This window comes from Paramormyrops kingsleyae, chromosome 8, assembly GCF_048594095.1.
Source record: "Paramormyrops kingsleyae isolate MSU_618 chromosome 8, PKINGS_0.4, whole genome shotgun sequence".
NCBI lineage: Eukaryota > Metazoa > Chordata > Actinopteri > Osteoglossiformes > Mormyridae > Paramormyrops > Paramormyrops kingsleyae.
The window spans coordinates 35,382,870-35,454,958 of NC_132804.1; the positions used below are offsets into that span (position 1 = coordinate 35,382,870).

The 72,089-nt window shown below is 43.8% G+C and overlaps 1 protein-coding gene and 2 long non-coding RNA genes across 3 annotated transcripts; all 3 read right to left on the reverse strand.

The window, feature by feature from the left end:
• Positions 1-15,916: 15,916 nt before the first annotated feature.
• Positions 15,917-22,383, reverse strand: LOC111840049 (uncharacterized). Its single transcript, XM_072715745.1, has 8 exons — positions 22,121-22,383; positions 19,385-19,565; positions 19,168-19,273; positions 18,997-19,070; positions 18,243-18,694; positions 17,529-17,728; positions 16,498-16,657; positions 15,917-16,297 (listed from the first exon to the last, which is right to left on the reverse strand). The coding sequence occupies exons 4-8, from the start codon at positions 19,032-19,034 to the stop codon at positions 16,146-16,148; spliced, it is 1,002 nt and encodes a 333-aa protein (XP_072571846.1). The 5' UTR covers positions 19,035-19,070; positions 19,168-19,273; positions 19,385-19,565; positions 22,121-22,383; the 3' UTR covers positions 15,917-16,145.
• Positions 22,384-23,737: 1,354 nt separating this feature from the next.
• Positions 23,738-26,394, reverse strand: LOC111858116 (uncharacterized). Its single transcript, XR_011992703.1, has 3 exons — positions 25,084-26,394; positions 24,092-24,306; positions 23,738-24,007 (listed from the first exon to the last, which is right to left on the reverse strand). It is a non-coding gene; the product is annotated as an uncharacterized lncRNA (long non-coding RNA).
• A 4,432-nt stretch (positions 26,395-30,826) lies between these two features.
• On the reverse strand, positions 30,827-46,276 carry LOC111858077 (uncharacterized). Its single transcript, XR_011992707.1, has 3 exons — positions 46,207-46,276; positions 32,948-33,083; positions 30,827-30,936 (listed from the first exon to the last, which is right to left on the reverse strand). It is a non-coding gene; the product is annotated as an uncharacterized lncRNA (long non-coding RNA).
• Between the last annotated feature and the right edge of the window lie 25,813 nt (positions 46,277-72,089).

The following is a 72,089-nucleotide window of genomic DNA, read 5'->3' on the forward strand; positions in this document are numbered from 1 at the left end:
TGAAATATGGAAGCATCATATTAGACTGTGTTAATTATGAATTTTGCTTCTAGGCAATGAGATGAAGGCAAAGAATGAGGCACATTAAAAAGCTGCTTCAGAAGTTATTAAGTGCATTGGATGTTTTAATAAAACAAATTGACAGCTGATTTGTTAATGAATCTTAGCAGCAAACATCTCATATCAGTACAGTCATTGGCTGCTGATCTAGGGCTCTGTTCACATATTGATTATGTAATCAGTAGAGTGGATTTTCTTGATGTGTGTTCATAAACTAATCCCCCCCCCCCATGGCTATTTCCGGCTGCTGCAGTGGTGTGGGGGATGCTCTGGCTTCTGATTGGTCCTCATTAATGGGGCTACATAAAGCGGGGGGGTGTAGGTGGGGCATCCTTTTAAACTCCCGTTCTGTAACTTCAGAGCCACCTTTTGATAGGTTGGAGGTAGAAAACACCCACTCCCCCCCCCCACCCCCGCAGCAAATTTAATCTGCCCCTGGCAAAGAGCCGTGAGGGACCGACACCACTTATTGGTATCGGAATAGAAACATTTCATTTGTTTCAAATTAAATCAGGGACTAATGTCTGTTTTAAGATGAAAGCCTGCAGGTAAACCCACTCTGAGCAGGCTAGGTGTGCAGTTTAAATGACCGTGGTAATATACTCTATGCAGAACTGAGCTATGATCCACAGTATGGAAAATTCGTAAGTAAAGCCAGTAAACCCACTCTGAGCAGGCTAGGTGTGCAGTGTAAATGACCATGGTAATATACTCTATGCAGAACTGAGCTATGATCCACAGCATGGAAAATTCATAAGTAAAGCCAGTAAACTCACTCTGAGCAGGCTAGGTGTGCAGTGTAAATGACCGTGGTAATATACTCTATGCAGAACTGAGCTATGATCCACAGTATGGAAAATTCATAAGTAAAGACAGTAAACCCATTCTGAGCAGACTAGGTGTGCAGTGTAAATGACCGTGGTAATATACTCTATGCAGAACTGAGCTATGATCCACAGTACAGAAAATCCGTAGGTAAAGCCAGTAAACCCACTCTGAGCAGGCTAGGTGTGCAGTGTACATGACCGTGGTAATATACTCTATGCAGAACTGAGCTATGATCCACAGTATGGAAAATTTTCAATTAAAGCCAGTAAACCCACTCTGAGCAGGCTAGATGTGCAGTGTAAATGACCGTGGTAATATACTCTATGCAGAACTGAGCTATGATCCACAGTATGGAAAATTCACGAGTAAAGCCAGTAAAACCACTTTGCAGTATAACGCTCAGGACCGTTAATGTTAATGAAGAGGAAGAGAGAACAAAGAGAAGGAAAGCTAGACACCAGGCTCCAGACAATGCTGTACAGCAGGGGTGGGCAATCTTATCTGCAAAGGGCCGCTGTGTATGCAAGATTTCACTGCAACTCCCTAATAAGGTCACTAATTAGAGGACTGATTGGCTGAAGAGTCCTCACACCTGGGTTTGAACAGCTGACATATAGGTTATCCCAAAAACCTGCGGATAAGATTGCCCACCCCTGCTGTACAGGGAACTAATCAAACATGCATTTAATTAACATCATTTAACATGGCACAAGCCAAACATACACACATACAATAAATTTACAATATGAGTTATCCTAATACCCGTGAGAAATTTGTTTTTCTATACTGAACAAAAATATAAACGCAACACTCTTGTTTTTGCTCCCATTTTTCATGAGCTGAACTCAAACATAGGAAAATTTTTCTACATACACAAAAGACCCATTTCTCTCAAATATTGTTCACAAATCTGTCTAAATCTGTGTTAGTGAGCACTTCTCCTTTGCCAAGATAATCCATCCCACCTCACAGGTGTGGAATGTCAAGGTGCTGATTAGACAGCATCAATATTGCGCAGGTGTGCCTTAGACTGCCCACAATAAAAGGCCACCCTGAAATGTGCAGTTTGATCAAACAGCACAATGCCACAGATGTCGCAACCTTTGAGGGAGCGTGCAATTGGCATGCTGACTGCAGGAATGTCTACCAGAGCTGTTGCCCGTGAAATGAATGTTCATTTCTCTACCATAAGCCGTCTCCAAAGGCGTTTCAGAGAATTTGGCAGTACATCCAACCGGCCTCACAACCGCAGACCACGTGTAACCACATCAGCCCAGGTGTGCACAGTATATACACGCATACAGCTGTAGGCACCCATGTTTCCAATAATTCCATCCGTTTCCTAACCCACTGGTCCCATGCAGGGTTTTGGAGGTTCAGAGCCTATGGAGAAAGCTACAGGCACAAGGCAGGGAATAACCCAGGATGGGGCGGCAACCCATCGCGGTATAAAATGATGACATTTGGAGGTTCAGAACCTATGCAGAAAGCTACAGGCACAAGGCAGGGAATAACCCAGGACGGGACGGCAACCCATCGCGGTATAAAATGATGACATTTGGAGGTTCAGAGCCTATGCAGAAAGCTACAGCCACAAGGCAGGGAATAACCTAGGATGGGCCGGCAACCCATCGCGGTATAAGATGATGACCTTTGGAGGTTCAGAGCCTATGCAGAAAGCTACAGGCACAAGGCAGGGAATAACCCAGGATCAGGCAGCAACCCGGCGCGGTATAAGATAATGACCTATGTCACAAAATCCCTGAAATTCAGTTGCTCAGTACTCTGTTAGTAAGTGTAATACTAAACATGCAACATATCAGAGTAACATAATGGAGACCCAATGTGTAAATTTAATGTGAGGTGCTGAGACCCGTCTCTGAGGAAGGGCATGTCCCACAGCGAGCAGCTTATACAGGGCCCCAGCTGAGACCAGCAGAAACCAAGTACTGCAAACCTTAGTGCTGCTACTGCTTGGTCATTGTAATACAGATACAACTATAACAAAGAATCATAAGTCACTGACTGCTGACCATCTACAGTGTGACCTTTCTGGACCAGCTAGCACCAAGCAGTAGTGTGGCCATGCATGTTGTGTTATCCTGTGTGAGGCCATGTGATCTCTGCTCTTAGAGAGGATTTAGATTAAGTGTATTTCCAATATGTGTTTAGTAGGGGCGTAACAAAATTCATGGTTTGATACAATGGTTTAGGATGCGGTGCAATTTCAGTACAGCAGGGAAAACAGAAATTATTTTGGAATTATGTTTTATTAAAACTGCAAACACAAACACAATTAGTAACAGTTGCAATACAAATGCATGCGTCTGTCCAGGTGTCTGAATAGTGTAAGGCTGGAAGCCTTGCAGGCCCCGTCGGTCTGAGCTCTGGCAAGCCTGTAACGCTCCACCCAGTGTCCTGAAGCAAAGGCCAACCGGCTCTGACAAGACTGAACCCAAATCACCCGATCACCACATCAAAAGGGACACCTCACCCCCACTGGGCAGCCAGAACCCTGCAGCCAAATTCCAGTGACAAGGCCTGGCTGCGTCAAGACACAGATGCATCCTACACTCACTAACTCACACTAACACAGGAGGTATACATTAGGAACACATACACCCATGTTTGGTCTCGTTTGAATGATCACAGTACGATGGGCACAATACTCTCAACCTTAATGCAGTATGTTCTCACATAAGAGAAATATAGAAAATAAGACCAAACCCACCAAAGTGGAGGATCTTATCACCTGGTAGAACAAAGGAATTCTCATATTCCTCCTAAACCAATTCAATTGGCTGAGGGCCTGAGAATTGATATGATCAGCAGTTCCCCAGGACACACACATAGGATCAAAGCAGGCCCTAAAATAATCAATCACAACATCTGGTACAGCCTGTCACTTGGTCTGGAATACTTAGGGAAGAGCATTAGAATAGCAAAGGCAGACACTCTGTAATCAGAGCTCCCACATGCTGCGTGAATCTACCATCTGTAATCAGATATTTTCCGTAGTCACTTTGTGTCAACTCAGCTGAGGTATGTAATTATTATATTACTTTTGATTGGATTATAGTTTAGAAATTGTGGCCACATGTTAAAATTATTGTAATGCTATATTTGGTTAAATTGATGTGATGTATATTAATTGTGAATAAACTGTATTTTGATTACTTCTTGGCTGTCTGACTTTGCTAAACCTCTACATGTTCCTCAGAGACTGGGGCTATTCTAACACTCTTTTGCAGCCTCTGACTCGACCCCATTTCTCTGAGACCCGATGCGGCTGCCCAAGTTGAGTTACGGTGAATACCGGCTCAGCCTCTGAGGTGCGCACACGCTGGGTTACGGTAAAAGACCGGCTCAGCCTCTGAGGCGTGCACACACTGGATTACGGCAGAGTCCGGCCCAGCCTCTGAGGCGCGCACACGCTGAGTTACGGCACAAAGTCCAGCTCAGCCTCTGAGGCGTGCATACACTGAGTTACTGAACAAAGTCCGGCTCAGCCTCTGAGGCGCGCACACGCTGAGTTACGGCACAAAGTCCGGCTCAGCCTCTGAGGTACGCACACGCTGGGTTACGGTAACGTCCGGCCCAGCCTCTGAGGTATGCACACGCTGAGTTACGGCACAAAGTCCGGCTCAGCCTCTGAGGTACGCACATGCTGGGTTACGGTAACGTCCGGCCCATCCTCTGAGGCATGCACATGCTGAGTTACAGCAAACATCGTCTTAACCTCTGTGGCCCTCACTAGCTCAGATTCGACAAGTGTCAGCTAAGCCTCTGGGGCGTTATGGGTCGCCGGGTCCTGACGGGTATCTAGGCTGCCATTGCATTACATTGTAGTGATTTCCCAACTTCTAAACCTACATAGCAGATCCATGGATCGCCCTATCGGCCGAGGCGAATCCGATGTGCCCCATCATCCGGGATTAGTGGGAGTTCAGCAATAGAAGACACAGCCCAGAAGTAATCTAAAGAACAGAAATGTCATGACTAAAATTGCCATAAAGAACTTTAATTAAATTGGAGTCAGATATAATTCGGTCTTTACCTAAAACGGGTAAGCAACTTTACAGAAGCGCTCGGAAGGATCCACATGCATTTCAAGCCTTTGGCTGTCCAATTGGATTCCGCCATTGGGCCAGTGGACGGTTCCCCTACAATTTGGTAACCCCAACGTGATCTCGTGAGAGCCGATCCAGACCAGTGAGCGCCGGTTTCGAATGTCCCCAAGGAAGTGCCCAGCATGCAGAAGATGAGGTTTGGTGCACCCCTTCTCTCTCTGCAGCTTTGGTAAGTATAAAGCTTAATTATTTCTAAGTGAAGTGTCGAGGGAAAGCAAACCGCATTCCATATAAACACATACTGTAGAACAGGTCAACATACCCAGGGTCAGACCGGAGATCGTAGAAATCCGGTGGAGGGAAGATTTAGAAAATAAAACATGGCTATGGCAGTGGAGAAGCTGACAAGGAAGTGATGGAATCCCTTGCTGTGTACCTTAAAGACACTCTAGTTCACCTGCATGCCAAAGGGTTAGGGCTAAGTTGGGATAACAGCCGGATCCTTTACTGGTACACCACTGAAGGGCGACAGCTAGGATCCAAAGCTAAATACCGTGACCTCCCCGCAGCGATAGAATATTTACTTCGCCACAATGACCTTACAGCACTCGCAGAGAAAGAACAGACCTTAGAGAATGTGCGGAGTTTAGAAACAGCCCGGTCAGAGGAATTAAACGGCTCTTCATAGCTTCACATATGAAAAACAGAGCTGGGGACATCAAGGCGAAGCCTTGGAGGAGAAAATAATGAAGCTTGAGGAAAAGCTTTGACTGAGGCATAATTATACTTCAACTTTAGAAGAGTATTGTGGCGATGCCGGGTTCCCAGTGGCCGCCATTCGACAGGCAATAACTAATGATGGGAACTCCCACCTGCGAAGCGATAGTGAGGATGAAGAGTTGGCTGCATTAACACACAGGACCCGAGAGATGTCTGTGGAAGGACCTTGTAGCCGAGCATCCGTAGTATTACCCAGACAGAAAGGAAATCTGACCCGATCTCCGAGCCCGTAAGTGACGCTCACTATCGCCCCCATAGACCAGGAGAACCGAAGCGCCGTAGTCCTGTAATGACACGGCTGCAATCGGGTACAATGCCCTGAAAATCAGTCAGAGTAGCGGTCCTGAAAACGATGACAGATGCGGACAATGATGTCACAGTGATTAGTCGCCCCTTTAACGTGCGACGAATGCGCGAGACACCGGGAGGTAGTCGGTATGCTGCCCAGACAAGGCCCGTTTCAGCCATACTTGTTGCAAGACAGGATCCACCCATCTCCCCTATCGGAATATCACTGGATACATGTGTCTCCCCTCAGAGTATCACAACCTAACGGCCTGGTATAAACTTAAATACATCCCAGGCCTAACTCATGGAGAACTACATGCCATACACAAACACAGAATCAATGGCATAGATCAAAAAAGGTGCTATAACACTCGGGAGCTAGAACCCGCAATATACTGGTGCACCCACTCAGAAACCCATAACACCACAAGCAGATGATATACAGAGCTATTCTTCAATCTAACCTCCCCTGCAGAGAGCAACAACAGATCCAAGGCGTTCATATGGACAAGCCAGAGGGAGGGGACCAAGGGCGTAAGTTTGTGCTGAACATTTTTTTATTTTATATCGGGTTATAATAGAAAACTCGAACGTTGTATTAATCTATATGACAAAGTTTAAAAATAAAAATTGTTTGAGGAAAAAAAAAGAAAAGAAACACATTGTGATCATTTTACAGTAATTTACTTAATGTAGTTGCAGCTGTGTACTTGACTATTTATGCCACAATGACAGTAGTTAATTCCTATTGAGTTTAAGCACTAGCTAGCAAGACCATGGCAGCTTCCACTCAATTAATTGTGTGTGTGTCCAATATCTATGAAAAAAATCAAAAACTTTAAAGATTAATCAAATGCATCACTGTATTGACACAAATAAACTATACACAGCAAATGTCACAATTCATGACAACGCACAATACATTACACAGGGTGGCACATTTGAGCATAGCTTGCACCTCTATTCTGAACATGGCAAACTGATTTCACATATTGGTGCATCACCAGTTCAAACTAGCAAAATCCAAACAAAAGCATGAAACTACAAAAGTATCTGTAAACCACATATTAAGGTATGTACAACATATTAGTCTATAATTCAACACATATACCATACAATGACAAATATTTGACAAAAATTAACAGGATGCCATACTGGTGTCAATTCTGCCAGCAACAGACTATAGATATTTTTGGGCAATTTAGATAAAAGCACCAAAAACCTGTTTGCATCTCAGTGTAAATGAAATGAACGGTGTACACACTGACTTCTTACACTGAACAAAAATATAAACGCAACACTTGTTTTTGCTCCCATTTTTCATGAGCTGAACTCAAACATCAGAAAATTTTTCTACATACACAAAAGACCCATTTCTCTCAAATATTGTTCACAAATCTGTCTAAATCTGTGTTAGTGAGCACTTCTCCTTTGCCAAGACAATCCATCCCACCACACAGGTGTGGCATGTCAAGGTGCTGATTAGACAGCATCAATATTGCACAGGTGTGCCTTAGACTGCCCACTCAAGTCGGTTAAGACGACGAACTGCAGTCAGGTCCAGACCCCGATGAGGACGATGAGCATGCAGATGAGCTTCCCTGAGACGGTTTCTGACAGTTTGTGCAGAAATTCTTTGGTTATGCAAACCGATTGTTGCTGCAGCTGTCCGGGTGGCTGGTCTCAGGCGATCCTGGAAGTGAACATGCTGGATGTGAAGGTCCTGGGCTGGTGTGGTTACACGTGGTCTGCGGTTGTGAGGCCGGTTGGATGTACTGCCAAATTCTCTAAAACGCCTTTGGAGACGGCTTATGGTAGAGAAATGAACATTCATTTCACGGGCAACAGCTCTGGTAGACATTCCTGCAGTCAGCATGCCAATTACACGCTCCCTCAAAGGTTGCGACATCTGTGGCATTGTGCTGTTTGATCAAACTGCACATTTCAGGGTGGCCTTTTATTGTGGGCAGTCTAAGGCACACCTGTGCAATATTGATGCTGTCTAATCAGCACCTTGATATGCCACACCTGTGAGGTGGGATGGATTATCTTGGCAAAGGAGAAGTGCTCACTAACACAGATTTAGACAGATTTGTGAACAATATTTGAGAGAAATGGGTCTTTTGTGCATGTAGAAAAATTTTCCTATGTTTGAGTTCAGCTCATGAAAAATGGGAGCAAAAACAAGAGTGCTGCGTTTATATTTTTGTTCAGTGTATGTCACGCCCAGCTCGTTCGATCCTCGTGTGTGCCACGCCCACCTCGTTACCTCATGTTAATTCCCAATTGTCATCACCTGTTTCCTGTTCCTCTTGGCTTGTCCTGTGTATTTAGTCCGCGTCTGAGTTAGTCTTCCCAGTTCTGTCATTGTATTGTCATGTTTTCTGTTCGATGTCTGCCTGGATCCCGTAATAAACCCCGTTTGTGCATATTACCGGCTCTACTCGCCTGCTTCCCCGCTCACCTGCCTGCACGCTCGTGACAGAATGACAGAACTCCTGAAAGAATCACCGCAGCAGGAAGAGGACCCATGGCTAATCCTGCTGCACGAGGTGATGTATTGTCCTGATGTTTGTAGATGTCTGCCCGGATCCCTGAATAAACCCTGTTTATTCATATTTACGGCTTCGCTCGCCTGCTTCTCCGCTCGCCCGCTTGCCGACCCATGACAGAATGACAGATCTCCCCGAAACCACAGCGCAGCAGACCGAACACCAACGGCTCGGTCTGCTGCAAGAAGTTGTGTATTGGCGGTCCCAGCCCAAGGTCCAGGAGGACCCTGTAGCCCTGGAACTGGCCAACCGGGGCGCGGACCTCCTCTCGGGAGTGCCCACCCAGGCAGGAGTATCCCCTCCAGAGGGCACAAAAATGCCTAAGACGCCTGAGGCAACGCCTGACGGAGCAATGGGAAGAGCGCGTCGCCTGGAGCCTGGGCGAGGTGTCCGAACCGGTTCCGCCTTCCGCAATGTGCGGCCGGAAGAAGCGGAGAAAGGGAAAAGGTGAGGAAGCAGCCCCAACAATCTTCCTAGGAGCCTGCTCGGTGGTCCCCACCTGGGAGTCAGCCAGTGGGCGAGGGAGCTCCCCGCTCGCCTGGGAAGACACCGCTGCTGCCCGCCTGGTCAGCTTCAGTGAAAAGCCGCCTCCCTTGGAGGCTTATCAGCGCCGGGGCCCCGCCCGCCCTGCCCCCTGGCTCGCCCTCGCTTGCCTTGGCTGGGGCTCGGGGTGCGCCTGCGGATCCTGTAGCTCTGGGTCGGCGGTCGCCTGCGGGTCCCCCTCTGATGCCTCGTCACCTGGCCTCGGTCCCGCCTCTGACTCCTCATTGGTCGCCTGCAGATCCCCCTGCTCCGGTGTGTCAGCAGACAGCGCCGTTGCCGGCTGTGGCTGCGCCGTCGCCTGCTGCGGCTTCCCCCTCCTCCTTGCCTTCGCTGGTGCCCCCTACGACTCCCTCCTTGTCTCCTCCGTCTCCGTCCTCCGGTGTGCGCGCCTTTGGGGGGGGGGTTCTGTCACGCCCAGCTCGTCCGATCCTCGTGTGTGCCACGCCCACCTCGTTACCTCGTGTTAATTCCCAATTGTAATCACCTGTTTCCTGTTCCTCTTGGCTTGTCCTGTGTATTTAGTCCGCGTCTGAGTTGGTCTTCCCATTTCTGTCATTGTATTGTCATGTTTTCTTTTCGATGTCCGCCCGGATCCCGTAATAAACCCCGTTTGTGCGTATTACCGGCTCTACTCGCCTGCTTCCCCGCTCGCCTGCCTGCACACTTGTGACTATATATATATATATATATATACATACATACTCACCTAAAGGATTATTAGGAACACCTGTTCAATTTCTCATTAATGCAATTATCTAATCAACCAATCACATGGCAGTTGCTTCAATGCATTTAGGGGTGTGGTCCTGGTCAAGACAATCTCCTGAACTCCAAACTGAATGTCAGAATGGGAAAGAAAGGTGATTTAAGCAATTTTGAGCGTGGCATGGTTGTTGGTGCCAGACGGGCCGGTCTGAGTATTTCACAATCTGCTCAGTTACTGGGATTTTCACGCACAACCATTTCTAGGGTTTACAAAGAATGGTGTGCAAAGGGAAAAACATCCAGTATGCGGCAGTCCTGTGGGCGAAAATGCCTTGTTGATGCTAGAGGTCAGAGGAGAATGGGCCGACTGATTCAAGCTGATAGAAGAGCAACTTTGACTGAAATAACCACTCGTTACAACCGAGGTATGCAGCAAAGCATTTGTGAAGCCACAACGCGCACAACCTTGAGGCGGATGGACTACAACAGCAGAAGACCCCACCGGGTACCACTCATCTCCACTACAAATAGGAAAAAGAGGCTACAATTTGCACGAGCTCACCAAAATTGGACAGTTGAAGACTGGAAAAATGTTGCCTGGTCTGATGAGTCTCGATTTCTGTTGAGACATTCAAATGGTAGAGTCAGAATTTGGCGTAAACAGAATGAGAACATGGATCCATCATGCCTTGTTACCACTCTGCAGGCTGGTGGTGGTGGTGTAATGGTGTGGGGGATGTTTTCTTGGCACACTTTAGGCCCCTTAGTGCCAATTGGGCATTGTTTAAATGCCACGGCCTACCTGAGCATTGTTTCTGACCATGTCCATCCCTTTATGACCACCATGTACCCATCCTCTGATGGCTACTTCCAGCAGGATAATGCACCATGTCACAAAGCTCGAATCATTTCAAATTGGTTTCTTGAACATGACAATGAGTTCACTGTACTACAATGGCCCCCACAGTCACCAGACCCAATAGAGCATCTTTGGGATGTGGTGGAACGGGAGCTTCGTGCCCTGGATGTGCATCCCACAAATCTCCATCAACTGCAAGATGCTATCCTATCAATATGGGCCAACATTTCTAAAGAATGCTTTCAGCACCTTGTTAAATCAATGCCACGTAGAATTAAGGCAGTTCTGAAGGCGAAAGGGGGTCAAACACCGTATTAGTATGGTGTTCCTAATAATCCTTTAGGTGAGTGTATATATCTATGTGTGTGTATATGTGTATATATATATGTGTGTATATGTGTATTATGGCATGCCAAACAGGAAATATTTAATCATCTTTGATATATATGGAATGAAACCCGATATATATACAATGAAACTCGGAATATATATAATAAAAGCCAATATATATGGAATGAAACCCGATATATATATATATAAGGAATGAAACCCGATATATATGGAATGAATGTCGATATATATACAATGAAACTCGGAATATATGGAATGAAACTCGGAATATATGGAATGAAACCCGATATATATACAATGAAACTCGGAATATATGGAATGAAACCCGATATATATATATATATATAAGGAATGAAACCCAATATATATGGAATGAAACCTGATATATATACAATGAGACTCGGAATATATGGAATGAAACTCGGAATATATGGAATGAAACCTGATATATATACAATGAAACTTGGAATATATGGAATGAAACCCGATATATATGGAATGAATGCTGATATATAAACAATGAAACTCGGAATATATGGAATGAAACCCGATATATATACAATGAAACTCCTAATATATGGAATGAAACCCGATATATATGGAATGAAACCTGATATATATATATATATATACAATGAAACTTGGAATATCCATCCATCCATCCATTTTCTCCCGCTTATCCGAGGTCGGGTCGCGGGGGCAGCAGTCTCAGCAGGGAAACCCAGACTTCCCTCTCCCCGGCCACTTCATCCAGCTCCTCTGGGGGGATCCCGAGGCGTTCCCAGGCCAGCCGAGAGACATAGTCCCTCCAGCGTGTCCTGGGTCTTCCCCGGGGCCTCCTCCCAGTGGGACATGCCCGGAACACCTCACCAGGGAGGCGCCCGGGAGGCATCCTAATCAGATGCCCGAGCCACCTCATCTGACTCCTCTCAATGCGGAGGAGCAGCGGCTCTACTCTGAGTCCCTCCCGAATGACCGAGCTCCTCACCCTATCTCTAAGGGAGAGCCCAGCCACCCTGCGGAGGAAACTCATTTCGGCCGCTTGCACTCGCGATCTCGTTCTTTCGGTCACTACCCACAGCTCGTGACCATAGGTGAGGGTAGGAACGTAGATCGACTGGTAAATCGAGAGCTTCGCCTTTTGGCTCAGCTCCTTCTTCACCATGACAGACCGATGCAGCGCCCGCATCACTGCGGACGCCGCACCGATCCGCCTGTCGACCTCCCGCTCCATCGTCCCCCCACTCGTGAACAAGACCCCGAGATATATATGAAACTTGGAATATATGGAATGAAACTCTGAATATATGGAATGAAAGTCGATATATATATAATGAAAGCCGATATATATGGAATGAAAGTCGATATATACATGTATATAATGAAAGCCGATATATATGGAATGAAAGCCGATATATATATAATGAAACTCGGAATATATTGAATGAATGTCGATATATATAAAATGAAACTCCGAATATATGGAATGAAAGCTGATATATATATATACAATGAAACTTGATATATATACAATGAAACTCGGAATATATTGAATGAAACCCGATATATATGGAATGAAACCTGATATATATACAATGAAACTCGGAATATATGGAATGAAACCCGATATATATGGAATGAAACCTGATATATATACAATGAAACTCGGAATATATGGAATGAAACCCGATATATATGGAATGAATGCCGATATATATACAATGAAACTCGGAATATATCGAATGAAACCCGATATATATACAATTAAACTCGGAATATATCGAATGAAACCCGATATACAGTATATGGATGAAACTCGGAATATATGGAATGAAAGTCGATATATATATAATGAAAGCCGATATATATGGAATGAAACCTGATATATATACAATGAAACTCGGAATATATGCAATGAAACCCAATATATATGGAATGAAACCTGATATATATACAATGAAACTTGGAATACTGTATATGGAATGAAACCCGATATATATGGAATGAATGCCGATATATATACAATGAAACTCGGAATATATGGAATGAAACCCGATATATATGGAATGAAACCTGATATACAGTATATACAATGAAACTCGGAATATATGGAATGAAACCTGATATATCTACAATGAAACTCGGAATATATGGAATGAAACCCGGAATATATGGAATGAAAGTCGATATATATATAATGAAAGCCGATATATATGGAATGAAACCTGATATATATACAATGAAACTCGGAATATATGGAATGAAAGCCGATATATATGGAATGAAACCTGATATATATACAATGAAACTTGGAATATATGGAATAAAAGATCATAAATATAAAATGAAACCTGGAATATATAGACGGCCAAGTATCACTTCTATGTCGGGTTCCTTTTCACAGCTTTTTTTTTCTTTCCAAAATTAGCCAAAATGGCAACAGTTGATATTCTGCAATACTTCACTGAATTATATCACTTCCTTGCTAGAGCTGAACAGCATTCTATCGATATAAATATTTTGGAACGAAGATCAATGTACATTGAAGACCATGTCACGGTGATAATGGCATTCTTGATAGCCTTAAACAATTTTGCTAATATAAACGCAAACTATATTGATGTGATGCATCTCTTGACCAACATTTGTGAAATTCTCAAAGACATGCTAAATGATGTTACCAACCAAATCGAATTCTTTGACCGGAATACACAACCACAACGTAATAATATGGCAGCTGGCCTGCAGGACTCATCTTATTCAGGACGACCAAGGTGGGCATACAAGACATCCATCCTACATTTGCCACGTACAGTACCTGTCGCAATATACACACCGCTCTGTGTTATATAGTCTCTATACAGCGAAAGACCATGTTTTCTTTTCAGCGGCAAGCTGGGCAGCAGAAGCTCGTCAAAGTTGCGTTTTCATTTTTTTCATCCCCTTTTCTTACAAGTTAGCATTGTTATTTTGTGACAAATTCATAATGTATATATGTCACGTTAGGGTAATGGCACACATACCCTGTCAGCACAAGTACGTCGGCAATACGTCGCATAAACGGCGGATGGTCGCAATTAGATCGCGTTCCATTACGAAGCATCGCGTTTTATTCGCGAAAACGTCGGATCGTCGCGGTGTTGAAAAGCGTTGCTCGCTTAAACTTCGGATCGTCGCTTTTTGGTAGGGAAAACTACGCATCACGTCGGATCTTTTTTAGAAAAGGGTTTGTTTTACTCTGGAAGTAGTAATATTACTGTAATAATATTATTTAATGTAGTAATATTACTTGTCATATAGGGCATGGTATGATTTACACAGCTATTTTATACACTGGACATTAAATGTTTCTTATTATCGATAATTATGTTTAAAGATATCCTGTTTATATGACTGTATTTTAAATAAGAGTGCGCACTTGCATGTGTGCATGAGGATCTATTGAGAGATGTCCCACTGTGAGTGAAGACTTGGCAATGTGCTGCTGTGTCTCTGATATCTGATGTGTGTTCTTAATTATCACCAAATCCGAATGTCCGAGTTCCGAGAGCGTCATTTCCGGGCCCACAGTAGACTTCCTGCCTGTAAGTGGCTATAAACTCTCAGTGGATGTTTGTAGCCAGAGACTTCGTTTCTTCCCGCTCGGAGTCTTCCTTTGTCCCAGTCGCCGATAAGTGAGGTAAGTTTTTACCATTGTTCTTAATTTTGTGTGTGTGTGTGGAAGAAAACGGATCGTGTTTTAAAACATATTTTGTTCCCTGTTAAACCAGCTTTAAAAGAGAAACAGAGAAACAGAAAAAAGAAAAGTCTATTTCGTCGCGTACGATTAGTTGGAAAGGTAGGCTGAAAATAATTTCTTTCTTAAATAAATAGTTTCAGAATGATCTTTTTTCTTTTTGTTTTTGATGATACAAATTAATGTTAACAATCGTGTTTTGATTATTTATTGTTACAAACTTTTTCTCTGGACAAGGTTGTTCGAAAATGGAGCACGTCTTGTGATACTCCGGATTTAAATTCTGATCAGGAATCATGCAGGAAATCCAAGTAAGTAAAGAAGTTTGTCACACATGACAATTTTGATGTATTGGGTTAATTTGCAGAACTAATTTTTTGTGTTTTGTTGATGTACTTCCAGACCTAAAAGGCAATTTGCCTTGTTGGACAGTTCTCCACTGAGGAAACGTCCCTCGGCTTACTCTGAGCGGGAATACTTTTAACAGAAAGAGGAAATTATCGTTCCTGCCACCACCACCGACACCTCCACCTCGACCTTGTCTCACACACCACTTCCAAGGTACAAAGACGAACATCATTTTACTGAATTACTCGGTTACATAATCCAAATGCTATGAATCTGTGTGATTTAGGATTCAACTGGACAGCTATATCCCGAATGCTTTGTGTTAATATTCGCACTTTGTTTAATCATAGAAGACACCCCCATAGCAAATTTTATCTGGCCCAGCTCCGGCCCACACAACCCGCTTTTGCTTGGCCCACATACCGCAATGAATTATGGTCCTAGTGTGGACCAGGTCTGGTTTCCAGACAAGGGCCACACATGGGCCATAACTGGCCCAAGTCTCAGCCAAGTTAATTACCTATAACTGGCCCTAAGTGGACCCCTCCCAGATGAATATAGTCGATCACAACAACGACAGTATTCTGAACAAGTATTTATTTAAGCATACTTAACATCAAAGCATTGACAGTTGTACAAACAACTCTCTAAAATGGCACTCTGTCAGTTTTGCAATAAAAATAAAAACAAAAATAAAACAAGTAGAAGTTCAGTGCCATATTTTGTTCATGAAGTTTCACTTTAAATGTAACACTTGATCATCCATGTTTATGGTCATTAACGAGTTTTACACTTCACATAACACTTGAACGTCCATGTTTCTGGTCAGTAAGAAGATTCACTCAACATATAACACTTGAACATCCGTATTTCTAGTCATCAACTAGTTTCACTTCACATAACATTAGCGTCTATACGTTTATGGTCAGGAACAATTAAGTAGCACGCTTCAAATGACTCTGAAACATTCATGATTCTGTCAAGGAACAAGTTGGACTCTGGACAGAGCTTCTGAACATCCATTCCTAACCAGTCGTACTCTCCTCACGCACTTTGTTCTTCATCCTCTCTTTTCGGCCACCATCTCTGTCTGGGGCCAGAAATAGCCATCTTTTAATGGTGGCATCAATTTCTTTTTCTGTGGCCTCAGATGTTAGACGGTTACGCCTCACAGCCGCTGAAAAACACAAGCACACATGATATTAACTTTTGCATCAACAGGTAATGTGGCTATTGGATAAAATACAATATAATATTACAGCAAAAACTGAACCCAGGACCTTTGGACAAACATTCTGGTTTGTCTTTTCCCGTCTAATAACTTTGAATAAGAAAAGTATGAATGACAGTATATACTGGGCATAAATGACAACTTACCAATCACAACATCTCGTATCTGTAGGCGTAGGAAGCCAATCTTTCCATTCACTCCTCTCATATTAACTTTCCTCGCCAAGGAGTTCGTAAACAGTCCATGCATGATTCTCCAAACACACTCCTGAACATCTGTCCCACCTTTAAGAGCCAGTGTGTTTACCTGAAATCATTTAGTAATTAATTTTAAGCAATGGTTTAAGATTTAACTTCAATCACTAAATACAAAGATTATTATAGATTAAACTGGTCAAACAACTTTCTCAAAAAAAAAAAACAAAAAAACTTTTGTGTACACTTAAGAAACTTGTGTGCTCACAAGAAACCGTCGACACTTCTATAGTTTTTATACTGACATATATATATATATATATATATATATATATATATATATATACACACACACACATACATACATACATACACACACACTCACCTAAATTGGGCATATATACATGCTACGAATCCAACAAAATCCAGATCTGCACTTTTCACTGTAACAATCTTTTATTTTATCTTTTATATACCATTAAACCTATAAAATTTATAAACATGCAGAACAACGCACACGGAGCCATGCTGTGTGCCCCATACAACAATTAATCATAGTTTTACATACGATTACAACAGTGTGATCAGAACATAGTGTTCATTATTGTGTGGGCTTTCATGGCTTAGCTTAAAAAGTTACGCTACCCAAAAATCAGAAGTTTATAAAGTTGTAAATATGGATATGTTTTCTTACAAAAATATGCTGTTTTGCTTCAGAAAGCCTTTATTAACACGCCTGAGCCATGTGGATTGCTTTTATGATGGATGGATGCACTTTTTTGGTCTTCAACCAACCAAACTCCATGTTGACCACTACTCACCACAATAATAACTCCAATTGTGTTCATCTGAATGGAGGAATACACCAAGGATTTAGATTTTTGGGTGAACTATCCTTTAAAGCTGATAAGAAAAAAAAGCTTATTTGGAAAATGAAAGTTAGCCAACTAAGTTTTATGGTTATAAAACTAAATGCCAAATACCATTTGTTTATGGAGGTCAGGAGTACTCCACAGATTGTCCTCCATGTTCTGAAGAGAACCGAGATCTTTGAGTGGCAACAAATTTCGATCCAGGCCTATCTCCGTGTCCTGACTTGATTGCATAGACTGGAGGGTCTTAAAGATAATTCTCTGTTGGTCCATCAGCATTTCCTGTTTTGTTAGTATATTACGAAGAAGGACTAAGAGGAAAAAAAGAGAAAGACAGACAGACAGATTAGACAGCATGCAGTGGGATCACTACATAACTACCGCTTTTATAAAGCTTTTGTGCAGATGAGGCTGTGCCTGCATGATGTTCTCAGGGCACACGTTGCCATAGCTGTGATTACCAAGGTCACATTTGTGTTTACTTAACTGAAAACATAACAGGCATTGCGTGTTTGTTATGTTATCAACAGTTTCACGGGAACATGATTAGCAGTGACAAAGAAACAATGACAAAAAATCTGCAGTGTTTTTCCATAGGTGATCAAGCTTGAGCTTAGGGGAACAGTACACAACACTTATTTGTACATTAATCATCACATCCTGATGTCACGTGTCTTTACAGAATTTTTATGTGTGAGCATTCACAGTTTGTGGAAAATCACTGGCAATGTGAATGAACCAAAATCAGATGATCCTGTGGAAAATCCCGTGACAAACTATCAGTGCATTCTCTGTGTGAAAAAAGCTTAACACTAATATACTCACAAATTTGGAGGCTGGATGTTTGCTGGATGTCCCTGGTGTGATGTTGCTCAGGGTGCCTTGAAGATTCAGAGTGCCTTTTTTTATGGATCTCCCTACTTTTGTGGGCTGGTCTTCTGACCTCAACGTTAGCATGCCTTAATAGGGTCTCAGTGCTCGATTTACTTGATGAACGGCTCTCAGAGAGACCATGCCAGCCTGAGGATAGCATAGTAGTGCTGGTCTGCTGACTTGAGTAGATCTCAGGAGTGCTGTGGCCATCTGCATACAGGTCAGGACTGTAGTAGCAACTTGGGTGAAGGTCAGGACTGCTTTGGCCATGTGGGCTAACATCAGGACTGCTATGGCCATGTGAGTGAAGGTCAGGACTGCTTTGGCCACTTAGGTGGAGGTTGTCTACTGCAGGAGAAATCTGTTCCCTAGTGATCGCTGGAGCATTAGGTAAGGCATACCTCCTGTAAAGTACAAAATATCTTAGTCCTTTAACAGCTGTGATCAAATGATCTGTAATTTAAAAAGGGTGATGCTTAGTTTTTCTTGATTTTGTTCCTTTAATGCCTTCCATCTCATCATTGGGGAGGTCAGGAGTACTGTGGCAGAGCTTAGGGCAGCTTGGCTTTCCTGGATCTAATCTGTTGTGCTGTCTAGCAATTTTTGGAGCATCAGGTATGGAATGTTTTCTGCTAAAACATTCAAAATGTCTTAGTCATTTATCTGCTGTGATAAAATACATTATCATCATAAACAAGCTCCTTACCCTTTTTTTGGCTTTGGTTCTTTCAGGTGTTCTTCCATCTCATTATCATCGTCTTCACCAGGAAAAAGAATGTTCTTGGATCCAACACATTTATCAATTTCAAGATATACTTTTATTTGTAAATGTGGTGCAAAACATGAATGTAAATAAACAAACAAACCAAAACCCTACTTTCTTTTTCTTTGAAATGTAATCGGTGAGTTCCCTCCATCGGTCTGATCAATGTCAGTATAATCAACAGCTAGAGGTAGTTTACGTCTAGCTTCCTTGTAGTCATCTGGAAAAGTAGCATCACAACAAGAAGAAGAAATGTAAAAAGTAAAACAGTGAGAACAGTGATATTACTATTAATTCAATTTGAAGGAAATGGTGGCAAAACATAACTCACATGATGTGAAAATAATTCTGGCCTTATGGGGCTTCCAGTCATCTCCAGGGCTCTCCTGCGATTTTACTGCTTTTGTTATATCACCTTTATTTGGAGGCCACATGCACTCTCCATTTTTAATCCAGACTGATGGCACAACTTCAACCTCATTTGTCTTGTCAAAGACAACAATATGAAACATCTAAAGAGACAAGAATTATATTCTTCAGCCAAGTATTATACAAAAGCAACTTCAGAGTTATTTCTCTTGATGCAGGAGTGGAACAACAACAACAAATCTGTTTCGGAATGGCAATCTCACATACTTCTGCAGTTTCTTTCCAGTCATGAAACACTTAACATTTGTGGAGAGGTTGGAAACCACATAAATTCCCAATTCTTTTGAATCAATAGGATATTTAAAGAAGTGTTCCACCTGTTTATATTCATTGCCCACAAGGTATACTGCACCTTTGTCCTCAACAATGTTGTGGACTAAAACCAACTTATTGTCGATTTTGACACAGGAATCTCTCTCATTGAGCTTCACAACTATACCATCAATTGCAAGAACTTTAAATTGACGAGCTTGTTGTGAGAAGCACTCTGGTACTGGCCCATCTGTATGTTCTTTATCCAATTTTTGAATTGCCTCTTCAACATCACAACTGTAGTTGCTATTTTCTATCTCTGACAATCTACGCATCACCTGAGTCAAAGGATTGCAAGGCCCTCTAACCAGTTTTTTGAGTTTTCCTAAGAAATTTTCAAAGGGAAATCCTGAGATAAGATCTAGATTGCCATGGATTTTGACATCTTCACTGAGGTGCACCAGGCCATGAATATTGTAAACCAAAAACTCTTCACCGTAAAGCTGGCTAAAGTGTTTAACAAATGAAAGCAACAGAGTATTTGCAAGGTCATTCATCCCCTTACAAAATTTTGGACTTGCCAAAATGTACACAGCTACAGACAAAAGCATGAAGTTGTCATAGATCTGAGGCTGTAGAACATCGTTCAGCACAACTGGACCAGGATATAACAAGAACTGGCATAGCTCTGTTGCTTTCCACCTACATCGATCTGCCAGTGCCCGAGGCCTTCGAGCAAACTCATTTGGAATGTAACTTCTCAGTGCAAGAAGTCTGTCTGACACCATGGAAGCTTGAATGGATGATATGCGACAGTGCAAGGGGCCAATGGTGCTCAGCCACAAGTCTAAGAGGCGCCGCATTACACCCAGACAAACCAGATGCATGTAATCATGTGGGAAACAAGTGACCATATCATATTGCCAATGTCTGCAAGAGGTGAGTGCTGGATGTGGTGTTCTTCATCAGTTCCTTGCCTAAAACTCTCATCAGTTCTGCGCTTTGCATTCACCTCAGGAAATGTCATTAGATTTGATTTCCAGACACCTGTCTGGTGACACTTGTCACATCCATGATATCCAGTGTGTGACTTCACTCCTCTGATGAAGGCTCGGGCAAGGGTATCGCACACAACAGAAGCAACATGCAAAAAGAATGTTTTCTGCTTGAACAGAAACCCATCTCTCAACATTTTCAGCTCCTGAACCAGATCATGAAGATAATCAGACAAAGAATTTGGCTTTGAATTACCACAAAAGAGTCCAATCAACACAGGTGCCTTAGTGTGACCTTGCAGCAAACCAAGAATCGGCCAAAACTGTGTAGCAGTACTCTTGAAGAGTGGGAGTCCATCAAAATTCAACTGTAGTTTGAAGACATGTTTGTCTGCCACAGTATGCCAAATGTGATCAAGGATTTTCTGAACAGAATTCAGAATTCCACAAAAGTTGAACACACCACCAGCTATACTGGTAATGCTGTAGCTTGTTTTTGTTTTCAGCAACGTTCTTCCATCCTTAGGCAGAGAGGAATGATGGACTTTGAGAATGGTAAGAAGTGCTGACAAAGCAATTAGTGAAATTCCGAATTCAATTGCCCAATCTGCTAGTGAACTCTGCAAATCACTATCTCTCTGACTACAAGGTTCCCCAAGATCAGACTGGTCCTCAAAAGAAGCTGCAGTCTCTCCATGTACTACCTCATTCTCAACATCCTCCACAATATTCTGGTGGTCACTTTCTTCATCACTAATTTCCATGTCTGATTCCCCCGAATCATCAACACAAACACTTAACTCCAAATTGTCCTCCACTTCCCCCTCATGCTGCTCATTGTCAAACAATTCACTGACTATTCTTAGTGCCCTTCTTCTGGAATTGCCATTGTACTTCCATACCTTTTCCATACCGTGACTTTTTAGACAATAATGAAAATGAAATACCAGAAAGATAAGCTTTTTTTTAGCCTGTTTGCGTTCTGATAAAATTGTTTAGTTTATTTCAAATATAATATATTCAAAGTGAGGAACAAACTTGCCCCCTTTTCAAGCATTTACGCAATTTCAACATGACAAATTCCAAAATATTGCTCAAATAAAAATGTATCATTTAAACTGTAATTTAATATAGTTTAACAGACATTTGCTCCAACCACAATGCCATCAAAATTGCGGTTACAATCCTAATTTGCACTACTTTTTCAGTAGTGACATTAGTTTATTGTATTTACAACACGTATATTAAAACTGCATGCAACTGAAAGGCACTCGCGTGCAATTTTTACTTAGGATTTACGATAATTTCGATAGAACGTAAACGCATCAATTTATCATTAAGTCCACATGTATAGAATATAGTAACTCACATGCATGTATGTTCGCACTTACCAACTCTGCTGGCTTGGCCAGCTCAGTGCAAATCAGTTTCGGAATTCTGTGCAAGACAGCAGCGTCGATCCGTTTGTGACAGACGGAGGGTCTATTTTCATTCCCTTTTCGTCATTGGAGAGTTGTTGCTTAAAGCGTTATAAGACGTGAATCATAACAACCAGCTACAACATGTACAATATTCGATCTGAAATAAAAATATTTGAAAAATTGTCAAAAAGACAAAAGTACGAGACTATGTGTGTTACAGCCAACTGGGTAAATAAAACAGCAATCCCAAAGCACTGCAAATGGCAATTAATTGCGCCTTTTGGCCAATGTCTGATAGGCCAATTTCGCATTTCCGGGTTTTTGAAATCCTAATTGGCGCGCGCTGGATAACAGTTTTTCTGTTAAACAAAAAAAAAAAAAAAAAGAAATTACGCTACATTGATGTGCCCATCAGTGTTTTTAGCGATGCATGGGAAATCATCAGCTGACACCACTGATTCATGAGGAAGCTGCTATATATGTGTTTCTGGAAATATCTGTCATAAATGGCAACACTTTTTGGTCATCTCTCACATATTTGCTCAATTTGTCATCATTTTACAAACCCATTAGTAATGTTTCTGTTATACATCTGACAGTGATTACATAATGTTGTGTGGCGTTATAAATAAATTATGTCATTGTTTTATTAGCTGCAGGATTTAATCATATTTGTCATAGAAATGTTAATAACATAGATTTCATAGAATGTCTCATGGCATAAAAAACATGAACTGAAATCAAACAATTACAGGGAATTCAAATAATTAAATCTGTATTGTTGCCTGCATTAAATTGAAGGCATTAGACAACAGGATGCAAACAGGAAGATGGAAATATCTTTGTGTATTAAAACATTTACTCAAAAATATTTTAAATTGATTTTAAATGTGGCCCACATATCTATATCTGACATCTGGGCCAAATACTACATTTGACATGAAAACCACCAAGAGTAGCACAGTCAAACAGTGACATACATCTCAATCCCTTGACTGATGACGGCAATCACGGGATACAAATTTTTCTGGCAGCCTGCAATGCTTTTGGGAGCCTTGAGCCATTATAATTATGCACAATACAGTACTTTCCTCTGCACTTCATAACTTACAAAAATTGCATAATTTCGGTGTCAATGTTTATAGAAATTTATCCCACAAAAAAATTTCAGTTCTTGAATATTAAGTGCAACTCTAACATTTTATTTATAACAATCAAGAGTATTCAACTATATTCTCAAACTGAATTGAGCATGGTATTACAAAGTATATAGCCAAGTAAATAACTATCAGATTATTTTAAGATGAACTGGCTAAATTATGTAATATTGTACCATTGCACAGAGGTAATAACCATCACTATAAGCTTGCTGTAAATTAAAAAGCAATAAAAATGTATAACCAAATAAAACTGGTAGTTATTTTTTCTCTAGTTCTCACAGTATATAAACTTGAGTACCAGCTAATATTAGCTCAACTTAAAATGTTAGTCATATTACTAAACCATCCATAAGTAAATTAAGCAAAGCAGTACCATCGCTTATGAATCATACTGATAAATTCAGAAAAAAAAAATGAAAGAATAGTTTTAATTTACCCACATTGTAAACATTCTAACAACATTATGCCATTCCAAATCCTGCAGCATTCCTAATTCCAAAATCCATTGCCAATCTAAAGTCTTCATAATCAGCATTAATTGGTATCCGGAGAATGTTGTCACACGTGTTAGCAGTTGGGTATCCTGAGTAATCTTGAAACTCCAGAGTTAGGTGTGGCCTAAAGCCAAGTGGAGGTATGGAGTCACATCCCGTTGCAAAAATTTGAATTTCTTCCAAGGTGACTGCTTCTACATCAACTAAAACAAATGTTTCACTGATAAAATCCAATAAAAATCACAAAAAAATCATAATGGGTCAACTCTGTTCAAAGATGATCTTACCCTCAGCATCCTGGAGGTAATCTCGCCAGTATCCCAAGGTGCGACACTGTGCCTCAAATCTGTTACTGCCCCTTTCTGGCAGTTTGCACCTGAAGAGAAGCTCAACAGCTGCAGCAGTTAGAGGTTTGGTTGCTTTCATGAACACATCTTGGAACTTTTCTGGGTATTTCTGAAGTGCAGCCAACACACCCAAGCTCTGAAGACCATCACGGAACCTAAATTGGAAATAAAGGAAATTTGAAAAAAAAAATGTCTCTATATTGGAAATAACTACACTAAATGATTAAATCATAAATGTGAACAAAGATTAATAGTTATTTACAGCTTAGATCATTCTACACTTGTAATTGCACAATGAAAATGTTACAAACATTATTTTCAAGAATAAAAATAAGATATATGTCATTATGTCAATACTGTGACATTACATGTCAAGCAGTGCTGTACATTAAAGTGTCTTATTTGGCTGACAAAGCTACTTACAGCCTACCCACACATTTTAAAAAACACCACTATGTCACGCTACATCTGGCATTAAAACACATTTTATTTTTTATTGTAATTTCTTAGGCCATGACCATTAACTCCAATGGACAGTAAATGGGGGATACCTGTACTGGCAATAGAATGGGTTGTATTAAAGCACTCAGTTCTACATGGCCCTGTCATAGGGTGCCACCTTTGCAGTAAGTCAATTTGTAAAAAATCTGCCCTGGACACATGCCCCCTCAGAGAACATGTTTGATGTTTTTTTTTTTTTTTGCAGATTTGTTACAGGCTAAATCAGGCTAATCGCCAGAGAAACCCAGATACAAGTTGACCTCAGATACAATTTTTCCACCAGACTATCCCTTTAAGAGGGTGATTTTATCTTCAGTTAAGTTTAGGTTTAGGGCTGGGCGATATCATATCGATATGATATCGCCCAGCCCTATTTAGGTTTATTGCAGAAACTGCCGCACAGTGTGTCAGTATAAGACTGAAAGGCATACCTTTCAAATGGAGCTCTTGTCCTCTGAAGCATATACCATTCAGCTAGTTCTGTGCACACATCATCTTTGTTGGTAAGTGTTACCTTGTGACTGCAACCTGCAAGACTTATCAGACATGACGCTGCAGAAACAGACTCCTCCAGCTCCTTTTCTGTGGTTGCATTTTTTATCTAAAAGCACAGTTATTGCAGGCACAGTAAATATGCAAATTATTGAAACAGATTTTGACAAGAAATTTTTCATACAAACCATACCGACTGCAACGTCTGGCTTGTCTCAGCATCAGGCACATCCGAGATGGTAACTTTGACATTATCTGGACCTCTGACCAGTGAGTTGAAAAGTACAGGAGAAAGGAAGCCAGGGCTTTGGCCTCCATGTACAACTGAAATGGCCATTAGCTGACCTGCCAGGAAGTACCAGTTGTACTTCATAGCTGTTTATAAAAAAAAAGCATCTCACCAAAAGTAATATTAAATATTACTTTACCACAGTTAATTCCAACCTGACATTTTGATTGGCTGAGAGAAATCCTGAAAGTGATAAAAGTCTTTATTGTTGCAACAGCGATAAATTAAAATTAACAGGTAAACTGTGGTAAAATCAATAATACACTCGAGGTTGTGCAATACAGTAAGATATTGGCACTGGTAATCGGATCTATTGTACTCAGCCTTCAGTCTCGTGCCAGTGACTGGAGGGAACCAGTGCCAATATCTCATGATATAGCACTCCCTCTCATGTTTTACTGCTTAATTATTTTACATTAATTTCATTTACCTCTGGAATTGCACAACAGCATCTTGCCGTTTGAAGACCCCTCAAACATTCCACAAGAATCCTTTATTTCTTGCAGACATAATCGAAAAAATTCTCTAGTGGGACCACCATTGCCTACGGCCCCCTCAGAAATTCCATGGTCATCTGTGAACTTGACGTCAACTGTCTTGTTAGGGGAAAAGTTAGGTCTACTCATTGCTCTTACTGCACCATCCCATACATTTCTTCTGATTATATTAAATCGAACCACTTCATCATGGATGATCTGTTCATTTAGCCCTTGAATAATTTCTTCCATTGTTGGTTGATCATTGCTATTGTAGAGCTGCGGTGCAGCAGCAAAAAGGAAAGAGGCAGTCAAGACAGGCTGAGCGCCAAAAACTCTGTGTTTATTAAATCGTGCCTAAAACCAGCAGAGAGAACCCGCGCTCACTCCTTGGGCATGCGTCACCAACTCGCACACCCTGCACGCATGAGCAAAAGGTAAGACAATGAATTCTGTCTAAATAGTAGGAGCCCCTACACACGCCCCCCCAGAATTCACAAACACGGACAAGTCCAACTTGCGGGGAGGTCGGGCCACCCGACCGGAACGAGTCACAATAGGCTGGGAGGCTGGGTGCCCAGCCGTCGCCGGAGCAGGCCCCCGCACACGCACAACAGCAGGGGTGGGGGCTGCAGGGGTGTCCACGTCCAAATGAGCAGGTTTCAGACGGTCCACCGAAACCCGGTCCGGCTTGCCTCTAATGTCCAGTGTGAAAAACTTGTCACCTGATTGTAGGACACGGAAGGGCCCATCATAGGGCGGCCGCAGCGGACCCCGATGAGCATCATGGCGGACAAAGACATATGCGGCCCCGGCCAAATCCTCCGGAACATGTGACTGGGGCACCCCATGTTGAGTCGTGGGTACTGGAACGAAAGCCCCAGCCAAGTCCCGCAGAGCGGAACGCTGACGTTCAGCGCACCAAGGGGCCGTGGTGGTGGGCAGGAAATCCCCTGGCACACGCAGAGTCTGCCCGTAGACTAACTCGGCCGACGAGGATTGCAGGTCTGACTTGAGAGCGGTCTGGAGGCCCAACAAAACCCAGGGAAGCCTGTCCACCCAGCCGCCGTCCCTGAGGCTGGCCCGAAGAGCGGCTTTCAGGGAGCGGTGAAAACGCTCGCACAGCCCATTGGCCTGCGGATGGTAGGCTGTGGTATGATGGAGGGAAACCCCCAAAACCTGGGCCACCGCAGCCCAGAGCTCAGAGGTGAACTGGGTTCCACGGTCCGAAGACACATCAGATGGAACCCCGAAACGGGACACCCAACCACCGATGAAAGCCCTGGCCACGTCTGTCGTGGTGGTGGATGACAAAGGTATGGCCTCTGGCCACCGAGTAGACCTGTCCACCACCGTTAGCAAGTGAGTAAAGCCCAAGGAAGGGGGAAGAGGCCCGACCAGGTCCACATGAACATGGTCAAAACGGTGCTCAGGCACCACAAAAGGCGCCAACGGTGCCTTGGTATGTTAGTGCACCTTAGCACGCTGACACGGAACACAGGAGGCGGCCCAACTACGGACATCCTTCCGCAGCCCATGCCAGACAAACTTGGCGGCCAGCAGACGCAGAGACGCTCGTCCTCCCGGGTGTGAAAGCCCGTGCACCACCTCGAAAATGTGACGACGCCAACCAGCCGGCACGATAGGCCTAGCCAGACCAGTCGAGATATCACACAGGAGGGTGGCACCACAGTCAAGGAAGGGAACATCAGCCAGCTGCAGACTGGTGACTGCGGTCCTATATGCCTGCACCTCTGGATCAACCCGCTGATCTGCTGCTAACCGAGCATAATCCACTCCTAAGTGCACAGCACTTGCCACCGAGCGGGAGAGGCAATCCGCAACATGGTTATGCTTCCCTGCCACGTGCCGGATGTCAGTAGTGAACTCTGATATAAAGGAGAGCTGCCGCTGCTGACGAGCAGACCAAGGCTCTGATGTCTTAGCCATCGCAAACGTCAGGGGCTTGTGGTCCACGAAAACCGCGATTGGGCGGCCCTCTATGAGGAACCGGAAGTGACGCACAGCCAAGTACAGGCCAAGAAGTTCGCGGTCAAATGTGCTGTACTTCCGTTCGTGCGGCCTGAGCTGTCGGCTGAAAAAGGCCAGCGGCTGCCAGGCACCATTCACAAACTGTTCGTGCACGGCCCCCACAGCATAGTCCGAGGCGTCAGTGGTGAGCGCAACCGGAGCACCAGAAAATGGATGGGCCAGCATGGTCGCGTTCACCAGAGCAGACTTGGTAGCTACAAAAGCCTGGGTATGCTCAGCAGTCCACTCAAGAACCTGCTTGGCCGTCCTACCCCTGAGAGCCTCATACAGCGGCCGCATCAGCTGGGCGGCCCGTGGAATAAAGCGATGGTAAAAAGTAACCATGCCCAAGAACTCCTGAAGGGCCCTGGCTGTAGCAGGCTGCGGAAACGCAGAGATGGCCTCCACTTTGGCAGGCAGAGGAACTGCCCCGTCGCCCGTGATGCGGTGCCCGAGGAAATCAATGGAAGACAAACCAAACTGACACTTTTGTGGGTTGATAATTAACCCATGACCACTCAGACGCTCAAAAAGGGTGCGAAGGTGAGCTATATGTTCAGACCTGGAGTTGCTGGCTACCAAAATGTCATCTAAATAAACAAACAAGAATGGAAGGTCCTTCAGGACACTGTCCATGAGCCGCTGGAAAGACTGGGCAGCGTTTTTAAGCCCAAAGGGCATCCGAAGAAACTCAAAAAGTCCAAACGGGGTGATGACCGCAGTCTTCGCAATGTCCCCTGGATGTACTGGGACCTGGTGGTAGCCACGCACCAGGTCAACCTTTGAAAAAATGGATGCCCCCGCCAACCGGGAGGAAAAGTCCTGGATGTGTGGGATCGGGTAGCGATCCGGGGTCGTGGCGTCATTAAGCCGGCGGTAATCGCCACACGGGCGCCAACCCCCACCAGGCTTGGGTACCATGTGTAGAGGGGAGGCCCAGGCGCTGCTGGAACGGCGAACAATACCAAGGCTCTCCAATACAGCAAACTCCGCCTTAGCGATGGCCAATTTACCGGCATCGAGGCGTCGGGCTCGGGCATAGACCGGCGGCCCTGTTGTAACAATGTGGTGTTCAACACCGTGCTTGGCCGTGACTGATGTAAAGGTGGGCCGGGTGAGGTCTGGGAACTCCGCCAGCAGGCGGGCGAAAGTGTCATTTGCCGCCAAGGCGCTAGACAGCTGAGACGAACCAGCCCTGCTTTGCGAGCACCGCACCGAATGGAAAGTCCTGGCATCAACCAGGCGCTGGTGTTTTATGTCCACCAGCAGGTTGTTGGCACATAAAAAATCGGCGCCCAGCAGGGGGGTGGACACCTTCGCCACCACAAAACGCCACCGGAACCGCTGGCCACCAAAACAGACTGCCTCGACACGAGTGCCATACGTCACAATACTGCTGCCATTAGCAGCCTCCAACGCCGGCCCCTTCGTGCCAGAGCGCGTATCCGCCACCGACGCAGGCAAAACACTGACTTGCGCGCCCGTGTCACAGAGGAAACGGCGGCCAGACACAGCATCCGTGACGAAGAGCAGGCTGCCAGAACTGCCGACGCTCGCTGCCGCTAACGATCGCCGGCCCGTGCGTTTCCCGTCCCCTTAAAACGGCAAGGGGGGATGCATTTCTTTGCTTTGTCACCGAAACGTGCATGGTAGAAACAGAGACCTGGTATACCGCTCCGCTGTGCGGCAGAAACAGTAGCTTCGGCGAGCGGCGGGGAGCTATCCGAGCTCCGAGCACACACGGCTGCACAAGCTGCCAGCCTGGCGGTGTGTACTTTGTCAGCCTCCCTAGCAAGCTCCCTACAGTCCTTAAGCGGGAGGTTAGCTAACGCCCCCCGCACGTCTGCGGGCAGCTGTTGCATGAAAAGCTCTCTGAAAATAAAGCAGGGCTGATGGTCACCTAGGAGAGCTAGCATGTGATCCATCAGCTCCGAGGGCCGTGAATCACCCAGCCCGGGTAGCGCGAGCAAGCGGCGCGCGCGCTCTGTCTCGGAGAGCTCGTAAGTGCCCAGCAACAGAGACTTTAAGGCACCGTACTTGTCTGCCTCTGGAGGGTTCTGCAGCAGACTCACCACTCTAGCCGCCGTGGAGCTGTTAAGCGCTGCAACGACATAGTAATATTTCGTTGCATCCTCCGTGATCCCGCGCAAGGCGAACTGAGCCTCCGCCTGCAAGAACCAGACCGCCGCCTGGCCGCACCAGAACTCCGGGAGCTTGAGCGCAACAGCATTAGCGAGCATGGTCGGAGAGAAAAACAAACGCACCGAAACGTCGGGGTCACCACTGTAGAGCTGCGGTGCAGCAGCAAAAAGGAAAGAGGCAGTCAAGACAGGCTGAGCGCCAAAAACTCTGTGTTTATTAAATCGTGCCTAAAACCAGCAGAGAGAACCCGCGCTCACTCCTTGGGCATGCGTCACCAACTCGCACACCCTGCACGCATGAGCAAAAGGTAAGACAATGAATTCTGTCTAAATAGTAGGAGCCCCTACACTATGATACAGAAAAACACAAGAAATTTAAAGTTTGTTTGTGCTACAGAGATCATTTTCCCTCAAATTTGCTGCATCTCCCTCAGTGTCATCTTATATTATTTTCTGTGAGGAACTCTTGATCTTCAACTTATTTCACTCTGTACAACAGGATAGCACACAAACTGTCATGTGATCACTCTTTCGATGAAAACGAAATACCAAATTAAATACCAAACCAAATTAAAATTCATTTTTAATTCTAATGCAGAAAACAGAAATTCCTTAAATGTTTTTTAAACCTCAAACCTCATTATCATTTAGTTGATCTTCTTACCAAAAACAATGACAGTAGAAAATGCAAATTGCAATATAATGGCAAAAACATGCAATAAATAATACAAATAATTTTAACCAGCTTACTTCAAGGTTCCAAAAGTAGTGTCAGACAGCGAGTTCCCAATGGCTTCCTGAAGACTTGCATCACTGGGGTCGTATTCCTCAATTTCAAGCAAACTGACATATTCACTTAAATGCACAAATAAATGACACTAATGATTTTGGTTGACCAAAACAATAATGAAACTTGCAACATTCCAATAAAATCAAGCTAATCAGAACATTAAAACTACCAGTCAAACGTTTTTGCACACCACAGGTTTTTACCACTTTTCCATGTATTTTATAAACTGCAGATTTCTTGCTTAGTATTGGAAAGTTGAATGAATAACTATATATTTTTTATTTATAAGTCAAATGAAACAAGTTTCCTTTATAAAATGGAAAGAGTATGTAACAGTGCATGTCTGACATCCTATTAACTAGCTGTGTGGTGATGGCATAGTCAAATTCTAGGCTGTCCCTTAACTTTAAATGCACTAGTTAACTGTTTCATCCCATGAAACAGAAAAGTATGTAATGTCCCTTGTAGAAAGAATGCCTCAAATTTGCTCTGCTGTTATAACTGCTAGAGGAGGGTGCTTTGATTAATCAAAGATATTTTCTTGCCAAGAAATGTACTCAAAGGCTGAACATACTGTAAATTTATTTGTTAGCAGAGAATATTGAGTGTATTTTTAGTAAATGTAAAGTGGGTGACATGCTAATGTACAAAATCTTAGTGTGTGCAAAAACTTTTGACTGGTAGTGTATGTATGACTATTTTAGCATACAAACAAAATGTAGAAACCAATGGTACTATAAACAATCAAGCAAAATTGTAAGCTCAAACACAGGACAATGATATACAGGTAGTCCCCAAGTTACGAATAATATCCACTCCCCAAGTCTGTTAAGTTGAATTTGTAGGTAATACAGTACAAAATGATAATTCAGCAATAATAAAAGTTAGAAGTGGATCGGTATCTGCGCCAATACAGACCTACTGTATTTGGTTGGGTATCGGCCACGAGTGACCGATTCACGTCCTATACGTACTTATAGTTTTTGGCAATCTCTAAAAAGACAGATTTAACATGAAATAGGAGCTATTTGTGCAATCAATTGCACGACAGCTCTTTCCCATTTGATTTTTTGTGGCATTCAAATCGAATGCTAACGCTGCCCCTCAGTCTTTTTTGCTACTCAGTGGGTATGAGTACAGTGACTTCCGCCTGCTGTGACGTCATGCATATCCCCTTCGCAGTACGAGGAGCATAAGATAAGACGTGATGATCTGGGAGAATTTTACGCTTTTAACAGAAACAAGTAGCACAGCGATTTGCAATCTTTGTAAAATAAAGTTTTGAGAGGTAGGAATAGCGTTTAATGGACAATCCCACTTAAAGTGCATGCAATTGTGCGAGACAAAGAAAAAAAGCAATGGATGATTTGGGAGTCGCTAACTTGGGCTGTTTTGCGAACTCGGGGCTGCCATCGCAACAAAGTGTAACTGAGGTGACGAATTTTAAGCATTCGCCACTTGTGTATACTTGTTTTGAAGATATTCATATTGAACTGCAAATGCCTCAAAAACACGTAAAACAACACGTACAGATGAGGTGGACCAGTACCTTATGTATGTTTGTAGTAGCCTAATTAAATATTTTTTGTCATACATTTTTTTCCATCTGTATTTACTAGCTTAAAAAATGAATATATAAAGTATAACAAAGCAAAAAGAGCTCTTGTATCGGAATCTGTATCGGTATAAGCAGTTGTGTATCGGAATCAGATCGGAACTGAAAAAATGTGGATCAGCCCATCCCTAATAAAAGTAACTACATGCAATACTGTACTATACTGTACTGTACCTAGGCCCAACGAACCACTGAAGGTATGCAATGTTTTCATGAGCATCATAAAATAGTCCATGCATATGTTATTACTAACCATTGTATTTAACCCAAATTTTTTATATAACAGGCTTTATGGCAGTCCATTTGCAAGTACGATTTGTCTGCAAGTTGGACGTTCTTAACCCAGGGACTGCCTGAATACAGTATAAGTTCCATAAATTGGATTTTTGTTTTTAGAAACCAGTGTTTCTTAAATACCATTACCGTGAAAGTATATCAACTACTACTATGCTAAAACCAACCTGTACAATGTGCCTGTCCTGACTGGCTCACTTGGACCTGTCTCTGACACCAATATCACATCACTTTCCTCTGGGTGAACAGTCATGAACGTCTGTCTATCCTGACATTCCTGATCCACTGGGATGTCTTGCTGGACTAATTATTTAACAATGTCATGACAAAAGAACAACAAAAATGCATCAAGCATCACTGACAGAAGGCGTTATCACAAGCAACATTCAGCACATTAATTACACCCTGTAACAGGATCAAAGTTTTGTAGGATCACACATGCACATATCACAGGGCCTAAATTCCAGGTGGCCTGAGACAAGGCCGAGCTTGGTACGAGAGGCACCAAAGGGGGGTTACACACACAAACACACACACACAGATAACCAGGGAGGCTAGCACTCCAACTTTTATTGCCCAAAGATTTAGGGACCTACAGACAAGCAGAGTGGACTTCACGGACAGGGGTCCCTCGACTTGGCACCCAACCCCCTCCACATACACTCTGCCTTACATCTCACTCACCCAACAGACGAACACCCTAAAGGAAATTTCATCTAAGTTTGGCTTTTGTATACCCTGTATATTGATTTACTCACGACTACTAGTCTCAATATACAGATACGTTATGTTTGTATGTGTCCTAACTTTTAGAGAGTCTTCTGTGTTAAAAACCCCCCCTTCTCTTCCAACATTCCTTTGTGGTCCTTATCTGATCTTGGTGGACAGTCACCAAGTTTCTTTGTTTCTACCATGCTATGTTAAAAGAACTGAATTAAGGTGTATCTTATCCATTCTGGAGAAGATGAATTGGCACAAGCCACACCAAACAAAATATGTTGTTTCCAGATGTGCAACTTATATTGATATTACCACAAACTAACGGCCACGCCTATCTATGGATAAGATGTGCTGTTTGTAATAGGAATATTCGATGTAATATCCGCACAAAGTGTAACATCTGTTGAGGTGCAACCCAAAACCCCTGTATCCTATACTGATATGAATCAGTCACATAGATACAATAATTAATTGTTTAATCAATTAATGCAGATGGTATGAGGTATGTACCTATGAAGCTGGTATGGCATGTTTGGTATCAAACTGATTGTTAATCACCCCTGATTCCAAATCTGGTCAGTGATTACCATAAAAGTGGATGTATCAAAAGTTATAACAGCTTAATGAAAATCATCAGTAAAGGTAGAATCAGTCGGGCCATAAATCTCAAAAGGACTGATACAGACCCCCTTCCGAAAGCCCGCCAAATGGATGGCCAGCCATTGGGCCAGGAGTCGAATTCCTGGTCATCCCTATTCATGAACTTTAGACCATAAAAATCTAGCACCTCAGAACAAAGGGGAGCAGAGAACAACCAGCAGCAGAGCAGAACAACCGCCAGCCGGCGCAGAGAATAACCGCCAGCCCGAAGGAGAACATCAGCCCGGGAGGAGAGAAGCCCACAAGAAGCCCTCCGGTGAAGGCCCAGCTGAACAGAGAACAGCACCCAAGACAAAGCTTCACCAGGAGAGAGAATCTAAAGGGACTCCACTCCACTGCTCCAAACGCCGCGCCTTCCTGAGTGCCATCAGCTCAGCAGCTCTGCCATCAACTGCCAAGACCCCCCCCCTACTCTTCAACCAAGTAAACCAACTTCCTTTCATTCTAACCACTTAAGCTGTTCTGTTTAACCTGCTATAAGACTTTAGGGTCGTGTTTCCACAAACTATGCTTGCTTTGCAGAACAGTATTTCCCATTTAAGGTTACTCATTTAAATCCGGTCATTGCATTTTCATAATTACATTGTTTGTTTTATTCCGTTATTTCGTGTTTGTTGTTTGTGTTAGGTGTAATGTCTGTCTTATGTTAGTTGTAGTGTTAGTTAGGAATAAATGCATGTCTTTTACACAACTTCAGCCTCCGTTATTGAGTACTCACACTAAGTTCCTGCCTCTGTGCGATCTTGCTACACGCTCTGAACCTCAAACTCGCCTGAAACATCGCGAAACTCTCTCTCATCGGCCGTGAGGGGAGCTTCGCTACCAATCGTTTACATTACCTGGTGATGCAGCTCGCTGGACGAGCCTTCTAACCCAGATTACTAAGCGATACTGGTAATTAGTGAATCCCATTTAAGTCTCACATTAACAGACTCACAGGGATACAGCAATCGAGTTTAGAGGAGCCGACCATTCGGCATAACAATTGATTAATAATCAGCATTAAATAAGAATTAATTAAACTTTAATTAATTCAAACATATTGGTGGAGAATATTAAAATTTATTTGAGCTTATAATTCCTACATTAATGGTGGAAGAACGCGGGCACAAGGTTCAAACTTTTTGTGAGCACACAATTTAAACTTTTTATGACCGAACGTGCAGTTGAATAAGCGCTACTGTGAACAGGTTGCAAAGTTGAGGATTAATTGCACTCACGGCAGTCCGAAGGCATTTAAGCGGGATTATACGGGCTTATTATTTTTATTTCTATTATTAGTAGTTATTTTCTTTTGTTTTATTTTCGGTTATTTTATTTTAGGTTTCATTCGTTTTAAACTGCAGTAAATTTAAACCCTATATCTGACGAGATTCTCAGGTATAGCGCGTTGTTTCCAGGACGATTCGGACGAGTTTCTCCGTTTCTATAAATCCTGGCAGAGATCTCTCTTTCTATTAGCGAACAGGAATTCTTGTTAAGAGGATCTAACCTGAATTCTGTTGCGTTTGTACTCCCTGAGATAAGACCGTTAGCTTAGCTACCTATCAGGATCTTTCTCGTATGTGTGTGCCTGCTTTAGACAAAGCAAGTTTAACACCACTTTGCGCTGTGAGCCAAGTGTGTGTGTTATTTAGAATTTGGGAGTCTCCAGTGCTTGAGACCCGCCGTGGTTAAGCACCATTTGCGACGAGATATAGTGCACTCGCTATTTAGATCTGTCGCCGTAACGCGAGCGCTGTCTCGCTTCAGCAATTGTTTTAAGGGGTTTTAAACTGCGCAAGACACAGAAGTTAGCCGCAAGCGGCGTGTGCATACGTTAAAAAGTGTATGTCACTCATCTAGCGTCGGCAATCGCCTAGCAACCGTCTTGGTTACGAGTGCAGTCAGCGAACGCCACTCTAACCACTTAAAGGTCAGAGCCCTGAAGGCCTGCCTGACGCCATTTGTTTTTTTTCTCCTGGGTCACCAGTGACCCCACCCCTTAGGCTCACGTACCTGGGACCCCCCCCCCCAAAGGGAGCAACGTCCCATTGAGCCTCTAGTGGTCAGGCATTGAACTACCACTCCATTTCGAAATTGCGCCTCTAGTGGTCAGGCATTGAACTACCACTCCATTTCGAAATTGCGCCTCTAGTGGTCAGGCATTGGACTACCACTCCATTTCGAAATTGCGCCTCTAGTGGTCAGGCATTGAACTACCACTCCATTTCGAAATTGCGCCTCTAGTGGTCAGGCATAGAACTACCACTCCATTTCGAAATTGCGTCTCTAGTGGTCAGCCATAGTAGTGTAACAACATCTGAGTTGGGTCTCTAGTGGTCAACACCGGTAATACCAACACACATAATTGGACACACAGGTTCTTGCCTGAATGCAGGAATCAACTTCACAGACCAAATCGATTAGATCACAACACATTAACATCTAATTAGGTTATTGCTGCATAACTAATTGATGTTTACAATTAAACAATAAGAAACAATTAATTTGGTTTGATTTCTGTTTTACCTTTTTGATTTATTTTAGGTTTTATTTCATTTTATGCTTTCATTCACTCTCTCTCCCCCAACAAGGAGACTTGCATAGAAGTTCAACCATTATTAATAACAGTAAACCAGTTACACATCAGGGAGGCATTGAGGTTTTGGATGTGATCAGTTGAGCTTTTCCTGTGCTGAGTGCTTACCATTCGCTCTCTGTTGGTTGAGCTTACCTGTAGCTCTGCTGTCACTGCTTACGATCGTACAGTTTGTCAGAACCGAAGGGGAGTTCTCAGCAATTGGACGCCCAAAAGCGCGCCAGCCCGGCTGCACCCGCTGACTCATTAAGGGCAAGGTTGGCAGGTATCTCGGGAGGTCATTACAAGTTTGAGCAGGACCTCGTCTAGGGCGAAGTTCAGGAGAACAGCCCTAGCTTGGACTCTCAATCGGTTGGGTGACACCCGAGTGCCGTTGCGCCGTCTCTTGTTCGAGTCAGGGCCAAAAGTGTGCCCGATAAGCTGAGCCCCACCTGGCTTGTCTCAGTTGTGCATACAGAACACCCCCTTCCAAGTTGACATTGCTGGGGATCGGGGGAGTGGGAGCTGGACTTGGGCCTGCTTGGCTGGGATTGAGTTTGTGGGACGTGCCCTACTCAGGAGGGACACCTGACAGCGTTCAAACCTCTCTAACTGCATGACTAGCTTAACACCGCAACACCTCATATAGGGACAAATAAAGCAGAACCTGCTAGTGGTCCCCCGTCTGGTCAAAGTGGAGTTGTACAACAGAGCCCAACCCAGGGGTAATCTGATCTGCAACAGCAAGCTACGTTTGAATGCAGTCCCATTGGTTTGAAGCTGTTATTTCTCATTTCCTGTTCCCAACTTCTCCTGTGGTCTTCTGACACTGTCAGTAGCCACAGATCTGCAATTTCCAGAATAAGGCTTTATCCTTTCCCCCTCACTAGGGCATCTCTCAGGCCCTAGAGTAACTCACACTGTTCTAACTTGCAACAACTTCTCCCAGGGAACAATTTTGGTTTGTTTATTTTGTCGTGGGTAACTATTCCCGTGGTTCACTACACCCTTCCAGTTACCCATTGACAGGCCCCAGTTCTACTTTATTTTATTTTGTTGGTTTAATTTGTTCGCCCAGATTTAGGTGTTAGGCCTCCCACCTAGGCAACACCCAACCTGAGTAACAGATTTCTGCAGTCACCCTCCAGTTGACCGAGTCACAATGACCCACATGGAAAGCCCACTGGACCAGTGGAAAGATTTTGGTATCTGGTCTGAAGATGTGACTCCCAACTTTCCGCCCGGTCATGTCGATCTCACATGGTCCAAAGAAGCTGACCAAATTGAGGACGACATTGCCGAACTTATGGACATGCCACCCACTCAGAAATGCGGGAGTAAAGAGCTAACCAAAATACTCGGCTCCCTCGCACACAAACTACTAGCCAGGCTGAAGATGAATGAAGAGGGAACGTCCCGTCTCCAGCAAAGGGTGCAAGCACTCCAACAGCAGGAGGAAAACACCCAACGACTACTGGCAGAGACACAGAGAGATGCCGCCCAGGCCCAACATCACATTGGGAACCTGGAGCAAGAACTCCAAAAGAGAAGCTCTCCACCCCATGAGGAGGAGGAGACAGAAGAAGGCGAAATGCCTCACACCAGCAAAAAGCTTCAACACGCCCTGGAAGAGCTCAGAGCTGAAGCTGACCAGCAAGAACAGCAAGCCAGAGCCACCAGAGAAAACCTCAAAGCCAGACTGGACCAGGCCGACACCCTGCTGGACAGAGCCCACGCGGAGCTCAAGAAAAAGGATGGTCGGATCCAGGTCCTGGAAAACCATCTGGACGAGGCACAGAGACGTCTGCACAAGATGAATCACCAACTGATCAGCTCCCAAGAACAGCTCACCGAGGCCAGAACGAAACATTGGGCTGACGCAGAAGAGATTGACCAGCTGAGACAGGAATTGAAGCAAGCATATGAGATGAAGTTGGAATTCGAGGCACCCTACGAATCAGCGATGGGACCGACGTCATCTCTAACAGTGCAGTCGCTCTCAAGGCACATGGGGATCTCTCATCGGGACAAGGTAACTCCCTGCCCATCACCAGACCTTGAGGAACCAAGAACCCAGAAGGTCTCTCTCAGAGAAGACACCACAGATGGAACAGGCCTACCAAAGCGAACGTTACACCAGCACCGGGCTACCACAAAGGAGCTTGATAAAGTAGCTCGGAATATCAACACGTTCACCCCGAATCCCAGAGGAGGCCACGACATTCATGCCTACCTCCAAGACATTGACTTCCACCTCCAAAGACTGGACAATGTGACCAATGAGGACAGAGTCTACCTCATCAGGATCACATCTAGCCTGGAGGTCCGCAGCTTCTTGGATCGACAACCTAGTCGAATCAAAGCCAACGCCATGCTGCTACACGGAGCACTGACTCGGGAGTTTGCTGATCCTGAGTCAGAACAAGGTATCGCCGTCGCCTTCGATGTTAAACAGAGCAGACAAGAAGCTCCCCAAGCCTACTACAATCGCCTTCGTCGGGCATATTTTGGGTCCAGAAATGAGCCAGACATGGAAGAAGATGCAAACTTCAAGGCTCTCTTCCTTCGGAACCTCCACCCAACCATTAACCACTACCTGGGGCTCATGGCTTGTCCCCGCACCATGACAAGTCAACAACTGCGAGACCTGGCGTTCAAGGCGTACCACAAACAAAGAGCAGCAGCTGAGAAGGCAACCAAGGCTCCGGCAGTGCTGAACCTTGGCATTACAGATCCCAACCTAGCGTTGGAAGGTGGCCACCCTCCTCATCAACCACCAATCCATGACCGAGGTTGGAGAGCAGCAAGCCACAGTGAGCGTTACCCTGGTGCGCCCCCACAGCAGTCAAAGACCCAGCCAGACTGGTGGGAGACACGGCGCTATCCTAACAAGGGTAAGCTAAGACCAATGGAGCCATGGAACAAGTGGAGAGACCGACAGGGAAACCAGTTTCCTAAGCCAAGCTCTCCCCCAAGTTCCCGACGGAATCCACCACAGAACTGGCAAGACAGAAGGAGAGGTTTACGATCCAGACTCGAGGCCTGGACGAACCAAAGAAGAAGAGGAGTCTAATCTACTACAGTTGCTGCGTGATTTCTTTACTCAGCATCCCCTCAAGGGTCAAGAGGACTTTCGGAAGAAAGATCCAAAATGACTAGGACGGAAGCACAAATCACGCAGGACCCCACAACCCTCACCTGAACCCACACCAGACAATGCCTACAAACTCCCTCAGAGGTCAGCCCCAAATGACACTCAACAGTCATCGGCCTTCCCTACCAGAGATATTGGAAAAACTGAAGAAGTCCCACCTCAATTAGAAAGTGCTACTGACTCATGCCCAGAAAGAGCACCTGATGTTGCCGTCACCAACACAGAGCTTGATCAAGGGGATGAGCCCCCGCCGGTGCCCGGCAGCACTGTCCTGGTTGTGTGCCTTGACTCAGAGCACTAATCCGACTGTGGCGACGCCTCACCAATTCCTGGCCAGGCCCCTGTGCCACAGCTTCTGGGTGACCTGATGGAAAGGGGGGTAGCCAAGAAATTCTACCTCTCCATCACCCTGGAAGATGTTCTCACCCTCGAGGCCCTCATCGACACTGCAGCAGACATTACCCTCATGTCAGCCAGTCACTTCTACCAGGTGCAGCACCTAGCCGCCCAGAAGAACAAAACCCTCCAGCCGAGGAAATGCTCTTTGGACGTGCAGGCATATTCACCAGTGGGCACCAGGATGGATCACATGATCCCCCTCAATTTGTCCATCGGCCCCATGAATTTAATGCACCCTGTATACATTTCCCAACTTGAGTCCATTCCATTCCTCATTGGGAAAGATTTGATGAACCGGTTCGAGCCATTGTTAGACTTCCAACGTCAGAAAATTTGGGCTCAAGTTAGAGAACCGCTGCCACTGTGGACACCTGACACAGCCACATGGGAATGTCAAAACCTGGCTGTCTCCTCAGACCTCACTCCACACCATGGAGAGAACGCAGCTGGAGATCAGTGTCTTGACGCAAGAGACCCATGCCAGCATCATGACTCCTTCCTGTGCAGGCAGGACCCTACCCTGGGATCCTTCTGCCCCAAGATCAGGAAAGGCATGGAAGTCACAGATGTGGTAATGACCATGGAAGTAGAAGAGTCACCAGTGACAAAAGGAACTGTATGTCACGTGGAGCTTGCTGATGACCAACACCTGACAATCCATGCCATAACTGCCCAGCCTGACGCAGTACAGTCACCCAGCTGCCACAGCTATTCTCAGGAGGGACCAGCAGCACCCAACATTTTGGACACGCCCACACCAATGGAACCGTCACAACACCACTACTTTGATGAAAATGTCTGTCAAGACATGATCACCATTTATGTAGATGGGTGCTCATTCAAACATCAGGGGACCCTGAAAGCTAGAACTAGCATTCCGTGGCTCAATGACGACCTCGTCCCACCACAACAGCTCAAACTTGGTCCTCACACATCGCAGTACGCAGAGCTGGCAGCAATCTTAATCACCCTGGAGATGGCCTCCGAACGTGAAGTAAAGGACCTGCTGATCTGCAAAGACTTCAGCTATGCACGTCTCAGCTTCATGTGCCATCTCCCTCACTGGACACGGAATGGCTTCAAGACATCAGGGAACAAGCCAGTCAAACACCAAGACCTCCTGCACACGTGCGATGCTCTGATTACCGCACGAAACACGCAGATCTATTGGAAGAAGGTTTGTGGTCATTCCAGGCTCCCAGGACTGGACAAGACATGCAATGACCACACGGATGCACTTGCCAAAGCAGGACCACTGCACGGTGACTCGTGGGAGTTTTGTCCCCTCCCACCCACCCATGCTGTCCAGGTTGTCACCTGCAGCCACAGCCGAGCACCTACCTCGATGCCAGAGGCCTCACTGCTGGAACTTTCCCTTCAGGTCTCCAACTCTGACATCATCTCTCTCCAGCCCAGAGATGCTGTGCTCAACAAGGTCTGTGATCACTTCCGCGACCTCTCGGCTAACTCGATCTCCACAACTGATCAGGCATCCCTTCCTGACCTCCATCACCTGATGATGGCTTTACTCTTTCTTCATCTCGTCGAGAGCGTACCTCTTCATGTCCCTGATGCCCACACTTCACCACAGCTCGTGGTCCCTCAGGCACAAAGGGGGGTCATGCTACTGTACGCCCACGACGCACCCTGTGCAGGACACCGCAATGCCAAAACAACCTACGAGGCACTTAGTCAAGTAGCCTACTGGCCTAACATGCGACAGGATGTAACAGAATATGTGAAAGGATGTCTGGTTTGCTGCCAATTTCAACCAGCAAACCCAAACCACAAGGCACCTCTGCAGCGACGGGGTATCAATTTCCCATGGTCAGATCTACAGATTGACTGGGTAGGACCCCTGACGAGATCAGCTCGCGGAAACAAATACTTCCTCACAGTCACCTGTCAGTTCACTAAGTGGGTAGAATGCCTCCCGGCACCCAACGACACAGCCCAGACAACGGCATATCTGCTCACGAACCATGTGTTCTCCAGTTTTGGCCTCCCACTGAAAGTCAACTCAGACCGAGGCACCCACCTCACAGCCGAAGTGATGCAGGACATCTGGAAACTGTTGGGGATCAAAGCCCAGTTCCACATCAGCCACCATCCTATGGCATCCGGCCAAGTAGAACGGACCAACCGAACCGTCGTCGGTATGCTCAAGAAATATGTGGCATCCAATCAGAAAGATTGGGATGTGAAATTGCCTCTGGTGCTCATGGCAATCAGAGCCACACCCCACAAGTCCACAGGAGTGTCCCCCTTCGAACTGATGACAGGACGACAAATGACACTCCCTCTCCACCTGCTCTAACAACCTGGTGACAACAATCTCATCACAGCCTACACCACACAACAATATCTGGACAGCCTGCACCAGCATTTGAGAGCTTCCTTTGCATCCGCCCAACAAAACCTGCAAAGAACCGCAGAGGGCAGGAAAGCCTACTCTGACCAGAAAACCTCACAAGATGAACTCCAAGTGGGAGACAAAATCTGGTACTATAGGTTTGTGCAACCAAACTCAGCACAAAGACTTTCCAGGAAGCTCTACCACGCTGGTCAGGACCACATGAGATCGTGGACAAACTGTCACCTGTGGCCTACCGAATCCGAACCAACAAAGGCACCCAGGAAACATGCCTCAAGTGGGTTCATCGGAATCAAATGAAGAAACTCCAAGCCCAGAGAAAGCCTGAAACACCCACCAACCAGTCTTCTCAAGACAAGCCAGCAGCTTGGAATAAACCACATTCCAACCAAAAGAAAGACATCTTTTCAGTCTGAAATCTCCCCAAACTCCCAAGGAGAAAGACCAAAGAGAAAGGGGAGGAAAGATGGTCACAGATAGGGTAGATTAAGGTGGTGGGCCTGACTACTGATATCTGGGTGACCTTTTCAGTTTTTGCCGTACTTATCTGTTTCTTTCTTTTGATAGCTTTTCATTTTATTTTGGTTGTTGTTTTTGGTAAGGACCTGGGGTGGCTCACGCGTGCCCGGGAAATTACTGAAGAGGATCCGGTTTTGCAATTTTCTTTGTCCTGTTTGTTTCTTTGCAATTGTTCTCTGGCCGAGAATTGTTGCCCACTATTTCTTTCTCCTGTTTCCTTTTGCACCGGTGTGCAAAACATTCAGAGTCTCGACTCACCCCCTCAATCCTAATTTGGTCTTTATTTTCTACCCCCTATTACTAGGATGATGCTGCCCCCGCTATTAGCATTACTCTGCCTAGGAGGCTGAGGCTCCAGTCTGACATGGCATTCCCTGGGCCTCCGCCTGGCACCGTCTTCCGGGGACAGCCCGGTCTCGTGATTACCAACTGTTGTACCCACACAGAAAGAGTATTCGTCTGACGACGTCAACCGAGCCCATTACCTGCACAAGAGACCCCAAACTAGTGGGACAGGTGTCAGATGGACTCAGGATGCCTGCATCATGCTGCCGCTGACACTACCCGCAGGTTGGAGCAGTAACCCAACGACCGTGACCCAAGCTGAGTCCAATCGACAGCCCAAGAGGTTCCTGAGCACCCTGCTGGGAGCTGCAGCAGCCGTTGGCACCCTGTTCGACATAGGATTCACCACTCCTCGCGGTCCCAGAAGCCAGGCGCCAGCCCCTGCGCCTCCTCCCTGTCCATCCTGTCACTGTGCCACCCAGAGTGCCAAACAATGGGATGTCAACAATGCCTCGTTGCATGGTGGTGATCCTGTTTCAACTTCCGTCGCCTGAATGATGGCAATGCCATCATCAGCCGAAAGGGGGGATATGTAGGATCACACATGCACATATCACAGGGCCTAAATTCCAGGTGGCCTGAGACAAGGCCGAGCTTGGTACGAGAGGCACCAAAGGGGGGTTACACACACAAACACACACACACAGATAACCAGGGAGGCTAGCACTCCAACTTTTATTGCCCAAAGATTTAGGGACCTACAGACAAGCAGAGTGGACTTCACGGACAGGGGTCCCTCGACTTGGCACCCAACCCCCTCCACATACACTCTGCCTTACATCTCACTCACCCAACAGACGAACACCCTAAAGGAAATTTCATCTAAGTTTGGCTTTTGTATACCCTGTATATTGATTTACTCACGACTACTAGTCTCAATATACAGATACGTTATGTTTGTATGTGTCCTAACTTTTAGAGAGTCTTCTGTGTTAAAAACCCCCCCTTCTCTTCCAACATTCCTTTGTGGTCCTTATCTGATCTTGGTGGACAGTCACCAAGTTTCTTTGTTTCTACCATGCTATGTTAAAAGAACTGAATTAAGGTGTATCTTATCCATTCTGGAGAAGATGAATTGGCACAAGCCACACCAAACAAAATATGTTGTTTCCAGATGTGCAACTTATATTGATATTACCACAAACTAACGGCCACGCCTATCTATGGATAAGATGTGCTGTTTGTAATAGGAATATTCGATGTAATATCCGCACAAAGTGTAACATCTGTTGAGGTGCAACCCAAAACCCCTGTATCCTATACTGATATGAATCAGTCACATAGATACAATAATTAATTGTTTAATCAATTAATGCAGATGGTATGAGGTATGTACCTGTGAAGCTGGTATGGCATGTTTGGTATCAAACTGATTGTTAATCACCCCTGATTCCAAATCTGGTCAGTGATTACCATGAAAGTGGATGTATCAAAAGTTATAACAGCTTAATGAAAATCATCAGTAAAGGTAGAATCAGTCGGGCCATAAATCTCAAAAGGACTGATACAGACCCCCTTCCGAAAGCCCGCCAAATGGATGGCCAGCCATTGGGCCAGGAGTCGAATTCCTGGTCATCCCTATTCATGAACTTTAGACCATAAAAATCTAGCACCTCAGAACAAAGGGGAGCAGAGAACAACCAGCAGCAGAGCAGAACAACCGCCAGCCCGAAGGAGAACATCAGCCCGGGAGGAGAGAAGCCCACAAGAAGCCCTCCGGTGAAGGCCCAGCTGAACAGAGAACAGCACCCAAGACAAAGCTTCACCAGGAGAGAGAATCTAAAGGGACTCCACTCCACTGCTCCAAACGCCGCGCCTTCCTGAGTGCCATCAGCTCAGCAGCTCTGCCATCAACTGCCAAGACCCCCCCCCCCTACTCTTCAACCAAGTAAACCAACTTCCTTTCATTCTAACCACTTAAGCTGTTCTGTTTAACCTGCTATAAGACTTTAGGGTCGTGTTTCCACAAACTATGCTTGCTTTGCAGAACAGTATTTCCCATTTAAGGTTACTCATTTAAATCCGGTCATTGCATTTTCATAATTACATTGTTTGTTTTATTCCGTTATTTCGTGTTTGTTGTTTGTGTTAGGTGTAATGTCTGTCTTATGTTAGTTGTAGTGTTAGTTAGGAATAAATGCATGTCTTTTACACAACTTCAGCCTCCGTTATTGAGTACTCACACTAAGTTCCTGCCTCTGTGCGATCTTGCTACACGCTCTGAACCTCAAACTCGCCTGAAACATCGCGAAACTCTCTCTCATCGGCCGTGAGGGGAGCTTCGCTACCAATCGTTTACATTACCTGGTGATGCAGCTCGCTGGACGAGCCTTCTAACCCAGATTACTAAGCGATACTGGTAATTAGTGAATCCCATTTAAGTCTCACATTAACAGACTCACAGGGATACAGCAATCGAGTTTAGAGGAGCCGACCATTCGGCATAACAATTGATTAATAATCAGCATTAAATAAGAATTAATTAAACTTTAATTAATTCAAACATATTGGTGGAGAATATTAAAATTTATTTGAGCTTATAATTCCTACAGTTTTGTCAAAAAAGCTAAGTACTGTATCTAAGCATTACAGACATTTGCTGTCCATATGTGTCAGACTAATACATTGTTAACGATACAATGCAATTATGTTGTCAGACAATAGGTTTCATAGCCAATCTGTAAATTGCACTCACCAACTGTCTCATTCATAGTCCTTGAAGAAACATGTGAAGGATCAAGCTCATGTGCAGGACTTTCCTCCCCCACTTTCATTTGCTTGAACACAACAAAACAACTTAATATAAATTAGATATACACAAAGCATGACTGTGGTGCACTGCTAGGTCCCATATAGACTGAAGTTCAGAAGGTAGATGGAGATAACCATTCTAAATTCAGCAGAAGGAACTGTTTCAAGTAAGTAACTGGAAAAGAAACTAAAATCAGATTATTATGGTAGCTGGTTTTAACTGGTCCACAATGGTTAAATAGAATGTCTAGTTGGATACCTAGACCAGGGTGGAATCATGCTGGAAAGATTAAATGACACTTTAAGCTGGTCAAATGGTAAGCGGCTGAACAAAATGCGTTGCTTTTATCAGCACCTGTTCCTAATGTGATCTGCTGAAATAAAAGACTGCTTACTAACAGCAGTAGAGTAAAACCATTTGTACCATTCTGTGTGTTGGATATAGAGAAGGACCACAGAGACGCACTGAGTTACAAAAAAATGACATTTGTCAGTTCATATAGTGAATTCCTCAGGATACTGAGGAAGTCTCAATGCATCATTTGAAATTATGGTCACACTTTTAAGAACCGGGTACACCATTAACTAACAACATGAACAGCTAATGTCAACTTGTAAGCTAAGATAAAATGTTGTAGAACATTTTTGGCAGGGAAGATGACTTAACAAATGCAATACTGTATGATTTATGTCTGAAATGTTTAATTACACTATTCCGATAAATAAGAAATCTGTTTTTCTTTCTTTTTTTTTTAAAACTTAATTAATAATCCACAAAAGAACAATGAGTTAAACTAACAGATTGATCCAGCAAAACTTTGTCAGGTTGTACATATACTGAACGTTGGTGATAGACCTTCTTTAACATTTGTCCATTCATTTGTTGATGGGGGGTCAATGATGGGTTCACAAGTTTGCTGTGGCAACCCAACAGCAACTGCAAACTAAAAAAGGAAATTATTGAAGACAGAAATTAATAACATCACACTGAAAGTTTACTTTTGATGGAGTGACACAAAGTTCTGGAGAACAGAGAAACATACCACAAGAAATTTTCATATACCTACCTGCAACCATCAACCAGTGGCATGAAGGACCTTCGAATGGTGGCCATCACCTCAGACTCATCCCATTCAATGTTAAACTCTACTGCTGATTTCACATGGCCATGATCATATAACCAGGCCTTACTTGCACGGCGTGGCACAAGTGTAGAGCTGTTGACAGGCAGAAGCACAACTTCCTTTGTAAAAGTCGCGTGCTGAAGTTCTCGAGTTCGACTATATCAAAAATGAGAAAAATGTTAGCGTAATGCTAACTATAGATCATAGTAATGTTACAAGACATCCTATATCAAGTCACTAGTACCCTCTACCTGAATATTTCAGATTAACTATGTAGCAACTGCATTATCAGTTTGTTTTATATAAATCTGTATTGTAGTCTTTTTGTCTGTCTGAAAAGTAATTTCTCTAAAACTATTGGTATGACTATAATTTGATGGTTTGGTAGAACTATGCATAACTAGTTACACAGACCCTCTTGAGAATTTGCCAGACTGACATGCCTTATTTTTTTCCCTAAAACAATGCTAGGTCTTCCTGCTCCTACATAAAACTAGTGATGCAATAAAATGAAAATTTCCACAAATATTAGGCCAAATGCTTAACACCAAACAGTGGAGTATTAATTATCTATGAGAAGAAACAAGAGAATAATTTAGGGCTGGAAAATACATTAATAAAAAGTCATCATCAATTTGCATATCTTGCTAAACACTTGTTTTCTTGAATAATTAACAGTCATAATGAACTATTATTAAACAAATTGCATCAATTTATGAGTCTGTTGTTGGCACAATTTATCATCATACCTGACACGTGCCCCATAAGTTTTGGTAAAACAACTTAGTCATCATAATCAGAAAAACTCAAAACCACTCTACATATTTTATTGTTGTGGATTTTGGAATATTGTGATAAAAATCAATATTGTGAAAATCTCTGCATATATTGTGATATATTTTGTAGGGCATATAGCAGCCAACAATGTAATAACTGTCAGTAATCTAATAACTTTTGCGCATATTGTAATAAGCTATTACGTTTTTAATTCAGAAAGTTTATTCAATTATTAGCAAGTTATTATATTGCCAACTCTTATTACATTAGGAATGTAAAAAATGTTATTGGGAGTTATTAGATTATTGGCCGCTACAGGGCATATCGCCCAGGCCTAGTAAAATCCATTCCTTGGAACGAACAGGGAGCAGTCAGAGAAAAAATTTGTCTGATAATAAGTACTATCACAAGACGTGAATCTAAGTAAGCACGGAGTTTTCTTTTAAATGCTTTTTTTCCAGGTCAAGTAATCCATGGCTAGTTAATGCATAAAAATAAAATGGACGTTAATGACCGGACTGGGGAAAACATACCTCACTGATTCTTGAGGTAAGGGACAAAACCTGTTTTAGACCTACACTTTTTTTTACCACATACCACACTAATCTCAACTAGATATATTTATAGGCAAAGGTCTCAGCCACCAAACCATGTAAGGGAACAGGTTTTTTATAAAAACACTTTTTATGAAAACTGACCTTTAATTACTCAATAACATGATTTATGTCAGCTCCGTCAGACACACAAAAAATCATTCTATTCTGACTTTATCAATTAAAACATTGATTAGGGTCCTTAAGTATATATTTCTGATGTTTTGTAACAGAGTTAAGGTATTGTTACGTCCTGCTGCTGTTCGCTCCGCCCCCTCCACCAGGACCACTCAGCTCGACCCTTGCTCCGCCTCCCCGTCTGGACCCCGCCCACGTTTCCCCGCAAACCGGCCGTCACTTCCGTATATATATATATATAAAATATAAAAAAAACTATAAAAATATCCCCTTTGTCCACGTGTGTTCCCTTGTACACCACACCCTGTGTTCCCCTTTCCCCTTTCCCTTCTGTTACGCCCCAACCCTAGACTGGGGTTCGTAACAGGAATTGGGGGCTCGTCCGGGATCCCATTGTCTGGGATTTCACTGTTTTGCATCATCCCTCTGTGTTGTCACTCGGTTGCTGTGTGTTTTTCGGCTTTGCTTGGCGGTTTACCTGTGGTAGGGATAGTTTGTGTAACTAGGTTTAGTATGGCTACGTTCGACCTGCTTGAGTTTACGCTGAACCCCACAGCGGAACAATTTGAGGCTTGCAGGAAGTCTGACCTGGTAGCCATAGCGGGATTCTTCAACGTGGTGATCCCTGTCGGTGCCTCGAAGCAGGTGATTAACTCTATGGAGGGCACCAGGGGCCCCTTGCATGGGGGGGCATTTCTTCCCTCTTTGGAATAATTACCTTATAACTTCAGATATAAAAGTCACAGACACATGCCTGATACCTAAAATCAGAGTTGACCCCTTTACAATTGATTGTAGGAAGTTCAATAACGAAATGAATAACCTGTGTATAATTTATGGACATGCGAATATAACAAAAACAGCTGGAAAAATACAAAAACCTGTCTTTGTGTCTTGGATTTTTGTAAATATTTCAAAAACTACATGATGGAATAGGTCCAATTTTAAAAATCTGGTTCCCAAACTTGTTTTCTACATGTGTGCCCAATTTCATATCATTTGATGCAGCCCAACAGGTTTTACGGAGGAAAGAGCAAATGGTGCAACTGGGAGCCTTTCCTATTCAAAACCTAACCTAAACTAATCTGAAACTTATCCAAAATGGCAATAGTGTAACTAGCAGTGTTTTTTGGGGTAGCAACTTTCTTTCTAAATGCATTACCACTTATAGGTCATAAGTAACAATTTGTCACACATCATCACCACACATTTGTAGGAAAATCTATATTTTATTCACACGACTTGTGCCAAACTTATCCAAAACCTATCCAAAGCCTATCCAAACTGGCCACAGTGTAACTAGCAGTGTTTTTTGGGGTAGCGTCTTTCTTTCTAAATGCATTACCACTTATGGGTCATAAGTAACATTTTGTCACACAAAATCACCACACATTTGTAGGAAAATCTATATTTTATTCACACGACTTGTGCCAAACCTATCCAAAACCTATCCAAAATGGCCGCAGTGTAACTAGCAGTGTTTTGGGATAGCGTCTTTCTTTCTAAATGCATTACCACTTATGGGTCATAAGAAACATTTTGTTTCTAACCCTAACCCTGCATAACTGTGCCCAAACAAAGCCCGACAAGTGCCCCGCATAACTGTGCCCAAACAAAGCCCGACAAGTGCCCCGCATAACTTTGCCCAAACAAAGCCCGACAAGTGCCCCGCATAACTTTGCCCAAACAAAGCTGACAAGTGCCCCGCATAACTTTGCCCAAACAAAGCCGACAAGTACCGTACATAATGTTGCCCAAACAAAGCCGACAAGTACTGTACATAACTTTGCTCAAACAAGGCCGACAAGTGCCCCGCATAACTTTGCCCAAACAAAGCCCCGCGTAACTTTGCCCAAGTGAAAGCCAAAAGCGCTGCATTACTTTGCACACTTCAAAGCTTGACAAAGGCGATGCGGAACTTTTCCCAATGTACCACAATACAAGTGTTACCAAAGCAAATGTTAATTGTAATTTACTGAATCACGGAATTATAAAAATCTATAGAATAAAAGAGTAAACTGTAAATAAATGTACTTATGTCGAGCGTTGCATCCTCTCCGCGCAAAAAAGCGTCCTCCTCCATCGAATCAATGGATTAAAGCGACACTTTCTTCCCCCGAACCACTCTTCAAAATCATCTTCTGTGCTTTCTCAACAGTGAAAGTCATCCGAGCCATTTTTCTTCAGTCAAAAAAGTTGTTGTCCGAAAATAACTGGGTAAACTCACGGAGACTACGTGCGTAATGCGTAATCGAGACACTCCCACAAAAACTGCACCTGCAGATAATAAGTTGCGCATTCATGTCCCCAGCGCGAAAAACAATGCCCAATCAGCACATCCCATACCATTTTGCAAACCTTAGACACACCTCTATTGGATGAAGCAAATGACACTGTAATTTGATGTTCATGTAAAAAGTTTATTATGGTGAAACATAACCATGGGCAAAGGTTCAGTGCGTAAAAAATAATGTGCTAGCAGGGAAGCAGAGCATATATCTGAAAAAATACTTGACAATGAAGGATTACAGTGATTGATTTATGTACATAAGAGATCAAGCTTTCAAACGAGGGTAACTTTGTCATTTTATTCATTGGTTTTCTTCTAAAACTCCGAAGATAATAAACATTGCACGAATGTACAGAATGCCGACTGACATTTTTCCGCGATGAGTGAGCAAGCTATTTCAGAGCATTACAGTCATATTTATGGAAAAATGCGTGTTTTGTCTTAATACTGTGACGGTTTATGAATTATTGGCCGTGAAAGAAATAGTTTGAAGTGCTTAGTTTTCATTTTATTAACACTTATATTTTACTTCCTGACACTCGACCCGTTTAAAGATGGCTACCATGGTCATTTTATTTTTACTTGTTACAAAAAAACCATGGCACAAAAATTGCGCAACTTTCTACAGATATTATCTGAAAGGTTTTTTGTAGTGTAACAAGCCGTTTTTGGTTGATTTGATACATTTGTTTCTTTTATTGAACGTCATTTTTTTTTGTTATTGAAAATTTGGACGTATGCGTCCGAACCACTAGGCGGCGACAATGAAAGAGTTAAGCAGGTCCTGCACGACGAGTTAGTCCTGCAGGGTATTCTGCCAGAGCCTGGAGATCTCTCGGGTGTTGCACCTAGCCCAGCCCGGTCGCCTACGACGGCGGAAGCCGGAGGCCCGGTGCCAGGGCCTCGCATGGATCCCAAGAATCTCGGCTCGTCTAAGGAGGAGATCCTCCTCACAATTCGGCTGAGAGAAACCGAATTGGAGATTAAGAAGCAGGACTGCCAAGCCCAAATCTTACGAATTAGGGCTTTGGAGATGGAAGCAGAGAGGGACGCTGCCGTGCAAAGGGCGAGGGTAGGCCAGCCACAGCCTGTTCCTCCGCCGCGGAAGGTAAGCTCGCCCCTTGAAACTGCTCGCTCCACCGCTCGTGCCGGTGTAGGTTCGCCGGACGAGAACGTGCGTCCTAATCCTCAATCTCCGCTGGGTTTAACTCGATCTCCTGAAAGGGAGAACATTGGATTTGACGTGAGTCGCCATATTGGACTCGTGCCCATATTTAGAGAAAATGAAGTGGATGCATATTTCCCCATCTTCGAGCGCATCGCGACCACTTTGAATTGGCCCAGGCACCTTTGGTCGCTTCTGCTTCAATGCAAACTCGTAGGGAAAGCTCAGGAGGTATGTTCGGCTCTTGCATTAGAACAGAGTCTAGATTATGATGTGGTGAAGGCCACTGTCTTAAGGGCTTATGAGTTAGTGCCCGAAGCATACCGGCAGAACTTTCGGAAACTTTGTAAATCCGCCCAGCAAACTCACGTGGAATTCGCTCGGGAGAAGTCACTCCTCTTTGATAAATGGTGTACCGCTAGTGGTGTGACTGACTTTGATCATCTTAAAGAGCTGCTTTTGTTGGAGGAGTTTAAAAACTGTGTACCTGATCGTGTGGTTATATACCTGAATGAGCAAAAGGTGACGTCTCTTGCGGAAGCCGCCACCCTCGCTGATGAATTCATACTGACCCATCGAACCGTGTTTGTTCCTACCCCTATGCCTCGTAAACTCCACCCTAGATCGGTGCCGACCCCTGAGACGGCTGTTTCTACCTCACGCGTAGAAACCAGGGAATGTTTCTATTGCCATGAAGTTGGTCATCTGATATCTGTTTGTCCTGCGCTTCGGCGCAAGAATACCCGTTCGGCTGTTAGGAAGGTAAATGTTGCTGATTGTGTTATTGATGTCTCGCCGCCAGCCCACTCTGTTGAACCTGCCTTCAAACCATTTGTGTTTTCTGGTTTTGTTTCGTTTGATGATGCCGATGTAAATACCCCTGTAACCATTTTGCGTGACACTGGAGCTGCTCAGTCCTTTATACTAGACGATGTGTTACCCTTTACTGACTCGATGTACACTGGTTATGATGTTCTTGTGCAAGGGATTGAGTTAGGAACGGTGAGAGTGCCTCTGCACCAAGTGTATTTGAAAACCAATGATTTCTGTGGTGTTGTTAAAGTGGCTGTTCGACCTCGTCTCCCTGTTTCGGGTGTTACATTCATTTTGGGGAACGACATAGCGGGAGGTAAGGTAGTTCCACTACCTGAGGTAGCGTCAGATCCAGGGTACTGCTCTGACAATTTGGATGTTGAATATCCTGCTGTATTTCCCACTTGTGTTCTCACTCGGTCCCAGGCTCGAAAATTTGCAGACATTGAGCTAGCTGACACCTTTATGGCTGATCAGGAGATCACCATTTTGCCCCCGTGCTCTGGTCCAGAACCTGAACTGGAAGAACTTATTCCACCCCAAGCCACTGATAGCATGTGTACACGGGGAGAGTTAATCTCCGCTCAGGAAGCTGACCCCTCCCTGAAGGAGTGCTTTGATTCGGCCGTAGAGAAAGCAGATTTAGCAGACCACGCAGTAGCTTACTTCTTGGATCACAGTGTGCTAATGAGGAAGTGGACACCTCCTCAGTCTCCCAAGGAATGGGCTACGGTATTTCAGGTGGTTGTTCCATGTCCCCTTCGACCTCAAGTATTAGCCTTAGCTCACGATCACCCGTGCTCAGGTCACCTAGGAATTAGGAAGACGCTCGCCCGCATAACCAAGTGCTTCTATTGGCCAGGAATAAATTCAGACATAAAAAGATACTGTCGTTCGTGCCATGCCTGCCAAATAGTCGGAAAGCCGAACCAAATTATTCCCCCCGCTCCCCTGCGCCCAGTCCCAGCGATTGGGGAACCCTTCGAACATGTCTTTATTGATTGTGTGGGTCCATTACCCAAAACTCGTTCAGGGAATAGTTATCTCTTTACCCTAATGTGTGCCACCACCCGTTATCCCGAAGCAATACCAATGCGGAGCTTAAAAACAAAAGGGGTGGTGAAAGCGCTAATAAAATTTTGTACCACATTTGGTTTACCGAGATATGTACAGTCCGACCAAGGGTCAAACTTTACTTCCCGGTTGTTTTCGCAGGTATTAAGGGAATTGAAAATTAGACATCAGGTCTCCAGTGCTTATCACCCGGAGTCCCAGGGTGCCCTCGAGCGTTTTCACCAAACGTTTAAGACAATGTTGCGAACTTACTGTTCAGAGGCAGGAAAAGATTGGGATGAGGGAGTACCTTTGCTTTTATTCGCAATTCGGGATACAGTACAGGAATCCACTGGATTCAGTCCAGCTGAGCTTGTTTTTGGGCATACGCTACGTGGTCCCTTGAAGGTACTGCAAGAGCAGTGGTTGTCCCCGAATCCACCTCCTCAGACTAGGAATGTGTTAGGCTATGTTAAGTCTCTGCGTGAGCGCCTTGGTACAGTCAGGGACTTGGCCAAGCGCTCGTTAGGTTCGTCACAGGAGGTGATGAAAACTCGTTTCGATAAAACAGCTAGAGAACGGTCGTTCCAAGAGGGAGATCGCGTGTTAGTCCTTTTGCCCTTCCCTGGCTCGTCTCTTCAAGCCCGGTTTTCAGGTCCTTATAGTATACAGGAAAAAGTAAGTCCCACAAATTATATCATTGAGACCCCAAACCGCAAGCGGAAAACTCGCCTGTGTCATATAAATATGCTAAAACCTTACGTTGATCGTGCTGACCCCGTTCCTTCGTCCGCTTCTGTTTTGCTCCCCTCTGCTGTGGTTACTGTGCCGGTGCGCGAGTACTCGCCCGAACTCGATGATCTGCACCTCGGGAGAAATTGTTTGCCATGCGCTCGCCTACCAAATTCAGAAGCCCTTAAAACCCTCGAGAAAAGGCTGGCTCACTTACCCAGAGCCGCCCAATCGGATATCCAGGCCCTAGTGCGCAAGTTTCCGTCGCTATTCTCCGACACCCCTTCGCAGACCCCTGTGTTAGAACATGACATTGATGTTGGAGATCATATCCCCATTAAACAGCACCCCTATCGCGTTAGTCCTCATAAGCGGGAGCTATTAAAAAAGGAGACTAATTACCTGCTGGAAACGGGTCTTGCCGTTCCTAGTTCCAGTCCCTGGAGTTCACCCTGTTTGCTTGTCCCAAAACCCGATGGTACGTCTCGTTTCTGCACCGACTATAGGAAAGTCAACGCGGTAACCAAACCCGACGCCTTTCCGCTTCCTAGAATGGAAGATTGTGTGGACCGCATTGGGTCCGCTCGGTTCGTAACCAAGCTCGACCTCCTGAAAGGATATTGGCAGGTACCATTAACCCCTCGTGCTTCGGAGATCTCCGCCTTCGCTACCCCAGACACCTTCCTACAGTACACGGTTATGTCCTTCGGATTACGTAATGCCCCAGCCACATTTCAGCGACTAATGAATATAGTACTCGGCGGTGTTAGACATTGTGAAGCTTACTTAGATGATGTGGTTGTCTACTCTGACTCGTGGGAACACCATATGACGGTGTTAGACCTAGTCTTTACTAGATTAAAGGAGGCTTCGTTAGTGTTAAACCTCGAGAAGTGTGAATTCGGACAGGGCACTGTCACTTACTTGGGTAAACTGGTGGGACACGGAACAGTCAAGCCTGTGGACGCCAAAGTCCAAGCAATTACGTCGTTCCCCATACCAAAGACAAAGAAAGACCTTCGCCGCTTCCTGGGGATGGCGGGTTATTACCGCTGTTTCTGCCGAAATTTTTCGGATGTCGTTTCACCCCTAACCAATTTACTCCGTAAGGACGCCCAAGTGAATTGGTCTGCTGAATGCCAATCTGCTTTCGACTCGGTAAAATCTCTGCTTACTAGTTCCCCCGTGTTAGCTGCCCCTGACTTTGGTAAACCCTTCAAATTGGAGGTAGATGCCAGCGGTACTGGAGCCGGCGCTGTCCTTCTCCAAGAGGACGCCGCGGGTTTAGACCATCCGATTTCATATTGGTCAAAGAAATTCGTGAAGCACCAGTTGGGATACAGCACGATAGAGAAAGAGGCCCTCGCGATGTTACTCGCTTTGCAGCACTTCGAAGTATACGTAGGTGATAGTCCCCAGCCTGTGACTGTTTTTACCGATCACAACCCACTTGTGTTTCTAAACAAAATGTGTAATTCCAACCAACGACTAATGCGCTGGTCCCTCATTGTACAAGCGTTCAACTTACGGATTATCCATAAGAAAGGCGCCAGTAACTTGGTGGCTGACGCCCTCTCACGTATGTGACCTTTTTTGTATATACTGGGGTAATATACCCTGTTGCTAATTAACTGTGTTTTGTGGAACCTATGAGGTTCACACTTGTGGGGGGGGGGTGTTACGTCCTGCTGCTGTTCGCTCCGCCCCCTCCACCAGGACCACTCAGCTCGACCCTTGCTCCGCCTCCCCGTCTGGACCCCGCCCACGTTTCCCCGCAAACCGGCCGTCACTTCCGTCCGGCGGAAGTGAAAAGCCGGACAGAAAGAACCCTCGAGAGCTCTGCTCATATTTTGGATTGTGTTTGGTTTACTATTTGATTGATTATTGTGTATGACGGTTTTTGGTTTCTCGGATTACGATTTCTCGCTTTGCCCTTCTCTGTACTTCTGCCCTGGTTTTGTTTGCTTTCTGGTTTTCGATCTTTCGCCCGGTTTTTGGTTTACGACTTCGCGCGCCCCTCGGACTTTACGCTTTGGCTTGTATGTGTGTTTGTGTATGTATCTAGTGCGTAGGGAGTGGTTGCCGTTTTGTTTTGTTATACTTTGTGTCCACTGATTTGGATAGGGAGTTAGGTATAGGTTTTGTTGTTTCTGTGTTCTTTGGTAGTTCAGTTAGACTTGGGTTTCGTTCGGTAGTTGGGGTTTTGTTTATTGTTTTGGCCTTTATCACTCCTGAAGCTCTTGCACCAGGTTTGCTGTTCTGTGTCTGTCTTGCGTGAATAAGATATAAAAAAAACTATAAAAATATCCCCTTTGTCCACGTGTGTTCCCTTGTACACCACACCCTGTGTTCCCCTTTCCCCATTCCCTTCCTCTGTTACACCCTAACCCCTAGACAGGGTCGTAACAGGTATAAAATTAATTATTTTGAAATTTGTTCTGATATCACACTATCTGTAAAAATGGAAATGTCAAAGTTCCTTAAATTTGTATGTTCATTTTTAGTAATAAGCATATATAATCAATGTTATTAAATAAAGAAGAGCTCATTGTGTGTAGTTAATGTGATGTTTTAATATCCAAACACAGTAAATTGAACAAGGGGTAATACATTTTGTCATAAAAGCACAAAAACCTTCATCTGACGGTCAGCTGATGACAGAGTATGAAGTTCATGAAGTGCTGATTTGACATGGAACCATCAAGTAATGGAAAAGAGTGGATAGTCAAAGAACATCTGGAAACAGGAACTCAAGGCTTAAATGAGAAAATTAGGATTTACCTCGTATAAAAAACAACTAATGACCCTGTCCTAGAGGGTCACGTATAACAGAAGGAACTGAAATCACAACGGATCTCTACTCATCACTGTAGCGTGTTTCAAAATACACTAAAGATCTTTATGTCAGTTAACATTTTTCATTTTCATGTGACCTGCATTAAGATTTCAGCAGCATGCGTTGGACATGCTCATGCTCTATAAAGTCCATTACATCAGGGGCTACACTGTAGATCTCTCTTGTACAGCTTATCTGCAGTGGAGATGCCTTCCCTGTTAGTTTCAGAAGAATGTCAGTGACTGGACAGAAACACACATCCCTCTTCCCACATTTGGTGTGAACATTAGCTGTTGGGCCACAAGGATGCATGAACTCTACTCTCACATCTTGGTGCTCACTGTCAACATGCATGGCTTTTGCTAGCCACCAGTGGCCATCATATACTACAGCTAGCCAGTCTCCCTCCTCAATGCTGTCAATAGATATTTCAACTATGGTGCCTTCAGGATCTTTCACTGGCTGCTCCTCTATTTCCCACTCCATCAAGTTTTCTTCTTCCCCCGTATCCTTTTCCATCTCTTCCATCAACAACGATTTATCAGTTGTTTTAGCCCTCTTTTTACGCCATTTTTGCTTTCTCAACCTGTTTCTCTGTTTTGTTAGCGTCTTAATTTTTTCTTTTAAAGCCCTTATTTCCCTTGAATGCCTCTTTCTAGTTTTTCTTCTCTCCCTCTCACTTGCAAGAGTTCGTCTGCTCTTGTTTGGCTCCTCAATACTCTCGTCTATTGGACTATCTGGGGGTGTGTCTTTTTGCTGCACTGCATTCTGCATAGCCCTGCGTTTTCTAGACTTTCTCTGAGCATCCCTCCAATACCTTCTCTGACGCCTCTGCTCCCTCTCTCCCAGGTCTCCCATTAGCCTCACTTTCTTCTCTTGAACCCTCTTCTTCCATCTCTGTCTTTCCTTCTCAAGGGTTTCCCTTCTGCTTTCTGGATAACTGTTTAATTTCTCTCTTCTCTTTCTTTGATATTCTTTGCTCCTCCACTGACAGTGACTGCTTCTTTCTAGCCATGCCTGCCTACAGTGCAGATTAAAGCAATAAATACAAGCTGGACCTTAATTGGGAGATGAACTGAATAAGTGTTAGCTAATTAGCATATGTCTCTGTTATCCTAATAATACTTTCTATAAGCAGTTGTCAACTCTGTCAGTTTAAGTGTCACCTCCGTCAGACAGAAAACCTACGGAGTTGACATCTTACGTAGTTGACAACAGGACATGTTTTCCCATTTTATCAGTGTCTCATACACTGAGGCCATTTTGTTTTTTCCCAAGATGTTAGTTAGCCTGCTAACCTGAACTAAAAAGACAACATTTATTTCAAAATCCTTTAATAAGAGTATTGCGGTGGGAAGATGGAGTTGACACATCAAAGCTGTGACTGCAGTGATATCAACATTGTTTTATTAAAATATCAAAAATTGTAAAACTTACCAGACTATCTGTCCTACTATTGAACCCACCAATAGCAGGAAAAGCTAATGGAGTCCTAGATGTTATAGCTGACCATGACTTTTCCTGAACAAATTAGGCAAAGTCATGGTCAGCAAAAAATCAGACGGAGCTGACTGAATATGAGGACACACTATTATAAACATTTTTAAAATGGATAATGTAATTTAAAGTTTTCAGATATGACATTTCATATTCTATTTAATACTTCAGTTCATTTGACATTAATATTTACCCATTTGTAGCACTTTTTAACATTTTTTGGGGAAGTTAAACATTGTAATGTCCTGCTGAGGACAGGTCAAATTGCATGTACTTTCTTAGTACAGAGCCTATATTTTAACAAATTGTGATAAATTCCTTTTCTAATATATTATATCAATTTCATAAGTATGCACAAGTATGACAGATTTTACTTTTGTAGTATTTTTATTATTAATATTTTTTTCAATTTTAACATAAAGAAGACTTTTTTATGTGAGACATGTTTTGTCCCTTACCTCAAGAATCAGTGACCTAACACAGACTTAAATACATTGGACTAATGACAGCAACAAGAAACAGCTGGTAAACACGGGGACGAGCAGGGCATAACAACTGGGGTTGTATAAAATAATTTAAATACTGCCTAATACCAAAATACATACTCACAATAGCTATTAGATTAAATAAACGAAAATAGAGTTATAGCGCGGGTTGTTCACTGAATAATACTCATTTTGACCCATACAAGTTCTAGCACGCGAGTTGTATTCCAAACAAAGGTCATATACCAAGCAAATTTTTTCGCATCAAAACAGGACGTATACCAAGTTGGACTTATTCCAAAGTGGAGGTATACCGAGGTACCACTGTACTTATTTGTTCTGTTACCCTTTCGTGCTTTGATATTTATTCACTGCGGTTGCGGATATCTATACCGAATGTTTCGGTACTGGTTATCTCCCTGCCAAAGCAACTCCACTCGGCTCCAATGTTTCTGTGTTTATGGCATTGAAAGAGCTTTAAACACGAAGTGAATGGTATGTAATGTGCTTAAATTATTCAGGTTTCTAGTTAATAGTGATAGTAGATGTCACTTGTACTTAAATATATGGTAACTAGCTACACAGTAAGGGTAGTCTTATTTTGCTTGATAATAATACAAATATAATTTTACGACTAGAGGGCTGCCTGTAGTGGCCTGTTAGTCTCATATTGCTCTTGTTTTTCCATAAATGGTTCAGAAGGCCAATGTTTATTCATTAGCCTCATCATTAATCATTTATTATAACAAACATATCATTCCATGCCATGTAGTGTCACACACTTTTCTATCCACCTGTAGGTCACTTTACAGATTGAGGCTGTGCAGTTAAACAGCACGTCATGCTCATGTGCTGCAGGGAAAGCACTGTGCAACCATGTGGTCGCCTTGCTTTTCCAGTGTGCACATTTTAGCATGATGAAAATGCAGACAGCCCCATCACCAGTCCCATGTACCAGCTCTCTGCAGACCTGGCATCGGCCAAGGACTCGGGTAATTTGCATATATTTATGTGAGATGTATATACTGTATTATAGATAGTATGTTCAGTTAATTCAACTGTTACATTGTCTAATTTGTTTAATACAATCATTAAATTTGTATGATAGGGTATTCAGCCAGAGTCTCTGGACCAGTTGGTAGTCAGGAAACCAAAAGTGTCTGGCAAGAGTGTCTGTAAATCAACACTGTACAAAGCATACACAGATAATAATGTTGTCAGTTGTGTTTTTAATTTTGGTGGTGTTTTATATTTTTGTTGTTGTATAATATGCATTTCACATTAAAACATCTTTTTTTAGCGTTTAAAGGTTGAATGTTTTTAAATAAATTCTCATGTATTATTCTCTCTGGAAGTTACTATAATTTTCTTATTTCAGGACCCCTCCCTGACTTGGCAGTGATGTTTGTTGCTGAAACATTAAGAGGCATTACTCCGCAGCCTATTATCTGCACTGTTTTGCACGGACTATCAGAACTGTCTGTAGTTAATTCAAGGTTCGGACCAGTGCCTCATGGCTCAGTACTGTCACACCAGTGCCCACCTGCTACAACCACAAGGTACACACAACACATAAGTGGTCCAGAGTTTCCAAAACTCCCGGTGCTCGGCATGAGACTTGAGAGAAAACTGGATTTTGTTCCCACCTACCATCAGCTACTTTTTTTGGAGAGTTTAACAGTGAGTCCTGAGATGTCAGCTTTGATAGACGAGAGAACAAAACGATAGTCTCAGTGCAGTGAGTGGTCAGAAATTTGTAGACCAAGGGTAACGGCAAGTAGATTTCGAGAAGTGTGCCATGTGCGAGGGGAGTCAGCTGGCCAATCACTGACAAGAAGAATAATCAAGGGAACACGGCAGACTGAAGCAATGAAAAGAGGCCTTGAACTTGAACCAGCAGTTTTGGACCAGTACTCTGAATTCTGTCATGTCAATGTGTTACCTTGTGGATTTATAATTCATCCAGATGCACCTCATCTTGGTGCAAGCCCTGACGCAAAAGTGTTTGATCCCTCTGAAAATCCATCCTTTGGGCATGCTGAAATAAAATGTACAGATGTTGAGTGTGTTTCTGAAGCAGGACACATAAAGCTCATTAATGGTCAGGCTGCACTTAAAAAATCCCATAAGTACTTCTGGCAGGTGCAAGGTCAGCTGGCCATAACCGGACTGAGCTGGTGTGACTTTATTACAGACACAAAGGGAGACATCAGTGTGGAGAGAGTATGGAGGGATGATGACATGATCTCTAAAATGAAAAATCAGCTGGACCTGTACTACTTTGGTGTCTATATGGAAGAATATAATATAAATAACTGTAGCTGTATGCTTAAGAACATTGAAAGGAATGTTTATTTTTCTACAATATCTACAAAACAGATGAATCCAGGGGCAAGTGTGTTTTTTTTTTCCACCTCATAATTTGAATCCAAATATTCTGTGCAGTAAATTTCAAATGTATTTCTTACAAAAATATTGTTAAATTCATTCTGTTTATTATTTTAATAAAAATAACTATTTTAATCTAAGTATTTATTGAAACATTTAAAAGGTTTTAAATTGGAGGCTGGTATTAACGCAATTTTACTTTGTCAAAATTAAAAATAAGATTTTGATTGAACAATATTTAATGAATACATTAGTGACAGTGTGATTTGTTAAATATGCTTTAAAAGTAGTTAACATTTGTAGAATTAATGATTTCAAATTGTGGGCGTGTTACGGTTCATGGTATAACAGGAGCTTTAGGAGTGTCTTCATACACTTTTGTGTCCTTTCACATTAAATGGCCCTTGAAAGTTAGCTAGCAAACAGCAGTTGGTCCATATTTGGTTCACTGTGCCTGTCAGAGTGAGAGGAACTGCTGTTTCCCAGATATGGTTTTCCTTGATTCTCCTGATTGCCCGTTCTACCAGGATCCGAAGACGAGCTATGGCTTGTGTTCTCTCTACCTCTTCTTTGCTGAACTAAGGTGCAGTTTTGAATGGAGGAATGATTAGTTTTGCCCCACGTTCAGCTAGCTCTTGCTCAATTGTGAACCCTTTGTCTGCCATGCAGCCATCTCCAGGTTCTAGAAGGCCTAGGATTCCTGATTGATTGAATACTTCTTTATCAGAAATGGATCCTGTATAGAGCTTAGAAACAAAGGTAATAGCTCCACATGGTGAAACTCCAATCAGTCCTTTGAAAGTGGTGGTGTTCCAGGGTTCCCCCTGGAGTTTGATTTCAATTCTTCACTTTTCTTTGTATTTTTGCTTCTACTAATCAAATTCTTCACTTTTTTTCAGCATCCGTTTTTTTTAGTCACTCTCTCGCCGCTTCTTAATAAATTAATTGTTAAACTCACGACCGTTCAGTGCGAGGTGCACCGTTATCAGCACCTTTTGCAGCCTTAGAGAACCCGAATGCTAAAAGTTCAGGCTGTTTTGACATGATTCACTCATCTGACAGGTGCTAGCTTGGCGGGGAAATACTAAAAAAGTACATCCGGGTACAAAGCATGGGGAATCCCGTCTTCCATATTTGGAACAAGCCACACTGTGATTGGTCAACTAACGGCATGGGCGAGTCACGAGTCTACTTGATAAGGTTGGGAGAATCGTGAATACTGTGTAAAAATTTGCGTGCTGGCGTGCTGAAAACATGATGTATAGTACGCATTTCGGAAATTATTATTATAATTACTATATATATAAGGTAAGCTAATATTTTCCCGGTGTTTCAAAGTACCTTTGAGAGGGACATTCTAAAACGCTTAATGTGAAAACACTTAATGTGGTTTAATGTACTAAAATAGCGACCAATAATCACCAAATTTCGCACACACACATCTGGTCATAAACACTTTAACCTGACAAAAAATCAAAACCGAAATACAAGGAAAATGGACTTTATTTTAAGTTAAGCGTTTTCCCCTCCTTTGACGCCCATTATAAGGAAAAGGCTTAATGTAACTTAAAGTACCAAGACAGCCACCAAAAATCACCAAATTTCTCACACATATATCTGGTCATAAACACTTTCACCTGACAAAAAAATCTAAACCGAAATACAAGGAATATGGACTTTATTTTACAGGGGAGCCCAAGGAAGCCCAGGCGGGCGACGGGCAGCGGCCAGAGGGGCCGCAGGTGGGAGGGAGGCCGTAGTCGGAGGGAACCCCACAGGGGCCGAGGGGACGAGACGAGGGAGAGCCGGAGGGGACGAGACGAGGGAGAGCCGGAGGGGACAAGGAGGGAGCAGGAGGGATCACCGGCGGAGGCAGGCAGGAGGTGGAAGCTGGAGCAGGTGGAGGGGAAGCCGGCGAAGGCACTGTCCGACGCCCCGCCGAAGCAGGGGGGTCCGGAGGCGACCGACATGGAGCCAGAGGCAAGGCCGAGGACCGGCACCGAGGAACCGTGGGAGGACCCAGAGGCGACCACCGAGCCGACCGCGCAGGCCCCGCAGGCAGCCACCGAGCCACAGCCAGGGGCCGAACGGGTGAGTCAGGGGGCAGGGGATAGGCGGGGTCCTGAGGGGCGTCGGTCACGGTGGGGCAAGGGACAAGGAGTCCATAGGGAGGTGGTCCGGGACCTCCTCGGGGATTGGGTCTAGTGCTGGGAGGACAGGAGTATTTTCAAGCGGGCACGATGGAGCAGGCTCCCAGGAAGAGCGCGGTCTCTTCCTCGTGCTGCGCTTGGTGCTGCTTTTGCCGTTTTTTCCTGCCGCTGGGGGTTGAGGGCGGAGCCGGCTCGGATACGTTGCCCAGGCTCCAGGCAACGCGCTCGTCACGTCGCTCCGAAATCCTCTTTCTCAGGTGCTGAAGGGATTTCCTTGCCCTGCTGAGAGGATAGTCCTGACCTGGCGGGCGTTCCTTGCCGAGGAGGTCCGTGCCCCGGTTAGCCAACTCCAGGGCTACGGGGTCCTCCTCGACTTCTGGCTGGGAACGCCAGTACACAAACTCCTGCAGCAGCCCGAGCCGGTGATGCTCGGACTGCCGCTTTGTGCTTTCCGTGAGATCCGTCATTCTGTCACGATTCGGCAAGCAGGCGAGTGGGGAAGCAGGAGAGCGAGCCGGGAATACTCAAAAGGGGGTTTATTCCGGGCAGACAATCGACGAACAGCACACAGCATGACAATACAATGACGGATCTGATGAGACGTACTCAGACGCGGACTAAATACACAGGAAAGAGCAAACGAAACAAGGCACAGGTGTTGACAATCCGGGAATCACACGAGGTAACGAGGTGGACATGGCACACACGAGAATCGGACGGAGCTGGGTGTGACAACCAAGTTGTTCAAATATTAAATAGTAGAGTTGCACACAGTAAATGCCGAGTACAAGTATTGAATATCAGTATTAGATTTATTTTAGCTCATGATTGCTGATTCTTTGTTAGCCACGGAAGTGCAATAGTGGAGTTTTAATAAAGATTACATTAAAAATTATTACATTAAAACACGTAAGCATACCTGATGAAGGAGGATGCGCATAATCGTGATCTGTCAACATATCAGTGTCACACACTTTTTTGGTGAATGTCTCTTGCGTTTCGAGTGGGACTTCAGAAACGACATGCCGTAAATGATCTCCCAGACGGCTCCTTGCTCGGTCATACACAGAAAGCCATCCTTGTTTCCCATCTCCCCAGTTGTTCCACTTAAAGCGGGATGGGACAGCGCCAATTTTGAGACGCTTAAGAACACAAAACCAGGGCTGTGGAGTCGGAGTCGAGGAGTCGGAGACAATTTTGGGTACCTGGAGTCGGCAAAAAGTTAACCGACTCCGACTCCTACTAAATTTAAATGGGAATTAAAAAAGTAAGTTGAAATGTCCCAATTCACAAACAGTCATAATGAACTACTTCTCTGCTGTAAGAATAAAGCCCAATGCATGCAGTGCATAATGTTACCACAAAACGAACATGTGAAGTAACCATGAAACATGCTTTTCATTGACTGTATGCGTCACTATATGGGATGTAATGCACAGGTAAGGTGCGGCACCGCTTTCCATTGTGTCGTGTTCCACTGTTACAGGGAACTGTGAACCTAGCCTAAAGCCCCCCATACATTTACAGATGCACTGCCGATTTTTCGGCCGTTCAACAAGTCATCACGCGTCAAATGCCTGAAAAATCATCTGGTGTGTTCTCAGCTCCGTCGGCTCCCCTTCGCTATGCGCTAGTGAAGGGGGCCGAAGGAGCCGAGAACACAGATCTCCCTACCTGTCTCCAGCAGAGGCTCGTTCTGCTGATCAGCTGGCCGGTGAGTGACACAATGCACTAAACTTCCGGCTGGCTGACAGAGGAGACAGCCACTGCAGCAGACAGAGGCATCACATTACTTTGGATGGGGGCGGTGGTCGAGATTTTCGGCAAGCTGGATCTGCCCGTCCATGTGGACACCCGCAATCTGCGGCCGCCAATCAATTGCCGCGATTGTACACGCACATCGGTCGGTGGCAAAATCCTTGTTTTCATTGTGTTTGTCTTTAATCTGGCATTATAGTAGAGTGTTGGCTTCCTAGCCAGTAGTTCTGTGGTGAAATGACATGTATTGTTGCCTTCCTTTCCTTCAATGGATGTAGAAAATACATTAGCATAGTATATACATACAGAGGAGTCGGAGTCAGGGAGTCGGAGTCGGAAGATTTAGAAACTGAGAAGTCGGAGTCGGAGCATTTATCTACCGACTCCACAGCCCTGCACAAAACGCTGAACCTTCTTCGCGTCTTATTGCTTGAGTCCATTTCTTCTTTTCGCCTTTATCAACTGGGAAATCATGAAAATTCAGATATGGTTGTTTTTGTTTCAAAGTAGAAAAAAAGGAACACTACAAAAACTTTTCAACTTGGTTCCAGACATTGTTGATACAACCGGATATGCCATACCCCAGCAAGCGAACGCTTCCGAGGTTATGAACCTGGAAGTGTGAAAGTAGTCTATTGCTGTTGCTAGCTGTGTAGTTAGCAGTAGCATGGTTAGCCTCAAAACAGGAATAGAATGTGTTAGGTTTGTGGGAAAACGCAGAGCTGACACTTGCACCCGCAGTGGATTTACTTTTTAAGTCCGTGACTGTGCAGTCTGTGCCACATTTGGTCCGTGTCACCCTGGTGGAAGTGTGACTCTGCGCACTCCCAGTACCAGCGTTTCACGTCCTTTACAGCACTCCGAACTCCATATGAAGCAGCTTTGTAAGCGCTCATATCGCCAGTGGTGAGTCCTGCGTTATACATGTTCACTGCCTCACGGATAGTTCTATCCACCCATGGTTTTTGGTTAGCAAAGGTCTTTATTGTAGCCGTGGGTATTATATCATTAGCCAGCAAAAAGAGATGAAAGGGATGATTGGACTAGGCTGTGAATCAACAAGAGAACTAGGACAAGCAGGTGGAATGGGCGGAGCTGGTTCTGGGCAACATGACATTTACAAAATGGGACTGGGGACCAGGAACCACAAAAGATCAGACATCAATGAGACCCAGTGAGCAGGGAAGATGGCAACAGAGCATTGAACGAAAGGGGAATCAGGTCAGACAGAGGGAGCATAAGACACCAAACACAGGTCAACAGAATGGGGAACACCATTGGGAACAGGATATAACAGCTCCCAAAGTTCTTCATTTGGTGCAGAAAACATACGCCCGACTGATGTTGAAGTTATTCCATCTTTATTCTTCTCAACACCGTGAAAAACTATAAAATAAACATATTGTAATACTTGTTTGTGGGTGCTTTCGAGGCTTTAAAACTGAGAAAGTTAGAAGATTAATATAATAAAACCCTCAGACATGGACGAGCTCTTCTTAACGCTCCCTCTCCTTTATTCCAGTTTTTTCCCGCCACCTCCGCTCTCTCTTCATAATCAAAGTCCTCACAACAATATCCAACAACACAAAATGGATACTGCTGAATTAACATTGAATATTCAAATATAACATCAGTATTTATTTTTCCAACATAATCTCTGTAGTTATACAACTCTGTTAAACTCAATTTAACTCTTACAATATTACTAAATTCCTACATTACATTTAATCTTACAATCATAAAGGATCCACAATATTACCGTTAAACAGCAGCTCACATATCACCACAATTACAAACAAACTTTCCAACACAAGACAACAAGTAAATACAATAAATAGAAATTACCATGTGCACCTTCTGACCAAGTGTTTAGGAGTTATTACGGTTCTGCAGTGACAAGCTTCCCCACAAGTCGACTCCATGAATCTCCCATAGTGCATTCACTCGTACCCAATTCAGTCACATGATCAAAGGTTAGCACAGATCAATTAAACAGTCAGCAGAGGGCACTAATATACATTTATCACAGTATACCTTCTATATTAAATCAAACCAACAAAAAAGTAATTATAAAATAACCATCTTAGCGACAGTTACACTGCCACCAAAATTACAGATTTGCTTAAACAGAACTGAATAATTGCTGTAATTTTCCTATAAACTGGAGCATATCCGTAAGACTCTGCAAATGTCCAAGTACAATAAAAATAAATCAATACCTAATTCTGCATTTTAAGGCATTCATACTAGTATAAATTCAATCACGATTTAGGCATTACTCTCCACTAGTACCACTAATTTTTGAATAGGCCGCTCAAGAAAAGATGTTTTTTCCAAGGGTTCACATTTCTTTCCTAGATCACTCTCTCCTAATTGAATTTTGACCTTTCGCACAAGACCATCATCATCCTCAACTGTCTGGACAACTCTTGCTAGTTTCCACTCATTTCTGGAAACATTGTCTTCCTTGACAATCACCACATCTCCAACTTGCAAATTTCTCTTAGGTGCATGCCACTTCTGTCTGAGACTTAAGTTGACCAGGTATTCCTTGCACCATCTACTCCAGAACTGTTCCGATAAGTATTGCACTCTTCGCCATCTTTTCTTGGCATACAAGTCTTCTCTGACAAAATTTCCAGGAGGTGGAAGAGGTGCAATTGTCTTCATAGTAAGTAGATGATTAGGAGTTAATGGTTCAACACTTGTGGGGTCACTGATTGTATCTACGGTGAGTGGACGATTATTCACTATAGACATGACCTCATAAAAGAAAGTTCTCAATGAGGTGTCATCCAATCTTCCTGCAGCCTTTGTTAAAACAGAGCTCAACACACTCCTGACTGTCCGTATTTGGCGCGCCCAAACGCCTCCCATATGGCTTGCTTCGGGAACATTCATCAAGAAATCACTGTTTCGTTGCAAGGTATGTAGTGATTCTCGCTTTGTCCAATTCCAATAGTGCCTTTCCCAGCTCATTTTTTGCCCCAAAAAAATTTGCACCTTGATCTGATCTAATCTGTCTCACAGCACCCCTAATGGCTATGAAGCATCTCAAAGCATTTAAGAACGCATCGGTCGTGAGATCCTCCAACATTTGAATATGGATGCCTCTGGAACATAGACATGTGAACAGCAACCCATACCTCTTGAATTCCTTTCCGACCTTGTTTGGTGAAAAAGGGGCCAAAACAGTCAATTCCAATATATGAAAAGGGGGGTGAGGGATCTACCCGATCAACAGGCAGGTCTGACATGCGCTGTTCTTCGGTTGGTCTGCGCAACTTCCTGCAAGTTACGCAGTATTTAATATGCTTAGCCACTAACTTGCTAGCACCAATTATCCAATATCCACCAGCTCTAAGCTCGTTCAATGTTTGGCCTCTGCCTTGGTGCTCAGTTTTTCTATGACAGTGGTCAAGAATTAAATGGGTGACAATGCCTTCTGCAGGAAGAATTACAGGATGCTATAACTCAAAGGATATAGAAGACCTTTTCAACCTTCCTCCAACTCTCAGTAGTCCATTTACAAGGAAGGGATCGAGTTGGTAAAACTTGTGAGTTTTTGGCAATTTTGGAGATTTTTCTGTAAACCATTTCAGTTCTTCTTCAAAGGACTCCCTTTGAGCTATCCTTATAATTGCATGTGAAGCCATCCTTCTTTCCTCCACGCTGATGTGTCCTGTCCTTTCTCTATTTGTCAGCCTTAAAATCCGAGCAATAATTTTGAGGGCTGTGTTCCAATCTCAGAATCTTGACATTCTTTCAAGGAAGTTCTCACCTTCAGAGACACTTCCCACGTAGGAGGAGACGTTCTGGGGACCATTTGTAACGTTCCCTAAAAGTTCTCTAAAGGTGACGAATGTCCCAAACCTTTATAGAACATTGGGGACGTTCGTAGAACGTCCTCTTTTGGTTATGAAAGTAACAGGGCTCTAAGTTCCGTATATGACTTTAGGGGGACGTTCCATTTTGGTTATTTTATGGTAACAATACAACGTTACAAAGAGGACATTTGGGACATTAAGAGGACATCCCTTGTGGTTCCCAGTTAGTCACACATGGACGTTTCATTTAGGACTTAATCAGAACGTTCGCGCATGGTCCTCGGTAGGTCACATAAGTTTCCTTGATCCGCAACCACGTATACGCTACCCCGCCCCCCTCCTCCCCAAACCCAGTGAGCCTGTTGAGCATTCATTACATGTATAAAACTCATTTTTTATTTCATAATTAACACGTACAGTAATCACAAAATTTATGTATTCGAAATCAATCTGTTTAAATTAATCTAGGACACGTACGCTGTATATTTTATAAATATTACACAGTATACCTACAATTTGTCGTCCAACTGTGGGTTTCACGTATAACTACTTTGGTCCAATCATGGTCGAGTGATCACGCCTGCAGTAAAAAGCTAGGCTTGTATTACAATAATGGGCGCACTCAACGTCATGCAGCTGCTTACAGCGCTGGTTAAAAGCAATCCATGCAGGTATCGTACAGCACCTCTCAGCCGGCTGAACAAACTGGAACCGCCTCCGTGATGACACAAACTTTGCCCTTATTGACTGAAAATTTTAGTCACACGCATGACGTTTGTATTCCAGGCAGTTCCGATGTGTTATCTATTTCTCTCGAAAAGCACATAAAGCAGTAAGAACTGGTTTTCAGTTAATGTACCTGGTAAAATAAAGTTGAAATAAATTAAATGAATGCTCCAATAGTACATGTAAGATAGTTGTTAGTTACTGTAATGTTGCGCTGCTTTATTCAGTCTGTGAAGGCATTCAAATAAGAATTGCATTGCACTCTGTACATGTACGTGACAGTAAAATCTTTGAACCCTTGAAATACATGTATTTGATCTTTTTCCTGGCACATTCAACATCCTTTTTACACAGAGCCCCTATACACAATATTTTTATTCCACTGCTAACAGTTTGGATCAGGAGTTGGTTATTGTAAAAGAAGTAATGTGCATGCAGGTGATATTTGTATAAATTTATCTACACCCTCCTGGCAGTGCTGCCATTGCAGTCAGGTCTCGCACACTACGAGGAGTATAGAAGTTGTCAGACTTGGCTGCAGTCAGTTTATACTCCACCCCTGCAGCCGACAGCAGATCTTGCTCCACGCCACGTCAGCTGCAGACAGACCTAAGCCCAAGTCGAACACACCCAATCATAACCCTAAGACTGCAGATCGACACCCATGGTACATTCAAGTCAGCGGTTATTCAGTGTAATATAGGAATGGCAATCGCGTCGTAGAAAAAACGTGCTAAACTTCCACAGCCGACAGTTTATTTCGGACTGGTCTACAGAGCAGTGTAAATGTTTTGTTTACGTAACTAGTTATTTTCAGTTAATGTAACATTCTTTTGCGTCCCAAGATCTTCATTTTTTCCCAGTTTCTCTTAATCACCACCCCGCCCCACCCCCCCAAAAATAAGTGGTATAAACTCGATATCTGACCCATAAAATGGATTTGTAATTCGCCCTAATCTATTTCCCCATTTACATCCAACCTTACTTGAGCCAACACTTGAGATGAATCAAGATAGTCGGTGCCTCCACGGTTTACTATTTAACAACGTAGATTTTTCGGCAGATTTCCAGCAGTAGTACAAAAACCATAGGTGTAAGCATAGGTTATGTATATACTTTTAAACTATAAATTAGTGCAGTATGAATTGATTTATTGTAACTGCTTGTTTATATATGGTACTGCTTCCATTGATTTTCATAAAACTATGTATTTATTTTTTGAACAAAAGAACAGTATAATAAAGTGAGAATAAAAGTGAGAACAATATAATAAAGGACATAGAACAGCATAAAAAGCACTAACACCACAATATAACAAACAAAACTAGTAACTATGAAATGGAAGTATTTACAGTAAATTAAAACAGCAGTATACAATAGAACAACTAATAGAAATAAAAAAAAACGAAGAACCGTGGAGGCCCGGGAAGCCAGACACCGCACCCACCCCCAGTGGGGGGCCCCCCACACACCAG

What these genes read in the sequence shown, in the direction of transcription:
- LOC111840049 (XM_072715745.1), bottom strand. Translation starts at nt 19,034, where the DNA reads ATGGAAGAACACCTGAAAGAACCAAAGCCAAAAAAAGG. An exon ending in CTGACCTCCATAAACAAATG is followed by an intron (nt 16,658 to 17,528) that starts GTATTTGGCATT and finishes AAATGATTTCAG; the next exon opens with GTAAACACACTGGCTCTTAA. An exon ending in GATACGAGATGTTGTGATTG is followed by an intron (nt 16,298 to 16,497) that starts GTAAGTTGTCAT and finishes TGTGTTTTTCAG; the next exon opens with CGGCTGTGAGGCGTAACCGT.